General features: G+C 46.6%; 1 protein-coding gene and 1 long non-coding RNA gene across 2 annotated transcripts; both read left to right on the top strand.

The window, feature by feature from the left end:
- The first annotated feature begins 24,677 nt into the window (after window positions 1-24,677).
- On the top strand, window positions 24,678-34,092 carry LOC124683834. The gene is made up of 3 exons (XR_006996833.1): window positions 24,678-24,904; window positions 25,532-25,605; window positions 33,980-34,092. It is a non-coding gene; the product is annotated as an uncharacterized LOC124683834 (long non-coding RNA).
- A 19,127-nt stretch (window positions 34,093-53,219) lies between these two features.
- On the top strand, window positions 53,220-54,275 carry LOC124659614 (agamous-like MADS-box protein AGL61). Its single transcript, XM_047197450.1, has one exon. The coding sequence runs from the start codon at window positions 53,220-53,222 to the stop codon at window positions 54,273-54,275; it is 1,056 nt and encodes a 351-aa protein (XP_047053406.1).
- Window positions 54,276-72,089: the final 17,814 nt, after the last annotated feature.

The following is a 72,089-nucleotide window of genomic DNA, read 5'->3' as shown; positions in this document are numbered from 1 at the left end:
CTTGGCCCTCATTATATAGGTGGAACACCCAAGAGTTGGTCTACAAGTCTTCGAATAAGACCCCAAACCAAAACCTTCCATATGACATGAAACCTACCCAAGGTGGGATTCCCACCTTTCCTTGGGAGGGGGTGGCCGGCCACCTTTGGTGGAGTCCACCTGGGACTCCACCCTCTAGGGTTGGCCGGCCATGGTGGTGGAGTCCCTCCGGGGCTCCGCCTTCCAAAGTGATTTCTTCCGGATTTTTCTAGAACCTTCTAGAACCTTCCATAAATGCACCGGATCATTTTCAAACTTATAAAATGACTTCCTATATATGAATCTTATTCTCCGGACCATTCCTGAACTCCTCGTGATGTCCAGGATCCCATCCGGGACTTCGAACAATACTTCGAACTCCATTCCATATTCAAGTTCTACTATTACAACATCAAACCTTAAGTGTGTCACCCTACGGTTTGTGAACTATGTAGACATGGTTGAGATCTCTCTCCGACCAATAACCAATAGCGGGATCTGGAGATCCATAATGGCTCCCACATATTCAATGATGACTTAGTGATCGAATGAACCATTCACATACGATACCAATTCCTTTTGTCACGCGATATTTTACTTGTCCGAGGTTTGATCATCGGTATCATTCTATACCTTGTTCAACCTCATCTCCTGACAAGTACTCTTTACTCGTACCGTGGTATGTGGTCTCTTATGAACTTATTCATATGCTTGCAAGACATTAGACGACATTCCACCGAGAGGGCCCCGAGTATATCTATCCGTCATCGGGATGGACAAATCCCACCGTTGATCCATATGCCTCAACTCATACTTTCCGGATACTTAATCCCACCTTTATAACCACCCATTTATGCAGTGGCGTTTGATGTAATCAAAGTACCTTTCCGGTATAAGTGATTTACATGATCTCATGGTCATAAGGACTAGGTAACTATGTATCGAAAGCTTATAGCAAATAACTTAATGATGTGATCTTATGCTACGCTTAATTGGGTGTGTCCATTACATCATTCATACAATGATATAACCTTGTTATTAATAACATCCAATGTTCATGATTATGAAACTAATCATCTATTAATCAACAAGCTAGTTAAGAAGCTTACTAGGGACTCATTGTTGTTTACATAACACACATGTATCAATGTTTCGGTTAATACAATTATAGCATGGTATATAAACATTTATCATAAACATAATGATATATAATAACCACTTTTATTATTGCCTCTTGGGCATATCTCCAACAGTTCTCCCACTTGCACTAGAGTCAATAATCTAGATGACATTGTAAGGTACCTAACACCCATGGCATTCTGGTGTTGGTCATGCTTTGCCCTAGGGAGAGCTTTAGTCAACGGATCTGCTACATTCGGATCAGTGTGTACTTTGCAAATCTTTACTTCTCCATCTTCGATGTACTCGCGAATCGAATGATAACGCAGCTTGATATGCTTCAGCCTCTTGTGTGACCTTGGTTCTTGTGCATTGGCGATGGCACCCATGTTGTCACAATAGATGACTAGTGGGTCCAATGCACTAGGAACCACACCGAGCTCTACAATGAACCTCTTCATCCATACCGCTTCTGATGAAGCCTCTGAAGCCGCTATGTATTCCGATTATGTTGATGATTCCACCACCGTGCACTGCTTTGAGCTTGCCCAGCTTACTGCAGCACCATTCAATATAAACACGTACCCAGACTGTGACTTAGAGTCATCAGGATCAGTGTTCCAACTTGCATCGGTGTAACTTGTTACAACGAGCTCTTGGTCACCTCCATAACAAAGAAACATATCCTTAGTTCTTTTCAAGTACTTCGGGATATTCTTGACCGCTGTCCAGTTGTTCCATTCCTGGATCACTTTGATATCTCGCTGGTCAAACTAACGAGCATGTGCTATATCCGGTCTAGTACATAGCATGGCATACATGATAGAGCCTATCGCCGAGGCATAGGGGATCCGACTCATCCTTTCTCTTTCTGCCGTAGCAGGACCTTGAGTCTTACTCAAGACCTTGCCTGGTAACATAGGTAAGAATCCTTTCTTACTTTCGTCCATTCTAAACTTCTTTAGAATCTTGTCCAGGTATGTACTTTGTGATAGCCCTATTAGACATCTTGATCTATCTCTATAAATCTTGATGCCTAATATATACGATGCTTCACCAAGGTCTTTCATTGAAAAAATATTATTCAAATAACCCTTTACACTGCTTAATAGTTCTATATCATTCCCAATTAATAATATGTCATCTACATATAATATCAGGAATGCTACAGAGCTCCCACTCACTTTCTTGTAAATACAGGCCTCTCCATGACACTGTATAAACCCGAAGTCTTTGATCAGCTTATCAAAGCGTCGGTTCCAACTTCTTGATGCTTGCTTCAGTCCATAAATTGAACGCTGAAGTTTGCATACTTTGTCAGCATTTTTAGGATCGACAAAACCTTTGGGTTGCACCATATACAACTCTTCCTCAATGTCTCCATTAAGGAACGCCGTTTTGACATCCATCTGCCAAATCTCATAATCGAAAAATGCAGCTATTGCTAACAAAATCCTCACAGATTTTAGCTTCGCTACAGGTGAGAAAGTCTCATCGTAGTCAACACCTTGAATTTGTCTGAAAACCTTTGCGACAAGTCGAGCTTTATAGACAGTAATATTACCATCAGCATTTGTTTTTCTCTTGAAGATCCATTTATTCTCGATAGCCTTGCGGCTATCAGGTAAGTCTACCAAAGTCCACACTTTGTTATCATACATGGATCCCATTTCGGATTTCATGGCTTCTTGCCATTTGTTGGAATCTGGGCTCATCATCGCTTCTTCATACGTCGCAGGTCTTCATCATTGTTGTCCACAATCATGACATTTAGACAAGGATCATACCAATCAAGAGTGGCACGTTCCCTTGTCGATCCGCGAGGTTCGGTAGCTATCTCGTTTGAAGTTTCATGATCATCATCATTAGCTTCCTCTCGTTGACGGTGTAGGCGGCACGAGAACATCTTCCGGTATCGCGCTACTCGATTAATGAGTGAAGATTCATCAATCTCATCGAGTTCTACTTTTCTTCCAGTCACTTCTTTAGTGAGAAATTCTTTCTCAAGAAAGGTTCCGTTCTTAGCAACAAAGATCTTACCTTCAGATCTGTGATAGAAAGTATACCCTATAGTTTCCTTAGGGTATCCTATGAAGACGCATTTCTCCGCTTTGGGTTCTAGCTTGTCCGGTTATAACTTTTTTACATAGGCTTCGCAACCCCAAACTTTTAGGAACGACAGCTTAGGTTTCTTATTAAACCATAATTCATACGGTGTCGTTTCAACGGATTTTGATGGTGCTCTATTTAAAGTGAATGCGGCTATCTCTAATGCATAACTCCAAAATGATAACGACAAATCAGTAAGAGACATCATAGAACGAACCATATCTAAGAGAGTTCGATTACGACGTTCGGACACACCGTTTCGTTGAGGTGTTCCCGGCGGTGTCAATTGTGAAAGTATTCCGCATTTCTTTAAATGCATGCCAAACTCATAACTCGGATATTCACCTCCGCGATCAGATCGTAGAAATTTAATCTTCTTGTTACGTTGATTTTCTACTTCACTTTGGAATTCCTTAAACTTCTCAAAAGTTTCGGATTTATGTTTCATGAATAGATATACCCATATCTACTCAGACCATCTGTGAAGGTTAGAACATAACGATAACCACCGCGCGATGCTACACTCATTGGTCCGCACACATCGGTATGTATGATTTCCAATAAGTCGATAGCTCGCTCCATAATACCGCAGAATGGAGTCTTAGTCATTTTTCCCATTAGACATGCTTCGCATCTATCAAGTGACTCAAAATCAAGTGATTCAAGTAATCCATCAAGATGGAGTTTCTTCATGCGTTTCACTCCAATATGACCAAGACGACAAGTGCCACATATAAGTAGAATTATCATTCAATTTAATTCGCTTAGCATCAATGTTATGTATATGTGTATCACTACTATCGAGATCTAATAGAAATAAGCCATTCTTTTCAGGTGCTCGACCATAAAATATATTATTCATAAAGATAGAACAACCATTATTCTCAGACTTGAATGAATAACCGTCTTGCATTAAACAAGATCTAGATATAATGTTCATGCTCAACGCAGGTACAAAATAACAATTATTGAGGCTTAAAACTAATCCCGAAGGTAGATGTAGAGGAAGTGTGCCGACAGCGATCACATCGACTTTGGATCCATTTCCAACGCGCATCGTCACTTCATCCTTTAGTAGTCTTCGTTTATTATTTAGTTCCTGTTTCGAGTTACAAATATGAGCAACTGAACCAGCATCAAATACCCAGGTACTAGTGCGAGAACCAGTAAGATAAACATCTATAACATGTATATCAGATATACCTTCTTTCTTCTTCTTGACAAGGCCGCTCTTCAGATCCGCCAAATACTTGGAGCAATTACGCTTCCAGTGTCCCTTCTCCTTGCAAGTAATAACACTCAAGCATCGGGCTTAGGGCCAGCCTTAGGTTTCACGAGAGGCGTGGCAGCTTTCTTGCCACCCTTCTTGAATTTTCCCTTAGACTTGCCCTGTTTCTTGAAACTGGTGGTCTTGTTGACCATCAACACTTGGTGCTCTTTCTTGATCTCAATCTCAGCAGATTTCAGCATGGAGAAGAGTTCAGGTAACTCTTTGTTCATGTTCTGCATAATGTAGTTCATCACAAAGTTCTTGTAACTAGGTGGCAGTGATTGAAGGACACGATTAATCCCCAGTCGGTTAGGAATCACTATTCCCAAATCACTGAGTTTCTTCGCATGCCCGGTCATGGCGAGCATGTGCTCACTAACGGAGCTACCTTCTTCCATCATGGAACTGAAGAAGTGTTTCGATGCTTCATAGCATTCCACGGCCACATGAGTTTCAAAGATAGTTTTCAACTCATTGATTAACTCATGTGGATCGTGGTGCTCAAAATGTTTTTGAAGATCGGCTTCCAGTACCGCACGGATGGCACACTCGAACTTGAGAGTACCGAGTTTTCCGAGTCGCGTAAACATTCTTTACTTCATCGGTTTCGGTTCGCAGGAGGGTCACCTAGCGGTGCATCAAGCACATATTGCAGATTTCCGCCATTGAGGAAGATCCTCACATGACGGAACCAGTCGGTGAAGTTGCTACCGTTGCTCTTAAGCTTTTCTTTCTCTAGGAACTGATTAAAATTGATTGGGGACGCCATATCTACAACATATATTTGCAATAGTTTAGACTAATGTTTATGACAAATTGAGTTCAAATTTTAATTCAACATAATTAAAAACTAGGTGAACTCCCACTCAAAACAATATCCCTCGCATTGTCTTAGTGATCACACGAACCAAATCCATCACACCAAGTCCGATCATCACGAGACAAGATGTAATTTCAATGGCGAACACTCAAAGTGTTCATCATATCAATCATATGATTCATGCTCTACCTTTCGGTATCACGTGTTCCGAGACCACGTCTGTACATGCTAGGCTCGTCAAGGCCACCTTAGTATCCGCATGTGCAAAACCGGCTTGCACCGTTGTATGCACTTGTTGAGTCTATCACACCCGATCATCACGAGATGCTTCGAAACGACAAGTCTTGGCAATGGTGCTACTAAGGATGAACACTTTATTATCTTGATATTTTAGTGAGAGGGATCATCTTATAATGCTACCGTCGCGATCTAAGCAAAATAAGATGCATAAAGGATTAACATCACATGCAGTTCATATGTGATATGATATGGCCCTTTTGTCTTTGCGCCTTTGGTCTTCATCTCCAAAGCACGGACATGATCTTCATCATCAACGGGCATGATCTCCATCATCGTCGGTGAAGCACCAAGGTCAATGGCGCCGTCTTCATGATTGTCCTCCATGTAGCAACTATTACAACTACTTTGAAATACTACTCAACATGAAATTTAAAGACAACCATAAGGCTCCCGCCGGTTGCCACAATACAATAATGATCATCTCATACATAGTCATCATCACATTATGGCCATATCACATCACCAAACCCCGCAAAAACAAGTTAGACGTTCTCTAATTTGGTTTGCATATTTTACGTGGTTTAGGGTTTTCGAGTGAGATCCAATCTACCTACGAACATGAACCACAACGGTGATACTAGTGTTGTCAATAGAAGAGTAAATTGAATCTTCACTATAGTAGGAGAGATAGACACCCGCAAAGCCACTTATGCAATACAAGTTGCATGTCGAGCGTGGAGCAAATCTCATGAACGCGGTCATGTAAAGTTATCCCGAGCCGCTTCATCCCACTATGCCACAAAGATGCAAAGTACTCAAACTAAAGACAACATAAGCATCAACGCCCACAAAACCATTGTGTTCTACTCGTGCAACCATCTATGCATAGACACGGCTCTGATACCACTGTAGTGATTCGTTGCATAGAAAACAAAAAATTTCCTACCGCGAGAACGCAATCCAAGCCAAGATGCAATCTAGAAGACGGGAGCAACGAGGAGATCATCGAGACTCACCCTTGAAGATTTCCAAAGCCTACAAGATGAGGCTCTTGTTGCTGCGGTAGACGATCACTTGCCGCTTGCAAAAGCGCGTAGAAGATCTTGATCACGGCGCGACGATCGGGCAGCACCTTCGTACTCGATCACATGTTCGGTGTTGATGAAGACGACGTCCTTCTCCCCGTTCCAGCGGGCAGCGGAAGTAGTAGCTCCTCCTTGAATCCGGCAGAACGACGGCGTGGTGGCGGTGGCGATGGAGAACTCCGGCGGAGCTTCGCTAAGCTTGCGGGAGAGGTGGAGGAGGTGGGGCGGCTAGGGTTTGGGAGAGGGGGGCGCCGGCCACTATAGGGTGCGGCCACCTTGTGGTCTTGGGGTGGCCGGCCCCCTCCCCTTGGACCTCATTATATAGGTGGAACACCCAAGAGTTGGTCTACAAGTCTTCGAATAAGACCCCAAACCAAAACCTTCCATATGACATGAAACCTACCCAAGGTGGGATTCCCACTTGAGGTGGGATTCCCACCTTTCCTTGGGAGGGGTGGCCGGCCACCTTTGGTGGAGTCCACCTGGGACTCCACCCTCTAGGGTTGGCCGGCCATGGTGGTGGAGTCCCTCCGGGACTCCGCCTTCCAAAGTGATTTCTTCCGGACTTTTCTAGAACCTTCTAGAACCTTCCATAAACGCACCAGATCATTTTCAAACTTATAAAATGACTTCCTATATATGAATCTTATTCTCCAGACCATTCCTGAACTCCTCGTGATGTCCGGGATCCCATCCGGGACTTCGAACAATACTTCGAACTCCATTCCATATTCAAGTTCTACTATTACAACATCAAACCTTAAGTGTGTCACCCTACGGTTCGTGAACTATGTAGACATGGTTGAGATCTCTCTCCGACCAATAACCAATAGCGGGATCTGGAGATCCATAATGGCTCCCACATATTCAACGATGACTTAGTGATCGAATGAACCATTCACATACGATACCAATTCCTTTTGTCACGCGATATTTTACTTGTCAGAGGTTTGATCATCGGTATCATTCTATACCTTGTTCAACCTCATCTCCTGACAAGTACTCTTTACTCGTACCGTGGTATGTGGTCTCTTATGAACTTATTCATATGCTTGCAAGACATTAGACGGCATTCCACCGAGAGGGCCCAGAGTATATCTATCCGTCATCGGGATGGACAAATCCCACTGTTGATCCATATGCCTCAACTCATACTTTCCGGATACTTAATCCCACCTTTATAACCACCCATTTACGCAAGTGGCGTTTGATGTAATCAAAGTACCTTTCCGGTATAAGTGATTTACATGATCTCATGGTCATAAGGACTAGGTAACTATGTATCGAAAGCTTATAGCAAATAACTTAATGACGTGATCTTATGCTACGCTTAATTGGGTGTGTCCATTACATCATTCATACAATGATATAACCTTGTTATTAATAACATCCAATGTTCATGATTATGAAACTAATCATCTATTAATCAACAAGCTAGTTAAGAAGCTTACTAGGGACTCATTGTTGTTTACATAACACACATGTATCAATGTTTCGATTAATACAATTATAGCATGGTATATAAACATTTATCATAAACATAAAGATATATAATAACCACTTTTATTATTGCCTCTTGGGCATATCTCCAACACTCAAGGTCAACAATGGTGGAGAGCAAAAGGAGGAAGAAGAAATGGGGAGAAAGAGGAGGAAGAAGGGCTTAAATAGGGGTCTCAGATTTCTGCCCGTTGGGGCCAAAATCGCGACAGGCCCGCAGTGCCGGCCTTGAGCCACCGGCAGTGCAGGGGTGGCCGGAAGTGCCGGTCTTGGCCACCGGCAGTGCCGGGGTGTTCCCGGCGGCAGTTCCGGCCCCCCAGTTTTTGCCCAAACACCCGATACGAAAACCTTAATAACTTTTGCATCCGGACTCCGATTTCGATGATATTGGGCTCGTTGAAATAACAACAACGAGCTCTACAACAATATGCATAGAAACATCATAGTCCAGCAAAGTAGGATAGAAACAAATGGATAAAGGTTTTACCTATCTATAAAAAGCAAACCGGTAAAACCTCCAATATGGAAAATGCAACAACTTGAGTTAGGAAACTCGGATTTAGGTGAAACCAATTTTGTTGTAAAGAAGATGACAAGAGCTACCCCACAAAGAGTGAAAAGATTAAGAGAAAGTGGGGTAGGTTTTTCTATGTATTTTAGAGTGAAACCTCTCAATACGAGAAACCGAGAAAAACTCCAATCTCGAAAACGCAACAAGTGATTCTTGCGGAATCTGTTTTCGATGAACTAGAGCTTGTCATGAGAATAAGCACAAGATCTAAAACACCATATGGATAAGATCCAAATAACAACCAAGAAAGATGATGCAAGGATGCAAAGGTTTGAGCTCTCCGAAGGATACGATCGAGTTACTCACTCGAGAGCTCTCTTGATAGTACAGCAACTAAATTATAAACTGGTCTCCAACTACACCATGAGACCGGTGAGAAAGAAACCCTATCAAGAGCAAACCTTAACCTTGAGCATTCCACTTGAGCTTGATGATGATGATCTTGACCGCAACAAGATGGAACACCTTTCTTGATTGTGCTTGCTTGACGAAGTCTTGTGGATTGCTCCCCCATAATCCACCATGGGAGAGCTTCTTCTTCGGTGCAACTTCATATATACATGAACACCATATGGAGGGCATGCTTCAAGCAAATGATCTCTTTGAGATGGCTCACCTTAAACTTGCACTTCATTTCTTCATGGCAAGCTTCAAGCATCTGATCTCTTCGAGTTGACACATCTTGAACTTGCACTTCATTTCTTCATGGCAAGCTTCAAGCATATGATCTCTTCGAGTTTGGCTCATCTTGAACTTGCACTTCATTTCTTAATTCTTCATCATGTTGATGTCTTGAAGTAACTTGAGGGCTCACTTCATCTTCATCTTCAGGACATACTTGACACTTGATATCCTTTATCTATTTCTTCTTATTGCAACCTTGAAGCCAACATATGGTTCAAGCATTGCCTATGGACAACACCTACAAATATAACTCAATGCAAACATTAGTCCATAGGGATTGTCATTAATTACCAAAACCACACATGGGGGCTCCATGCACTTTCAGATGGTCTCCGCCTCTCCGGTCCAGCTTCCTATTTTGTCACCTGAAGGTAAGGTGGAGAGATATAAGGCCAAATTAGTGGCAGAGGGGTATAGCCTAACCCGGGGTTGATTATGATAAAACATTTTCCCCTGTAGCTAAGATGAATAATATTAGAACAATGATCGCGACATTGGCAAACTATAATTGGAAGTTATTTCAAATGGATGTTAAAAATGTGTTTCTTCACGGGGACTTGCAAGAGGAAGTCTACATTCAAATTCCACCAGGATTAAATAGTAAGGAAACTGAGGGGAAAGTGTGTAAGCTAAAGAAATCATTATACGGCCTGAAGAAATCACCTCGAGCTTGGTTTGCGAGGTTTCGGAATGAAATATGTTCGGTGGGATATGAACAAAGCAACGCAGACCATGCTATTTTCTTTAAGCGGCATAATATATAACAAGATTACCATTCTTGTGGTTTATGTTGATGACATAGTGATTACATATGATGATGACGAAGGGATCTTATGTATGAAGAAGACATTGTCAAAGTCATTTGAGGTCAAGGACCTAGGATATCTGCATTATTTCCTCGGAATTGAAGTTGCTTATGAAACACAGGGTATTTATCTCTCGTAGAGAAAATATGTGCTTGATTTGCTTACTGAAACTGGTACGCTAGAGTGTAAGCCAACACCCACACCCATTGAGAAGAACCATCGTACTCTAGCAAATTCAGGTGATCCGGTTGATAAACATCAATATTTGAGAATAGTTGGATGTTTAATCTACATATCACACACAAGATCAGATATTGCCTGTGTCGTTAGTATAGTGAGCCTGTATATGCATGATCTTCGCTCTAGTCATCTGGATGCTAAGAATAGGATTTTGCGGTATCCACCACTAGGGAAAAGCTTATAGGTGGAGGCAAAACGTGCCGGCGCACCACCTAGGACGTGCGCCGGTGGAAAGTGTTGCCGGCGCACCAGGAAGTCGCCGCGCCGGCGATGCAGGCATACTGCCGGCGCACCTACGGAGAAGACGCGCCGGGGAAAATTCCCGGCATGGGCTCGGCCGATCGGGCCAGGCCCGGAACGCTGCCGGCGCACCAGCCCGAGAGCGCGCCGGCAGCGCGCTCCTGGGCTGGTGCGCCGGCGGTGTTTCTGGGCCCGGCCCGGAGCAACTATAGCCGGATGGGGTATATGTTGCCGGTGCACCATGGTCCGGGTGCGCCGGCAATAACTCGGGAGTTATTTCAGCCACCAACCAGCACACTCACTCACACACTCAATACACTCCACTTCTCCACACAACCCGAGCCTTCTCCCAACCCGAGCTCATTTTTGCCTATTCCTATCCCCAATTTAGCTAATTTGACCAAACAAAATCATATTTTTTGAGCAAATCTTCCCTTCCTACATGCATCTCCCACATCCCCCTATGTAGATCTAGATCTACTATCCCGCGTTGACCGCTCAATCTAGATCTAGATCTAGAAAGCTCGGCTTCCATACGCCATTGTCGCGCGCGTCGTCTCGATCTCGTCGACAATTATATCAAACAAATAGGTGATTAATGAACAAATTGAGGAATGAAATCGATGTATGTTGGACATTTGAAGCAAAGCTCTCGTGTGTGGCATATATATATGTTGTGTTTGTGCTTGTGCTTGTGTGTGTTGGCGTTGAAAATGAGTTGCCAACGTTGCGCCGAAATGTTGATTCTTTAAGTTTCCGTTTCGGCACATTTCTGGCGCTCCTATGTCCTACCGTGTAGGAAGGTCATGCCGAAATTTTCCGTGAAAACTACCGACGGATGCATGGTTCTAATCAATTATGTAATCTTACCATGCAGGCGATAATGGTTATCGAGATGAGTGAAAGCATCGTGATGAGATATCTGAAACACGCGATCATCGACATGTATGAAAATAACCGCACGGAGGTATTGTGTCCGTGCCGGAGATGCAAACGAGGGAAATGGTTTGACCCGTATTCGAGCAAATTGCAGGGGCACCTGCTCACTAATGGATTCATGCATGGACACACTCAATGGATGAGTGATGATGGCGCGGAGGTCAATGGGGCGACGGCGGCGGGTGGTAATAATGGCCGGCAAGAAGGAGGGCATCATGATATTGATGACGATGAAGAGTGACGACGACAATAACCTTGACGACGACAATAACCTTGACGACGACGAAGAGGTGCCGCTAGCTTCAGTCGTGCGGGACCCTCATCTTCAAGATCTGCTTCTCAAAAAGACGAAAGGCGCCAAGCGGAAATCAAAGCTTGAGCAACTCGAGATAGACTCGAATACTCCGTTGTACGACTCGGGTCGCGGGTTGGGGGAGTCTCGCTTGAGAGTAGCTCTCGATGTGCTCGCGGATGAAGGCGAAACACGGATGGACGGACACAAGCGTCGATGACATCCTGGAATACGTGAAAGATCTCCTTCCCGCCGGGAACACGTGTCCCGGTAGTCTAGCCGAGGCCAAGAGAATCACGTGCCCTCTCGACTTACCCCACGAAAAGTATCACGCCCGCATCAACGACCGTATCATGTATCGCAAGGAGCACATGGACAAGACCAAATGTCCCGTGTGTGAAGCTGAACGGTACAAGAAAGGGAAGAAGAAAGCTCCTCGGAAAGTTGTGTGGTACTTCCCGCTCGCCCCCCGGCTTCAACGGTTCTACGCGGACCGCAAGGAAGCAAAGCTCATGCGCTGGCACGTAGAAAGAAAGGAGGCAGTGTTGAATGATGAAGAGCGGATTGAGCACCCGAGTGCCGACGCACCCTTCGGATGCAAGCCGCTGGAAAGCATTAGACAATGAATTCGGAAGTTTTGGGGCAGATCCCGTAAACATCAGAGTTGGGTGCGAGCACGGACGGATTCAATCCGTTCGTAAACCGGAGCAGACACACATAGCACATGGCCCGTGTTTGTATGGATCTACAACCTCCCGCCCTGGTCGTGCATGAAGAGGAAGTACATACAGATGAGTATGCTAATTCAAGGGCCGACACAGCCAGGAAACGATATCAACATGTATCTCGAACTATTAAAGGAGGAGCTTGAAACGTTGTGGGCGGAGGAAGGGGTAGATACATGGGACGCCGTCGCGAAGAATATTTCCCTTTGAGGGCCGCGTTGATCACGACGGTGCAGGACTACCTCGGATACGGTTACATTTCGTGACAGGTGTGCCATGGACACAAGGCATGTGTCAGGTGCATGGAAGAGACGATGTTTTTGCAGCTTGGTAAGGATCCCGGCTCTTCGAAAACAGTTTACATGGGGCATCGAAGGTGGCTACGAAGACTCGACCCGTGGAGAAAGCGTGGAGATCCGTTCGATGGTACAAATGAACCCCGAGGACCTCCACGTAAGAAGAGCGGCGAAGAGATCGATACATTACCGAAAGGTTGGAAGGAGTGCCTCGCACCGGAAAGATTCGTCAAAAGCCTGGAGAGAAGAAGAAGAAAAAGGAAACGACGCCGCTCATTGGTGTATGGAAAAGGAGGTCCGTGTTTTGGGACTTGCCGTACTGGAAAATTCTCGATACACCTCACCGCCTTGATGTCATGCATATTACAAAGAACGTGTGCGAGAGCTTGCTTGGCACTCTTCTCAACATGCCGGACCGGACCAAAGATGGGCCGAAAGCAAGACACGACCTGAAAGTTTTGGGCATCGTGGAAGAGCTTCGTATCCCGGCGGCCCAAGAGGGACATTCGGAGGAGGAGGCGGACGGCGGTCGGAAGCGCAAAAGGATTAAGCAGCCGGGACTATTACTCGTCCCCCCTCCTCGCTTCACTTTTAGTCCGGCCGAGGTCGATCAATTTTTCAATTGCCTTCTAGGAGTCGAGTGCCCTTCGGTTACTCCGGGCTAATAAGCAGATACATGGACCCCAAGAAACGAAACTTCAGCGGCATGAAGTCTCATGACCGTCACGTGATGATGACGCGATTCTTCCGGTTGCAATCCGAGGTATAATGGATGACCATGTCCGTGCAACGCTGATCGGGCTCCGTAACTTCTTCGACGTCATAACTCGGAAGTCGATAAGCGTGAAGAAACTCGCAAGGCTCCAGTGAAGAGATCGTGGTGATCCTATGTGAGCTTGAGATGTACTTCCCGCCCGCATTCTTTGACGTGATGGTCCATCCGTTGGTCCATATCATGGATGATATCGTCGGTCTAGGGCTGGCATTCTTACACAACATGATGTCGTTTGAAAGAATGAATGGGGTCATTAAAGGATACGTTCGTAACAGGTCACATCCGGATGGAAGCATCGTCAGTGGCTGGCTCACCGAAGAGTGCATCTCTTCTCGCACGAATTATCTAGACATCGAGGACCCTGTTGGTTTGCCTCAAAACAAGCACCTCCGCAGGTTCGAGGGAGTAGGCCACAAAAATGGAAGGAAGGAACTGCACGTGCACATGTCTGGTCGGACTTCCAACTTTGACAGGGCCAACTTAGTAGCGCTACAACACATTGACTTGATCGATCCTTGGTTGAAAGAGCACAAAACCATGATAGAGAACAGTGGCAAGCCGATGATGACGGAAGCAGAAATATACAGAGAGCACAACTCCTCTTTCGCGCGCTGGTTCAAAGACCACATTGATGCTAATCCCCCACCAATGGATTCCGACAAGGATAAACTAGTATTGGCCTTGTCACATGGCCCCGCGCCCAACATCATGACTTACCAAGCGTACGATATCAACGAGTACACATTCTACACTGAAGAAAAAGACAAGAACAAGTGTTTACCGGAACTCGGGGTAACGATGGATTCTCGGACGGGTGACGTAAAGACTAGATACTACGGAAGAATCGAGGAAATTTGGGAGCTTAGCTACGCTCGGGGAGAAAGTGCCGATGTTCCGTATCGATGGGCTAAGAGCGTCGAAAAGAAGACCGGTATTTCACCACCATGTTTCTACCCGAAGCCAACAAATCAAAGTCCACGAACGCCACCGCGCAGAATAAGCCATGGGTACCGGCAGAACACGTGCACCAATGCTTCTTCATAACCGACCCACCCAGGCCTAGCCGTGTTATCGTGAGGAGAGGCAAGAGGACCATCGTCGGAATGGATGGAGTCGCCAACGAGGAAGACTTCGAAGGACAAGTCTGAGACCCAATGATGGAAGAATCCGAGGACGAAGACACAACATACACCACAAGAAGAAGCAGGACCACGCTACCGAGGTCGAGTCGACCCTTCAAAAGAAGAAGTCACGACACGGGGCTAAATTATTCAACGACGAGCAAGAAAAGCAAGAAGAAAGCGAAACACTCTTCTCAATCGATGATGTAAAACTTTATTTGCAATCTATAACTCATATTTTGTGTAATTCATAACTACTCATATGGTCATGGCCAATATTTTATGTATGACTAATTAATATTATGTTGGTCAATATTTTGTGTATGTATATATAACTCATATCTTCATGTTTTTACATAACTCATGCATATTGCTTTGTTCTTATCTTGAAAAGATAAGAAAAATAAAATAGTATAGGATTTGGGGTAAAAGGAAAGAAACATACAATAAAGAGAAAATAAATAAATAACTAAAAATAATATAGGATTTTTTTAATGCACATGTGTATAAACTGCTACACACAAGTCCCAGGTTACAGCTGTGCCAGGCTTATTGCCGGCACACCACGTCCTTTGTTCGCCGGGGGAATACTTTTCCCCAGCGAACCGTGGTCCTCGGTGCGCCGGCAATAACCCCCGGCACAGCCTGTAATAAGGACTTAACCATTTTTTCTCTCCAGCCACGCACATCCCCGCTACCACATCTCTCTGCCTCTAGATCGAGCGCCGCCGTTGGAGAAGCACCCGCCGTCGCACGAGCCTAGCACGCCGCCGCGGAAGCCCATCCCCACGCCCTTCCCGCACCACATCGAAGAGGAGGAGGCCGCCGCACATCGAGGAGGAGGCCGCCGCACATCGAGGAGGAGGAGGAGGAGGAGAGGCCACCATCGTCGCCACCGTCGTCGCTACCTTCACCGTCGGTGAGATTCCCTCCACCTTCCCCCCTCCCCTCTTCCCTCCCCTCTCCCCTTCCCTCCACCTTCCCCCTCCCGGCTAGGGTTCCTGCTAGTGATTAGGGTTCATTGGAGTTCCTTCTACACGTACCCGGCATCGATCACAAGATCACAAGATCGTAGCTCCAGGAATGAATCATCTAATTGTGCTAATGTGCTAGTTAAATATGTATAGGAACAATCATGGCTGTAATAGTTGAAGAAAAACAACCTGCTAGTTATTTACTTAGTGCTTGTGTCAGGTGAATCAGCATGTTGCTCTTTTGCAATTTGCACTTGCAGGATGATGAAAGGCATGCTTGATTTATCTGGTTGAAGTCCTCCTTTGAACTTTGCAATTGCACTTACAGTCAATTCAGAAATGCACGTGTTATTGGTTGATTTAGGAATGCTCGATTTATCTGGTTTGCTAAAATGGTTTGCTAAAATGGTTAGCTAAAATGGTTTGCTAAAATGGATTTAAATTGGTGCTATGCATGGTTGATGCTAGTTCTCTGGTTATGTAATTTGAGATGGGAATTGTTCATTTAAAAAATTGTGTTTTTGCAAATATATGATGTGCTGTTGCAAATGGACAGTAGCTAGCTAGGTTCATTTAGTTGATTTATAATTGGAGCTTTCTGATAATCCGCAAATGAGAAATGACACATGTGAGCTTCTCTGGTTCATTTAAAATAAAATGAAAATTGGTGCTATGTTCCTTATCTGGTTCATTTAAAACAAAATGAAAATGATAAGGTACCTAGTGTATTTTGTATAAGTGGGTACAAGCTCTGTTTGGCACTGTTTTAATTATGTAGCCAGAGAGTAGCATGGTGTTGATGTAAAATGGTTATGGTTTTTATTTTAGTGTTTGAATTCTGGTTTGAATCCAGGGCTAGCATGATGAAATTCTGTCACTGACTCACTCGGAAATGATGCTACCGTAGTGCTATTACCGATGGTTATTGTGAAATGAAAATGAAATGAATTAGCTTTTTGTACAGACTAGAATACATGGTGAAAAAAGAAAATGAAATGTTTGTTGGAGAAGAACTAGGCACTAGGCAGTATGTTAGTTTTTCATTTCATTAAATGAAAATGAAATGCCTAATGAAAATGAATTAGCAGATTGACGATAAGGGAATGCCTAATCATTATGTTTAATTTTCTAAACTCTGCAGTATTTAGATGTTTGGTATGATAGTAGCAACTACAGAAATAAATAAAGAAAAAGGCAGTAGTTGGAAATGTTGAGATGGAAATGTTGTCTCCGGTTGTATTTGTTATACTAAATGCTTCGGTTTGCTTCAGGTTGAGATGGAAATGTTGTCTCCGGTTGCAAATGTTGCAAATAAAAATGAAAATAGTTGTCTCTGGTTATATATGAATTAATTCTCCGGTTTGAAATGAAAATAGTGCTATTACTGATGATTTATAAAATGCCCAGAAAATGCTAGCATCTTGACTGGTGTGCTACATATTCCCCTGTAACAAGAATTTCCAACTGCTTATTAGTATTTGTTCAGTAGATGCTTGTCAAGTGTTCACAAATGAGAAATGACACATGTTGTTGCTATGTTCATTCTCTCATCGCTGGTTGGAGAAAGAAATGAAAATGAAAAATGTATCATATATGTGAATTGCATTTCTGTTACAGGGATTGAGTTGCTATTGAGTGTCGAATGTCGATTCATTTCCGTTCCGGCAATTCTAGCACTCGGCATGACCAATTTTTAGCAAAGGTCATGCCGAATTTTTCCGTGAATTCTAACTCTTTTTCATCTTCTATTAGTGCAAGCCACCATGGCGTCTGAAGAACAATTAGAGGAGCACTACAATAGGCACTTCTTTAGGACCGGAGGAGGATGCCGAGGCCGCCGGTGTTGGCGGCGACGAGGACCATGAGATGGAGGATGACGCCGGGGGTAGTGGCGAGGAGCCAAGCGGCAACGAGGCAAGCGACGCCGCCGGGGGTAGTACCTACGCGCCAAGCGGCGACGAGGCAACCGGCGCCGCCGGGGGTGGCGGCGAGACAAGCGCGACGATCCTAGCGGCGCCGCCGGGAGTAGTGGCACCGGGACAAGTGGTTCCAAGAGGCCGCGGAAGGCAAGGCGCCAAAACACGGTCGGCACCGCGAGAGACACGATCAAAGAGGTGGACCCCGCCGGTGGTTTGCCGGTGGAGCCTAAGGATGTTGCCAAGGGGTACGGCAACCAACTGGCATGTATCCTCCGAGAGGTCGTCAATCTCAACGAGACGGACCTCCGAGCTGAGAGCAAAGCGCCTTTGCGAGCCCAGCTCATTGCGAGGTTGCACGCACGATACAAGTTCCTAGGAGACTACGCCTCCAGTCATCAAACCAACAACATTGTGAACTCACAAGCCCTCCTGAAGTTCACCAAACACCTCAGCAGCTATAAGTACATGGTGCGGAAGCTGATTGCCGAGGGCAAAGGTTTCGAAGAGGTCCACTCCGCCTTTCCGCATGTCACCCAGTGCGGACTTTGATGCTTTTGTGGCCAATGAAGAGCTACAAGCAACCAAGAATCGCAAGTTGTGGGAGAAGGAAATGCGGGAGCTTAACATCGGCAACCACAACCTTGGGAGCCGTGGGTACGAGGGAAAGGAGCCCTATTGGGCGAAGGAGGACGAGGCGTATGTAAATGCCGGCATTGAGAACCCCTGGCTCAAGTACAAGGACCCGCTTGAAAGAAGATTCATCAGGTCCCGGTACCATAAGAAGAAACTAACCGGGGAACTTGTCACGGACCCGAAGGTCGTAACCGACATAATTTGGTTCACGAACGACAAGAAGGTCCTGGCGTTGGAGAAAAAACTGGTAAGCAATTTACCGGTTTAATTAGATCAAGTATCGTTCATATAATAGTAGCAACATTTCTAAATGGTTCACGTTTCTTCCGCAGGAAGAAGAAAGACAAAGACTTTCTCAATGTGACGAAGGCTCCTCCTCCCGTGCGTCGACGGCAGGGTAGCTCGGGACAAGCCTCTCGTACGGGCGCTAAACATCGTTAATGAGCATTCACCGACGAGAAGGCCGCATAGAGGCCGTGTGGCTGGCGCCGGTACAGGCTACAAGCATGGTCACTATGGCTTGTCGTCTGCGGCCGATAAAAATGCGCGCAGTGAGAGGAAGCAGCGGGAGGCGAAGGAAATGAGGGAGTCAATCCTAGCCCAAGTCCAAGCTGGTTTGGTACCGCAACTGGTACCGCAACTCAAAGCTACGATCGTACCTGAAGTCAAAGCTGAAGTCGTCGCTTCAGTCCAAGCAGATTTCAACGCTCTACACGCGTGGTATGAGGGTGGCAAACAAGCCCCCCCCCCCCCGAAAATGCAAGTGGTTAGCTTCGACGGCAAGCAACTCGATGGCGCCGCCGTCCGCCGGCAATGACAATGTTATAATGGAGACTCCTCCGGCCGCCGGCAATGTCGCTGGTGCTAGGGATTCACCGTCCATGCCGGGTAGCAGCCCCTCCGTCACTTGCACGCCCGCCGCCGCATGTGCCGGCCCATCGACATTAGCCGAGCTCAACGCCCTCACGGTAATTAACCCATGTGTACATCAAGTTAATATATTAGTTTCGTCATCCTTGCCCTCTCTCTAACACCATACACATTTTCTCGCAGGCGCTCTCAACGCCATGCACCTTCCTGATGAGAGTAAACGGCGAACTCAAAGACGTCGCGAGGGGGTCCATCCATCGGCCCCTGGATAAGAAGTGGCACACACGAGATATGGAGGATGACGTTTACCGGGTTGAAGTGGATCGGGCGTTACCGGGCTATGAGGATTTGTTTCCTCCTAATCAACCGCATGGTGCCGATGACGATAGCCCGTTGAATATGGCCTCACTGAAGGGTTGGGTACGGCTATGGCCGAAGACCCTAATTAGGATCAACACCTACTCGGGGTCGACGACAAGCAAAGACAAGCACCCTGCGGCGCCACAGGTCAGCGTCCCTCCACGACGGCCCGCGGCGCCGGTGGTCATCGCCCCACCACAACGGCCAGCCTGCGCCGGAGGTCAGCGCCCCACCACAACGGCCAGCTGCGCCGGTGGTCAGCGCCCCACCACAACAGCCAGCGGCGCCAGAGGCTGAGGAATACGAACGTGACGACTTCCAATGGGATATTCCTACATCTTCACAAGTTGTCCAAGAAGCCGAGAAATATGGGTGCTCCAAGAAGCTGTTCGATTCTCAAGAAACGGCTGAGGAGGAAAATCCTGATGAGGTCGCCGCCGCCGCCGTCAAAAAGATGCTGAGCCCAAACACACTCCGTGCTACGGCCACTACGGCGATGGATGGTCCAGCACTACAACCCAAGAAGAGGAAGAGGCCAGCTAAGAAGGACGCCAAAGACAAGGCGGCGGCCAAAGACAAGGACAAGGTGGCACTCCTTGACAAGTTGCCAAACAATTGGCGACCTCTCGCATCACTTGGGTGAACCGATGCTGCCGGAGCATGTCCTCAGGTTACTCACCGGGGATATGGCGAGCTTGCATAACCAAGTCCAGTATTTGGAGAAGCAGCTTCTCAAATCAAAAGATCCTAGTTACCCTCTCTTCGTGGCGAAGGTGCCAACTGGCATGAACTTCGTCGAGAAGTACCCCGCGGACTTGTGCTTCATCCGGTTCAATGACATCTTCGACATCTTTCGCATGCAAATGCTCCACTTTAGTGTGGTTCGCCTAGTTGCTCTTAGCTTGTCTTCCCAGCATCGTTAAGGAGGGGACGCCGACCATCGCGATAATGGACCCCTTCTATATGCGGGAGAGCATCATCTGCAACCCTGGGGATCGGGCGATTGCCACCAAGCAGGTCGAGGATTTCATGCCGGCGAACATTAAGAAGGGCGCCATTCTCATCCCTTACTTCCCCGAGTAAGTAATCACTCGCTAGTCCCCATCACCATTCTATCGTATATCTCCATTTGCATTTCCAAAGGTTAATCCGTGTGTTTTCCGCAGAGACAAGTTCTGCACTCTCATCGTCGTGCACCCGCAACACTCGCATGCAGTCTATCTCGACTCGGGTAGGGACAAGAAGAAAGACTACTCCCACATCAGGGCCCTTCTCAATGATGCTCTCACCGGCTTCGCCAACAAGGCAGGCCCCCTCAAAGTAGAGAGGAAATCCCGAGGAGGCTTGGTCTTAACCCATACAACCAACTTCCCCTGCCTCAGGCAGTCGAAGGAAGACAATGGGATGGACGCGTGGTACGCCATCCTTCGGATGCAGGAGTACATAAAGTACGCAGATGACATGTTGCTGCCAGAGAGTCTCGTAAACAGGTTTGCAAACATGGCGGATGCCCATGATAGAGAGATTAGGAAGAACTCGGGGTCGCATCCAGCAGCTCATTTGCACGGTAATCGTGCAGGATGTCAACACTAGGTCTGGCGAGTTCTTCTACGGCTACGGTCTACCACCTAATGACGAGATAGAACTCCGCTTGGAGATGTCGCGTGATGAGAGGCCGTTCAACACGCTTGAGGGCTGCCGTCCATTCCCCCCTAGGCGTACAACCTGATCCTACGACGGGAACACTCATCGCTAAAGCTTGAACGATATGTCTTTGAACTTCCGTACTCGTAATAATTGCTACATATTCCCATAGAATCGACTTGTTGCTTTTATTTAGTTGTATGGATGTGCATGTGAACATGTGTCTATAGTTTCATTTACTTTGCTATATATTTCAAGATTATGGCGTAGATACCTTAATAATTATTTGCATTTACTCGACCCCTACTTGCCTCGTATTTGGAGTTCGCCGATGATTAGAATGTTCGGTCACTCGTACACTCGGGGGTGGAGCCAGTGAGCCTTGGTGCGATGGCCACAAGTATCAATCTATTGTGCATCCTACCTAGCCTCACTGACTCCATCCCTGGATGTTAATATGTGTTTCGACCGACAAAGTATGAGGGCCGCTATTTAATTCGTACTACTTGTCTTTTATTTGAGTTCGCACTTCTTAATTGCATTGGCCAATGATTAAAATGTTTGGTCACTTGTACACTCCGGGGTGGGGCCAGTGAGGCTTGGTGTGATGGCCACAAATATCAATCTATTGTGCATCCTACCTAGCCTCGCTGACCCCATCCATGTATGTTATTATTTATTTCGACCAACAAAGTATGAGGCACATGCTATTTAGTTCATACTACTTGTCTCTTATTTGAGTTGGCACTTGTTCATTGCATTGGTACTAACGTTTTACTTGTCTTGTGCATGGAGATGCCGACGAAATATGTCGTGTACAAGGGGAGGGTTCCTGGAGTCTACGACGACTGGGAGGACTGTCGGAGACAGGTGCACCGCTTCAGCGGCAACAGCTACGAGGGATACCCCACTAGGGTGGAGGCGGAAGGAAGATACGCCCGTTATCTAGCGGGAGAGATGAGGGACATGAGGAGGAACCGGATGAAGACCATGGCCTTCGTGATGATGGTCATCGTGACCATGTTGTTCATGTTCTATGTGATTGTAGTTTAGGTTAGGAGCTACATTGTGAGGTGTATGACGACACTTGTGACGACTACCGAGACTTCTAACTTTGTGAAACTTAGTCCTTTGGTGTTGCATATGCACATGTTGTATGAATCACCATTCCGAAACGAGACTAGCGTATTTGTGTATTGATACCGAAATGAGACTTGGCTCTCTATGTGCTTCTCATATTGCATGTTCTCCTGTATAAATATGAACTGTGTTGTAAATATATACTGCTGTCAAATATGTATTCTAATATGCTGGAAAAAAGCTGAAAAAAGAATTTTCGAATTTATTGCCGGCGCACCTAAATGATCTACTGCCGGCGCATGAGGCATGCGCCATTGCTCGACGCACTACTGCCGGCGCAGCTGCTGGCGCGCCGGTGGAACGTGTCCTTTGCCGGCGAATCATCGATGGCGCGCCGGCAGTATCCATACTATCGCCGGCGAACAGCCTGGTGCGCCGGCAATGGCCAGTTATCACCGGCCCGTTCGCACCGGCGGGCTCTTGGTGCGCCGGCAATGGGCCTTTTAGGTTCGCCGGCGGTAGGCCTTTTCCTTGTAGTGATCTCAAGAGTTGTCTTGGGAAAGGATTTTTATTCTCTAATCATGGACACCTAAAATTAGAAGGATACATGCTGACTGGGCTGGGTGTATGGATGATAGAAGATCTACGACACGATACTGTGTATTCGCATGTGATAATCTTGTTAGTTCGAGAAGCAAAAAATAGAGTGTAGTTGGTCGCTCCATTGCAGAAGCAGAGTTTCGGTCCTTGGCTTCGGGCTTATGTGAATTGACATGGTTGAGGATATTATTATCTAACCTTGGGTTACTTATTAATGTGGAACCTCTCCAACTCTATTGTGACAATCAAGCGACAATTAATTTGGTACGTACATAATACTGTTCAATATGATAGAACCAAGCATATTGAAATAGATAAGCATTTCATCAAGGAAAAGTTAGATGAGGGAATTCTCCATGTTAGCTTTGTCAAATCTGTAGACCAACCTGCTGATGTATTAACGAAAGGTGTTAATGTGTCGTGTCTTTTATGAAACTAGCAAGGTGGCCCTCGCAAATGCGAGGGCAACATCTAAAAATGCTCTTTACTTTTCATTGTTCACTTTTTATATAATATTTTACATGTTATGACTTTATAAAAGTAGTTTTATATAATCATTAAAACTACCAAACCTAGTCTTTAATGAATTTACCGAAATAAATTATTTTTAATTGCTCCGTATTCCCAACAAATTACTCATAAAATATTTCACATTAAATAAAAATTCAAGTATTACACAACGATAAGGGTATAATTACTTTTTTTACACCATTGTACTAGAGTTTCTACGTCCAAATTATTTATTTTAAACCATCATATTTGCAACTACAATTGTAGTCATGAATCTGGTAGTGTTCCGAGTGATATTTATTTTACTGTTATGTGTCTCGCTCAATCTGGCAATTTTCTTTCTACTAGTAAGCATGCACGTGCAATGCACGTCTGTAAAGTCTTTGAAGTATAAGACATGCTTTCTATGTAAGTATTTGTGCAACATACTATTCGCGCAAACTACATTGCTTAAAATCCATGAATCGTACTAAATGAATAATGCCATATCTGAAAGAAATTTCTTTGTCATATGAAAGGTTGAAATTTAGAGGCACCGAGGATGTATATAATATACATTTTGGAGTAGCGGATTTTGGAGACAACTTTAGCCAAAGTAGTAGTGGATTGCAATTCTTCGGTGAACCATCTAGCTCCAAGTCTGAATTCTTTCACACTTATGCTACAACAAAGCTAAACATATACAGTATTATATTTCTAGGAACATGAACAGAGTAGTACACAATTGTGTCCACCAGGCTCCTAGAAACCTAGGCTTGTCTTTCTTTCAGTTGTATCAAAATATCACAAGTCCGTATTACGAATATCATGCAGTTGCTAGATTACATGTTCATAATACACTATGTACTTTGCTCTTAATAAGCAATTGAAAAAGGCCTCGTTCAAAATAAAATATGTAGAAAGGGGAAGAGAAAAAAATAAAAGAAGAGGTAGTACATCCGTAGGCTATTTGTCTCCCAACGCTAAAAGGAAAAAAACATAATCCATAGCTCTAATCGTAGTCACACTACCTACCACTCTCTCACTCCTCGGTCCTCTGTAGCCATCTCTCTGTAGACCGCATCGAGAGTCACCCTCCAGTACCTCCAGCCGCCGGTGCGGGGACCGTCCCTCCCTGCCTCAAGCCGCCGTCGCGGGGATGGCTGCCTCCCTGAAGCCGGCTCGACGACCATGGCCGCCCCTGCCTCCCCGCCGCCGCTACTTGTTCCGGCTCCTCCCCTGCCTCCCTGCCGCTGCCGGCATTTCCTCGCACCGAAGGAGGCGGAGGGGCAGACGTCCTATCTATCGGATTCGTGGCCGCGGTCACCTCGCTCGCGTTGGACAGCACTACAGCACCACAGCAGAGACCCTCATCCTCCTTCTGTCAGACAAGGAGGTCAATTGGAGCGAGTGCAGAGGGACGCTGGTGCGGTGAGGAAGCCTTGCTATGCCTTTTCAAGGAGGGAAGATCAAGCAACCAACCAGGTGAGGAACTATATTGTAATTTGATGCATGAATGGTACCAATTGGTACCCAGCTTGCTTATACGGTAATCTTGCACATACTACATAGACTGTAATTTGATGCATGAATGGTACGAATTGGTACCCAATTGGATTTGTGCATCTTGCACACATGTTCACACACGCACACATAGTAGTTTCAGGATTGTAGGTAAGTTCAAAATATGGGTTATATTATTTCAGCATGTTCAGATCACAATTAGAACCATCATGTTTTCTTGGGCTGTGTATTACCTCCAGATTTACTACTCTTGATACATATGACCATCTCTATTCTGGTGCAGCACATTTGAATGCATCTCCTAATACAACATACCTGACAGTATGCTTGGCATGCACTGATTGTGTGCTTGCGTAAATAAAGGTTACATATTTCAACTACACTTAATAGAAGAAAGGCATATCAATATTGTTGTATATGTAAGTTGTTTATCCCTATTTATGGGACAACTCTATAGTCTATAAAAATACTGGAAGCGCCCATATAACTTTGATCTAATATGATATGCATATGAAGTCTATTTTTTGGGACTACGTAGCCTTGAAAAGAGATGCCAAATTCTTCTAACAATTGTCAAGATGCATGCAGGTTTAGCGCTGACGCAGATATAAACTACGGGACTTGTACAACATGAAGTTGGATCTTGTGGTGCTCGAGTACAGGTACATCTTCCTTGCTTATCTAATTATGATTCTTGAATGTTCCTTTTCCCCGTTCAATCTTTCCGTGGTTGACGCTGGGTCATCTTCCTCTTGGTTATCTTGTTGATATTTTCCTTGAGAGTCTAGTATGTCAATTTCACATCCCTGTCAGTAGCAAAGGCATCATCAAAATCAAATTGAAGAAGGTCTATCAATTAATTACTGAAAGTTCATTTGTTTATGCATTTAGATGGTAAATTGTGTGCGTTAAATTTTCATGTCAGTAGCAAAGACCGACCAGTATGAAAACTTAACATGAAGTAATGCTCTGTTCTTATCTTTGGTTTTACTTGAACAGACTTGCCTCTAGATTTGCTAATACTGGACAGAATAACTGCGTGTGGCATGATTCGTGGGTATATGAAATGCATACCTGGCCGCATAAATCATTTTAACTTCTGCCAAATCTGCACAAGAAATCAGTTCAGAAGTATATAATAAAAGCAAAAAAGTGTTCCTGACTTCAAATCAGGTGGAGTAAAAAAACAGGAAAGAAGAACACACCTGCCTCACCTGTCCAAAACATCTCTATATACAATGTTTTTGGTGCTTTTCCCGGATTTATCAATGTCCTTGTTTGGCTTGGCTACAACCCGTGTCGTCTTTCTTGACACTCCCCTTGACAATGCAACATATAGCTGGCCATGTGAGAATACAGGCTCTGGAAGGTAAATACCGACATTTGGTATGGTCTGACCCTGTGCTTTGTTAATAGTCATCGCAAAACTCAGTCGGATGGGAAACTGTTTTCTCTTAAGTTTGAAGGGTAGTGAGTTGTCCTCTGAGGGCGACATAGGGATCCTAGGTATGAACACCCTCTTTCCAGCATGTTGACCACCAACAATCTCCGCGTCGATTGCATTATCCTGGAAGGCTCTGATCATGAGCCGTGTTCCATTGCATAAGCCATTATGAGGGTCTAGGTTTCGTAGGAGAATGACAGGGCAGTTGACCTTTACCCTCAAGATATGCGGGGGCAATCCATTTGGTGTGATCGAGTTCAGAAAGTCAATTGTGTAATTATTCTGCAAGTCATCCTCGATTGAGTCGAAGCTATGGTATACCTTTTCCTCGCCTGGAAACCTGGAGATCATTTTGTCATTGAGGTCATCCACATGCTCGTTCTTGGTCGAAAGAATTGCACGTGTGCTCATGTACTCCCTTGACGTAGCATTGGCGTGCAGCGATGGGAAGACTTCTTCAATGAGTTTGTTAATAGATTTGCCATCATCGGTATAGCCTATCACAATGTCATCTGGGAGACGCACATAGTCGTTGCCAATTGTTTCTTCTGTTCCATTGCCAATCCTTAGGAGGTAGTCGGAGAACCAAGGGTCATCCTGTGCACGCATATTGCGCGTGAGGCGAATCTTGCGGATCTTCTCCCACAGATACGATCTCAATAATGTAGCATCCGTGATCTGTGCTCTTGTCCCTCTTGTCACAACGGGAAGAACTTGCCTGAAATCCCCACCAAAGACGACAACCTTTCCGCCAAACGGCAAAGGACATCCCATTATATCCTGAAGTGATCTATCAAGCGTCTCAACTGCTTGACGCTTTGTCATAGCGACTTCGTCCCAAATTATCAAAGCCGCTTGTTTAAGCAACTCCGCTGTACCACTCTGTTTTGTGAAACCACACATGCTGTAGTCAGTGAGCTTGATTGGAATTTTAAACCTGGAGTGTGCAGTTCGGCCTCCAGGCATTATCGATGCCGCTATACCTGATGTAGCAGTTGCGATTGCTATTAGGCCCATGTCACGCACCTTGGCAAGCAATGCCTTATACAGTACGTCTTCCCGATGCCTCCTGGACCATCAACAAAGAATATCTGGCTTTTTTTATTCCTCACGTGATCCATTATGTCATTGAAACCAGCTAGTTGTTCATTGTTCAAAAAGTCAATTAAATTGAGATGTTCTTGGTCTACGGTGACTTGTCTCTCCTCATATACCTCTCTGTAATCAGCGTTTGAAGAATCATCTGTCTCAACCAGATCTGGAAGTCCATAACTTTTAATATCCTTTCCCATAGATTGCACCAGATCCCTGATATCTCTCAGGACCATCTGCTCAAGTGCCGCCTCATTGGGTTGGCTGCGACGGTAATCCTCAGACATCGATGCTAGATGTTTGTCCCACAATTTTCGGATTTCTGTTGCCTCGCAAAATACCAGTATAGTTGCAAACAACCGTCGAAGAGCATAAGGCATTTGAAATGTGGCTGCTTCCGTCATGCAATCATCAATGGTCTTGTCATGCTCAATAAGGCCTAAGTGCTCACACGCCTCTCGGAAGGAACCACATAGTCGCCCATTTACTGTTTTTAAGTCATCGAACGAAGTGGCACCTCGGACGTGACTTAGGAGCACCCGCAAGTAGTACCTCTCTCCTTCAACTGGGTGTGCATACACCAATCATCCAATCTGAGATCTTTTATTTTTTCTCTCCTGCCACTTTTTATCCCCAGCAATCCACCTATAGTGTTCTGGAAACTCTCTATACAACCATTTCCGTGCTTCTGCATACTTATGGTTCATCTTGAAGTACTCAGTAAGCATGGATTTAGAAGAAGATGGTCGAGCAACAACATCTTCTAGATTATCACACGCTTTAAAGGAAACCGTATTCATGTTGGGCAAATGAAGCTGGAGCTGCAGAACAGACGGACTGACACCAAACATGTGAAAACCAAAAATCCTATAAATAGCCTCTGGAGGAGATATGTAGCGTGCATCCCTGTACTGACGAATTTCATTGATGATTCCCCCATCATTGATGACATCCTTCTCGAATGCAAAGGATGTTTTATCATGCCCTTTATAGATGTACTTAAACAAATATTTGACCGCCTTGATGCTCGAGCAAGCTTCGACATTAATGTGGCAGTTGTATCGCATAAGAAGAAACGGGTTATAAGGTACCACCCATCTATTGTCCAATTCTGCTCCTCTGATTTTAACTACACACCCATCATTCCTCCTTCTATAGATGGGATATGAATCCTTTCCCTGTTGCGTGTGGCTGCAAAACTCTCGAGGATAATGAAAACGACATTGTCCATCAATCATGCAAGGACAATTTATCTTCAACACACCACATGGTCCGTGCAACATGTGTTTGACGACCAGATCATGTAGAACAGGGTACTTCGTTTTGTCAGGTATCTCTGCAGATATCACCCGATCATAGTCATCTGGGGTCTTTAGCTTGCTATCTGATTTCATAATTAGAAGGATATGCTCAAGCGGGAGACCTCTTTTCTGAAACTCGGTGACATGTACATAAGCCGCGACTGCTCCAAAATGCTTACCCTTTGTCAGTAAGTCCATCATATCTCGCTGCTTAGCCTTGTAAACTCTTGCCACCAGGTCTGGACGATCTTGTGGCAGCTGACCGGGCAGTAGTTTCTCTGTTATCTCCTCCCAATACGGGTTGCAAGTCATTGTGATAAAATAATCTGGTTTACCCCAGCGTTGGACTATAGCCATAGCATCAAGAAACCTCCTCTGCATGTCTCTGTCACCGCCTGGAAAAGTTCGTGGGAGCACTATTCTTTTGCCAATCCGATCACCATGTGCCTCGCCAGCTTCAATGGTGTCGACCAGACCCTATACAATAAAGAAAAAAATGAAATAAGGACATTTTCTATATGGTTAAAATCATGAATAATACCATTCATATTAATACATATAGTATTACTTGGTAGAGGTCAGCTCGTATAATCTTCTGATTGCTCGGCTTCGAGTACCAGTCAAGCCTCATAGTTTCTATCTTGATGTACATATCAACAGCCCATTGTTGGAAGAGGCGCCCCCAAACAAGATGATGTTAAAGAGCTTCTTGCGGACCCGCAACTTGAAGCGAGTAGTACTCTCTCGCACTAACAAATCTTGTGGATCGTGCTAGATCGATAAGATCCTCACCCCGGTTGCCGTCGATCTCATCTACAAAATTAAAATGGTTTAGAAACATAGGAATTTGGGACGTTGTTTGTTAATTTATAAATAATTATCAGTGATGATCTTGCCTCTTTGGTAAATCAGTAGCATGGTGTTCATCTCGTCTTGGTAAATAATTACCACGATCTTCATCTTGTCCCGGTAAATCATTAACATGGTCTTGTTCTTGTCTCGGTAAATCATTACCATGGTATTCATCTTGTCTCGGTAAATCATTACCATGGTTGTCATCTTGACCCGGAAAATCATTACCATGGTCTTCATCTTGTCCCGGAAAATCATTACCATGGTCTTCATCTTGTCCTGCTAAATCATTATCATGGTCTTCATCTTGTCCAGCTAATTCAGAATTGTCGACTAAATCCTCAGGGGGCTCAACATATGGCATCTTACGATTCCAACCGGTCTCCCCTCTTGGGAAAAATAATGGGTATGCCAAGGGATCATAGCACCCATAGTAAGCTCTGATATACAGCGGACGAACTCCTTTTCCATGCACAACAACGCTCCTATCAAAGCAGTTCATCAGGTCATTCCCTTCAATCCATATCGCAGCCACTTCAGATGTTGTCGGGGCATTGTACCGGCGCTGATCCAGGGTTATATTTGTGTTGAGCTCAATCTTGTATTCATCTAGGTTGGCAAACGACCCTACACTCTTGAAAGTCTGCACATAAGGGTTGTCCTCAAGTATTTTTAGAATTTTCCGAATGAGGTCCACATTAAGATCAGGAGACCTCTGGACCCTATGAGACAATGTTTCATCACTATCATAAATATAAAGCTGCAAATGCCGTGGCCCATTATCACCAGGTACAAGATCATCCATTTTGTAGTACATTATGCCATGTGCTCGGAATGTATAGTTGCCGGTTCTGCCGCGGTGCTAACCTCGGCGGTCAAGTGTAACTCCAAGACTCGTGAATGAGAAGTGAGAGTTGAAATATCGGATATGCTTTCTAAAATATTTAGCATCCTCATCTTCCTGACTTGTCCACAACCGTTTCAACTCCTCAGGAACATCCGGAATGAACAGACTGACTCTTCCTTTTCTACAACAAAATGCAGGCCCCTCGAACCGAAACCGCATTGCTCCACGGTTGCTCGCAGTCTGGAACCTTTTTTAGGACATGGTGTGTTTTTGGAAGGTTTCGGTAGATGCTATCAGCAATATTATTATTTACTGATATCCCTTCAGTACTGTGTCGCTCTTCATGGTATGTTTCATAATGAACACCTAAAAATAAAATGTAAACAATTAATCCACAACTATTTAACAAATAAACAAAGGTACCAATGAATATCATATAATTTCTCCCTAAAAATTATATGAATGTGTAAAATTGCATACGCTGTCCACTGAATATCCTTGCTTCCTCATCAAGCTCATCGTCATCATCATTGTGAATTGCGTTATGGTATCCTAGTAGGTTGAAAAATATTGGTCGAGACATAGAGAAAAGCAAAATGGAGGTACTCTGCTAAAAACAATAGATGTCAATTTATGTACCGTTGGGATGTGATGCTTGGTCAACGGGCTCAAATATTCCGTATGCATCTATTGGTTGGTCGTTTTCCTCTAGGTAAAATAAATTCACAGGAAACATTAAAGTTGAGAGAATATCTGATCAATATATATAGTGTACAAACAGCGCAATGTGCAATGCAATTATGTTGTATGCACTATACCTGGGGATTTCTCATCATTGCAGTTTGATGGTACAATGGTTCGCTTCCTTTTATTGTATTCACGTTTTTTCACAAGAAGAGCATCCATGTGATCAGGACTCATTGAAGTGTATCGCTCCCTCTCACGCATCCTTTTTCTGTCTGCTACATTGTGTGTAGCAGATTCTTGTAGTGTGGAGATCCCAGTTGATTCATGATCTGATGAGCAGGTTAAAAAACGAAACTTCTAGATGAATTAATATGAGGATAGTTTAAAGGTTTTTTAAATGTTTACCTTGATTGACGCATATACTTTGGAAGCTTGGTAGCAAGTTCCGGATATAATTATCACTATGAATTGCACTGGCAGTGGACTGGTACAACTGAGATTTGAAGTTTATGGTGTCCGGTGTGACCGATGAGTGATGTGTTAAACCAATCAAATAGGACCGCTCACTGGTGCGAGTCATGGATGGTTTTCCTAGGTAAGTTGGACACGATTGCACATTTGTCCGGGGAGTTCCAATCGAAGTTGTTACAGTACCTAATAATAAGAACGAGAGAACCAGGTAATAGTATATATAAGAGAATCCATTTTCATATCATTGGTAAAGTGCATGTATCGATTATGGAGTTTCAGAATAATAACACATAGGAAGTATACCATTTATTTTGGTAGTAAGGTCATTTGCAATACCAGTCGAGGATGTTTGAGCACTCTTTATTGAGTCAGTAGCAAATCGTTTTTGTTTTCTGCCTTCACGTTGTTTGAGTAGGTACTCTGCTCTTTGTTGCTCAGTCATTCGGCCATACCACCCTTTACCACTCTTTTTTGTTGGGGCAGACTGTTTAACCTGCGAAGCATGTCCGACACATGTAGGCGTTGCAACTTCGTCGTTAGGGTGGCCTGTTTATTTTAACAGCCGATCAAACTCAGGTTTCTGTGCGTAATGTATAAGTCCATAAATATGTTTTTATTAGAAGATTATAAATATGATGTATGTACCTTGCGTTAGATTAGATTTCCGGATATAATTATCACTATGAATTGCACTGGCAGTGGACTGGTACAACTGAGATTTGAAGTTTATGGTGTCCGGTGTGACCGATGAGTGATGTGTTAAACCAATCAAATAGGACCGCTCACTGGTGCGAGTCATGGATGGTTTTCCTAGGTAAGTTGGACACGATTGCACATTTGTCTGGGGAGTTCCAATCGAAGTTGTTACAGTACCTAATAATAAGAACGAGAGAACCAGGTAATAGTATATATAAGAGAATCCATTTTCATATCATTGGTAAAGTGCATGTATCGATTATGGAGTTTCAGAATAATAACACATAGGAAGTATACCATTTATTTTGGTAGTAAGGTCATTTGCAATACCAGTCGAGGATGTTTGAGCACTCTTTATTGAGTCAGTAGCAAATCGTTTTTGTTGTCTGGCTTCACGTTGTTTGAGTAGGTACTCTGCTCTTTGTTGCTCAGTCATTCGGCCATACCACCCTTTACCACTCTTTTTTGTTGGGGCAGACTGTTTAACCTGCGAAGCATGTCCGACACATGTAGGCGTTGCAACTTCGTCGTTAGGGTGGCCTGTTTATTTTAACAGCCAGTCAAACTCAGGTTTCTGTGCGTAATGTATAAGTCCATAAATATGTTTTTATTAGAAGATTATAAATATGATGTATGTACCTTGCGTTAGATTAGATTTCCGGATATAATTATCACTATGAATTGCACTGGCAGTGGACTGGTACAACTGAGATTTGAAGTTTATGGTGTCCGGTGTGACCGATGAGTGATGTGTTAAACCAATCAAATAGGACCGCTCACTGGTGCGAGTCATGGATGGTTTTCCTAGGTAAGTTGGACACGATTGCACATTTGTCTGGGGAGTTCCAATCGAAGTTGTTACAGTACCTAATAATAAGAACAGAGAACCAGGTAATAGTATATATAAGAGAATCCATTTTCATATCATTGGTAAAGTGCATGTATCGATTATGGAGTTTCAGAATAATAACACATAGGAAGTATACCATTTATTTTGGTAGTAAGGTCATTTGCAATACCAGTCGAGGATGTTTGAGCACTCTTTATTGAGTCAGTAGCAAATCGTTTTTGTTGTACTGGCTTCACGTTGTTTGAGTAGGTACTCTGCTCTTTGTTGCTCAGTCATTCGGCCATACCACCCTTTACCACTCTTTTTTGTTGGGGCAGACTGTTTAACCTGCGAAGCATGTCCGACACATGTAGGCGTTGCAACTTCGTCGTTAGGGTGGCCTGTTTATTTTAACAGCCAGTCAAACTCAGGTTTCTGTGCGTAATGTATAAGTCCATAAATATGTTTTTATTAGAAGATTATAAATATGATGTATGTACCTTGCGTTAGATTAGATTGCTGCAAGGTAGAATATGTAATATCCTGTTGACTTGTACCAGTATAGATTCCAGGGTGGGGAACACCTATAGACAATATTATAAAAATTATGACATATGAAGTGAAGTTTACATTGGTATAGTAAAAACAGTCTTAATACCAGGTGGCTCAAGAGCCGGGTATGTCTGAGCATTCTTTATGGAGTCAGCAGCAACTCGTTTTCGTTGTCGGGCTTCGCGTCGTTTTCGTAGGTACTCGGCTCTTTGTTCTTCAGTCATTCGGCCATACCATCCCTGACCTCTCTGCTTTTTTTGGGTAGGTTGATCAACCTGTGAAGTATCTTCAACATTTATGGGCGCTGGAACTAAATTGGTGTCCTGGTCTGTTTCAGCATTTGTTTCAGCATATTAACAATCAGTTGAAATCAAGATGCCCCTGGCTGTAGGTGTAAGTAAATCATAATTTCACCTGTGGACGAAGTGTTTGTTATATCTTGAAACGGAGTGCGTTTTCTTGCTGGGTGATAGGATGAATTATTTGATTTTTGTGCCATCTGGTAAGAGTAGATGAAGAACCATGCATAGTCATGTACTGATATATGTACCATATACATCATTTCTTGTGTACGTATAGGCAGTTGAGACTTACCAGTAGAGAGCCTTGACTCGAAGTTGTATTTGATGACAGGGCTAACGGCGAGTTTGCAGGCTCCCAAGGTGGTGGAGGGTCACGACGGCGACCGTCTGGAGTACGCCGGCACAATGTGGCGGAGGTCGTGACCTCTCGAGTACGCCGGCGCGGCGAGACGCGGCAGTGAGTCCGGCAGGTATATATTACGCCGGCGCAATGTGGCGGAGGTCGTGACCTCTCGAGTACGCCGGCGCGGCGAGACGCGGCAGTGAGTCCGGCAGGTATATAGTTCACGCCTGGTGATGATGGTGACGGGTGAAGCAATTGGTGGATCTAAAAACTGCATATGGTAGGTGTAATCTCTGGAGCAATCAGTGGGACAATTTCCTATCATACGTGTACAATCTTGGAGCAATAATTACCGCAGTTAATGGGAAAAAATAATTGGGAAAACTTCCTATTATACGTGGAGCTGCAAAACGGGAAGTTGCGCAATGTCATGTCCAATGTCATTGGGGAGTCCTGGATCGTTAGATGAAGATACAATAGAGGGCTGAGATTTGATGTTCCTGCCATGTTGGTGCTTTTATAAGTAGTGGAGATGCTTGAGATCATGTACATGAGTTCCGGCTCAAAGTTGCCTTTTTCACTTCTTGTTGTTTGAAAATAATTGAGAATACTATTTTCCTGGAAACTTTTGTTTCGTCGCGCCCGGTCCTAGGAAATTCTGCCAAATTTATCATAACAATCTGGAATTTATTATGTTTTTCTGTAGCTGAATTTGGACGTCATGACATGTACAAACTCCTTAGTATGTTTCTATCATTTCTTAGAGTAATATTTTGTTGAAAATTTCCGTTTCCTCAAGTATGGTCCGAGGAAACTCTACCAACCTAATCATATTAATCTAGAATTTATTATATTTTTTCTGTAGCTGAATTTAGACGTCGTCATATGTAAAAGCTTCTTAGTATGTTTATATCGTTCCTTTGAGTAATATTTTCTTGGAAACTTCTCTTTCCTCACGGCCACTCCGTCGTGCGGATCTTATCATAATAATCTAGAATTTAGTAGGTTTTCATAGCTGAATGTAGTACGTTGTTATACAAACTACTTAGTCTGTTCATATCGTTCCTTTGTATGTGCGATTTTGTTTCTCATGCACATGACACATTGAGTTGTGATATTTGATTATTTTACATGAGTCTTTTTTCTCACATCAATTTAGGTTTTCATGCACACATGAAAAAAGCGGTTTAAAAATTTGGGACACCCGCAAGTACTATATTTACAGTTGAATAAGTAATATAGTTAAATAATATAAGTTTGCTTACGTATATCATATCTGTAGTCTACCGTGGGCTTACAGGGACACACACATATCTAGTTCCTCTGGAAACAAAATCTAATTTTTTTAATCTATATCTAACGTATAACTGTAGGACTCTTTTAAGGAAATTGCTTCCTTTTTTGTTGACATGGAAGCAAATCGGTTTCTATTTTTACGTGGATCGTTTTTTTTTTCACATGGACGCTGATGGCTTCCTATTTTTATGTGAATCTTTCCTTTTTTCCCTACCCCCATTGAACGTGTAAGTCATGTAAGTTGGGTACGCAATTTTTTCTTGAAACTGCCTCTTATTCCTTTTTCTTGGATATGTTCACGTGTGGTCCAAATAGCTTTTACGTGCCATAACTTTACTTGTGTACACGTCTATTATTGTACGTAACACTTCTTATCTTTTAATCTCGGACGTTAATTTTAAAATCTTTGGTTTATATTTTTTTAGCATACGTGGACTAACCTGGTGCCTCGAAAAAACACTCTTATTTTGCTTTTAGTATATAATATTGTACGTAACACTTCTTATCTTTTAATCTCGGACGTTAATTTTAAAATCTTTGGTTTATATTTTTTTAGCATACGTGGACTAACCTGGTGCCTCGAAAAAACACTCTTATTTTGCTTTTAGTATATAATAGATTTTGTGATAAGATGGGCCTCTTAGATACATTTACCCCATCTTGAGGGAGAGTGTTGGTAGGTCTTAGGTTTCAAAATAATGAAGTCAATGGACTAAACTATAACTTGTATATTTTATATATATAGTGAGAGGAGAGAAGAAGCTGCTGAAGCCATCGAAAGCTTACTCTTTCTCTCTCAGATCGTTACCTGAGCTGAATCCCGGTGAGTTTAAATCAACGGCTTGCCTCGCCTTTTTGCAACACTGTCATCCTCCTCTCCATGCCCAAGCAAGCCATGGATCACTCCACGCCATCCAACTCTCTCAGTACCCCCACCCTCCTCCTCCTCCTGTTGTTCGCATCCTCCCAAGCTGCCCAAGGTGCGTCGACGTCGCATCCATCGGCGGCCAGGCACATGCCACTACGCGCCATGGTGTACCGCTCCGTCGAGAGGGCCACGACGACCACTGCCACCGGTGACGAGGCGCCCGGCATTGACGGCGACGGAGGAGGGAGGTACAAGGCGTTCCAGTTGTGCATGGGGTGTCGGTGCTGCAAGGAAATGGTACAGCAGCGCTTTAGGAAAAAAAAAAAAGGTGTTGCAGTTAAACATCAACATACATGCTACAAAATTTTCTTTTCGTGCACCTAGCCTCAGACCAATAACAAAAGAAAAGCTTCAAAAGAAAAAACTTGAAAGCATCCATTAAAATATGTGTCTTCACTTTGTTTTCTTGCGTAGATTTTGAAGGGAGAACAGGCTTTTATTGTTCTTTTTTTTGAACGGTATTAATTGTTCCGTCTTTGTTCAAAATGATTTTCAGGTGTCACGGAACACATAAGCTGGAGTGCTGGACTAGTACAGCGTGCATACCGTAGACAAAACTATTGGGCATGAACGACCACTGAAAAATACAACACGGCGAGAATGCAAATTGCGCTTGCGTGTGATGAGTTGTCCTATCACTACAGGAACGGGGTGCTACGCCGACGGCCGGCTGCCCTCGGCGTAGCCATGCCTGGCCCTCGGCGTAGGCTACGCCGACGGCAGCCCTCGGCGTACCTCGTCGGCGTCCAGGTCCCTCGGCACACGGTACCGTGCCGTCGGCGTAGCCCTTGCCGTCGGCGTACGCCGCCTATGCCGACGGTGTGCGTTCACCCTCGGCGTCCCAGCCCTCGGCGTCTCGTGGCACGGCGTCGTCGCCGTTAACGGTCGCCACCATACGCCGACGGCCAAGCCCTCGGCATAGGGCAGGCTGGGCGTCAAAGCGTGAGCGACGTGGCGCGTCGTGGAGCTTCCATCGGGGCGTCTACGCCGAGGGCAATCCCCTCGGCATCTGCATGGGGCATGCAGGCTGGGCGTCTACGCGTGCGCGACGTGGCCCGTCGTGGCGCTGCCAGCTGGGCGGCTACGTGGCGCGACCAGGTGAGGTGGCCTATGCCGACGGCAATGCCCTCGGCATAGGGTCGACCATATGGTCATGCCATGGCCCTATGCCGACGGCATTGCCCTCGGCATATGCCCTACTATTTGGTTTTTTCTATTTAAATTGGGTTCCAATTCATCTAAATTCAGTTCAGCAGGTCCAATACATCCAAATACATCCAAATTCATCCAAATTCACCATAATTCACATAAATAGCATGAAATCCACATAGTAGCATCCAAATTCATCCAAAATCACCATAATTCACATAAATAGCATGAAATCCACATAGTAGCATACATGGTGCATGTAATAGCATACAAGAGGAGAGTGCCATGTCATCCAATACATAGTACTAGGTAGCACATGATGGCAAGCAAGAAGCCCGGTGCCGACTAGCGGAGGAAGGACCCGGGCGGGGTGTGTCCGCCCACATCGTTGGCGAAACGAGCAGCCCGGGGTTGCGCTCCGGTAGAAGCTGCAGAAGAACCACCTGGAGAAGGACCGGTGCTACGCCCGAGGAGAAGTCGACGGAGAGGCACCGGGAGTAGTCCCGGGAGTAGTCGACGGAGAGGCACCAGCAGAACGCCCAGGAGACCGACCACCTTCATGAACCGGTGTGACCTCGCGCCCACCCGGCGATGCCTGGTTCCCGGACCATCCCGTTCCCTACGTGTTCCCTACATGTTAGCAACTTGCGAGGCAAAGGAAAGTGGTAACTACCGGTTTGGCAAAGAACTTACCTCCGGTGTGGATCCGTAGTAAGTCGCAGCGAAAGCTGCCTTCGATGGCATGATAGGCATGTCCCCCGCCACGGTAACTCGAGCCGGTGGCGGTGTACCCGGTAGACATAGAGATCATCATTTCCTGCAAGATAGGTTACAAGTTAGGCCTTTTGCAGAAATAAAGCATCAAACTGAGACTTGTCATCTACTTGCGAGAAGAAAGATTCAGACTTACTCCTATGTACGCCATGTAGGCCGTATTCTGCCTATTCCACTGCGCAGCGGCCTGCTGATACGCTTCATTGCAGGCTTCGAAGGCCGCCTCGAACTCAGGCTACAATTTCAGAAACAATGAATCTCGTAAACACTTAGCCATGTAGGAAGGAAAACCGGAAAGAGGATGAAAATGAGGAAAACTTACATCGTAGGCGGGTGGACGAGCAGGCCGTGGACGAGGCTGGGGGCTGTCGGCGGTGAGGGTATGCTTGAGACGCGTGTAGCTCGTGGCTGGGGTAGGCTTGACCGCCTTATTCAGAAAGGGGTAACGGCCATGCGGACGCCCGCGCGCCGACAGGACCAACGACTCCTCGTCGACCGGAATGCTCAAGGGGTCATCCACCTCGGGGTGACGAGACTTGACCATGTCGCAGTAGTCCTCCTTGGCGGCCTTGGCATTGCCGTAGTGCCGTGGCTGAGGCAATGCGGGATTGGGCTTCTTCTTCGTCCGCATCATGTCATATATCTGGGCATCATGAAGCACCACCCCGGGTGCTGCCTCGGCCACCTGCATCGCGAAAAGAAAAGTTATGCGTACCACAAATGTAACATGACGGGAAATGAAAGAAGGTCGTTCCATGTATATACATACCATTTTCCCCTTGTAGCGGGTGTAGTCGCGGTTTCCCGCGCGATGTGTGCCACCGGTGCCTCGGTTCTCCATGTTCCGCCTCGACACGGCTGCAAACTCCTCATCCTCCCCGAGCCACCTCGCCCTAATCAGCTCCTCCCATGCCTCCCTATGCTTGCTCGGCCCACTCGGGACAAACCTGAAAACGCAATACTCAACTCAAGATAATCCAATGAAAACTTAGCAGCAATGTAGAATCTCATTGACATTTTACTCACCGACATGTACTCCTCAATGGTCATTGCCCATTCATCCGTAGGCTGGTTACCAACATAGTACTCCTTCTTGACCCTCTTACCCTTGTTAGCCCAGAAGGCACTAGCGCTGGTGAACTTTTGGTTGTACCACTGCTGCGGTGTCAACCTCTCGCAAGCGCCACGCAAAGTGAGACGCGCCTGCGTGTCATGCTCCGGGTCCACACGGTAGAAGCACTTCAGTCATGCATAAATGAGTTGTGAAAGTCATGAGTTAGCACATTAGGGTCATTAACTATGAACGGTGCTCGAGAAATATATGCCTTACCCAGAACTTGGTGGTCACGGCCTCAGCAGGCTGTCGCGAAGCCTACGGCAGGGGCATCCTCATAGTCCGCCCAAGTAGTGGCTAGCTTCGTCGCGCCACCGGGGACCGTGCTAAGGGGAGTGTATCCGCCGGGCCAGAACTTCTTAATCGAGCCCCAAGCAAGGCTGTTAGGCATGCGGGGGGCTTGGCATCCCATGTCCGAGTTGCTGCAAATAAATCACACATTAGTACACATGCCAAATTGTTTATTATGCCCAAGATGAAAATACATGTTCGAAATTTCTGAAGTAGTACACTTACTCATCGCTCGAAGGAATGATAAGGGCCTTGTCATCATGGGTCTTCGGCTCCTTCCTCGCATCGGGGACTCTAGCTTCTCCACGAAGCTTCAAGGGCTTCGGCGCACCCCCATCCTCCATCACCTCCAACTCAGCCCTAGAGTCCGACTCGTGTGTAGACTCTGCCTCCATCTCCACCTCCCCACTAGACGGACCCTCTAGGAACAACTCAGGAGCCACGTCGCCAGAAGCGGAGGGTGGCTCGGTAAAGTCCATGTGTACCCCGGCGCCACCTCGTCCTCCACCTCGTCCTCCTCGTCCTCCTCGTCCTCCACCTCGTCCTCCTCGTCCTCCTCGTCCTCGTCCTCCATCGGTACCATCGTCGTAACGCGGATTGCGCACCGGGGCTCGATCACTCCGTCTAGTGGGTGGTCTAGGAATATTCCTCTTCACCTGCGAGAGCGTCTTAAGCAAGCTCTCGGAGTCTGCCTTGCCGCTGCTCATATTGTTCAGTCACCGCATTGAGAAGAATAAAACAGTTAAGCACAAAGACATATTATATGAAGATACTAAGAATAAAAGGCACAATGCAATTAAGAAGCAGAGTTGACATAATAAAATGTAGATACTAAGAATAAAAGGCACAATGCAATTAAGAAGCATGTTGACAAATAAATACTAAGAATAAAATGCACAATGCAATTAAGAAGCATGTTGACAAATAAATACTAAAAATAAAAGACCCTCACCAGCCATCATCGCTCTCACGCTCACTCTCATACTCCGTCTCTTTCTCTTTCTCTTTCTCGGATCACTATCACTATCACTATCTTGTGAGTACAAAGTTGAAGGGTCGACGGGTGGAGGCTCATCATAATTGTCATTCGCCTCAAGTAACTTCTCCGAGCATAGATATGTCCTTTAGATCCACCACTGACTCACCACGAGTTTCTGCATCGTTCCCGAGGTCCTCTTGAACAAACGGTTCTAAAATATATTCCCCGAAGTCTTGTTCCTCTTGATAGAAAATCCCCTCGTATGTCACGGGGTCAATGTTGTTGTAATCATCCTCAGAGGGAATCGGTAGGTTACCATGTGGCGATACACGGAAGACGACTTCCCAACCCTTGAGTTCCGCTTTCTGGCATGGGTAGGGCAAATAATAAACTTGCTTGGCTTGGTGAGCCACAACAAAGACATCGGCTCCGCTATAGGTGGTTGAAGGCTTAACTTCAACTAACCCAATGGACTTATCACTTCTCTGTCCACCTATTGGGTCGAACCAATGACACTTGAACACGACGATATTGAGTTGCACGTTCGTACGATTGAATGTCAACTCGTATACACTTTGTAACCTTCCGTAGTAATCAAAGTTGTTGGCTCCTTTGGTGAAGACCCCAGTATTTATCGTTTTGGGATTCGCCCGGCCCTTCCAGGTGCGTCTCGTGTGGAAGCGAAACCCATTCACATCGTACTTCTCATACTTGGTCACCTCACGGCTACAACCTTGGGAAACACATTTCAACTCATCTATCATATCAACGTTTCTCTCACGGCCCTACAAGAACATTTCAAATTTGTTGTGTGCATTAGTTACGTGTAATAAGAGGGACAAGTCACATGTTGCAATGTAAGAGGAAAGGTTAGAAATTACTTTTTCCATGAACCATGTCACAAAGTTTTTATTAATTCCGGGAGCACCCTCTTTCGGTAGAGTGTCCATCTCCGAGGGGTCGGGCAATTCATCATACGGCCACATTTCATCCGTGAATTTGCTGAAAGGAGTAAATAAGCATTAGACCGAGACGAGGTTACTAGCTGCAAAGTAATTTGTTCACCATTTTACCTTACGAATGGGATCACTTCCTCCATGTTCATAAGCACATATAGCATTATACAATCCTTCTCTTCGTTCTCCAATTTATATTTTGTTCCTTTACCAGCCTTGCCACCGGGGAATTGGAATAGTTTTAGCTTGGGGTCATTCTCGGGCACGTCGACATTGTAACGAGTGACCGGGTTATGCTGAGTGGGAACATCATCGGGATAGTACGTTGTCGCGGCATCCGCCATCTCCCGAAGGCATATTGCCTCAGCTATGCATGCTTCAATCTTGGCCTTGTTTCCAGTTATCTTTCGAATATACTTAAACTCTCTCTCAATACAGAACTGCCAACGAAACTGCACCGGACCACCCAAGAGTGCCTCGTTGGCGAGGTGCACAATGAGATGTGCCATCGGAGTAAAGAAGCCTGGCGGAAATATCATCTCCAAATTGCATAGCAACTCCGGCACTGTATGTTGTAGCTTTGCAATAACCTCGGGACATATCCGCTTAGCACGTAGCGTGCGGAAGAAATGGCTCAACTGCGCAAGCACTCGCCGGACTTTCTCGGGGATATACCCTCGAAGCATCACCGGCATGAGCCGCTGAATCCATATATGATAGTCGTGACTCTTGAGCCCGGTGACTTTTCCCGTCGAAAGATTAACTCCCTTACTCATATTCGAGCAATAACCATCCGGGAACATCACGACGTATTTGAGCCACCTGAATGCCTCCTTCTTTTGGATGGAATCAAGGCAGAAGTTGGCATGCGGCTTGAACCAATTCTTTTGACGGCCAATAGGACGCTTCATGTGTAATTTTTCCCTATCACGGAGGATCTCAATATCGACTCTAGCCTTGACATTATCCTTTGACTTCCCGGGAATGTTCAGGCATGTGTGAAAGACGGACTCCGCGACATTCTTTACAGTGTGCATCACATCGATGTTATGGGGAAGTTCGAGGTGCTTGTAATACTCGAGCTTCGTTAAAGCCGCCTCGTGAGTCCAGTTGTGCGTTACACCATATCCCTCAAATTGATGGCCAGTTGGCGTCGCTGCCGGCACGAGAGCACGTAGCTCGGCTTCAACAAGTGTACCATCAAACTTCGGCACATCTTTTTTTCATGCACAACTTTGCCCTTCTTGAAGTTCTTTTTGTCTTCTCTAAACGGATGCCTCCTTTTGAGGAACTGTCGATTCGTGTCAAACGCAACATACTTGCGACCCTTCGTAGCCAAAGGAACTCAAGCCGATGCCTCGCACACTCGGGCATGGCCACTTACCAGCTGTACACCATCCACATGTTAGGGCGTACCCGGGCATGTCATGCATGGTATACCGCAACCAAACTCTCATGCAGAAGTTTGTCTTCGATGCTCGGTCGTACGTCAATGTCCCGTGGTGCCAAGAGTGGTTCAAATCTTCCACAATCGGCTGCATGTAGACACTCAAATTCTTCCCCGGGTAATGAGGGCCTGGAATGATCAGCGACAGAAACATGGTCTTCCTCGTCATTAGGACTCCGGGAGGGAGATTGAGCGGAATAACAAACACGGGCCAGCAACTGTAATTGGCAGTCGACATACCATATGGATTGAAACCATCTGTTGCTATCGCAATTCTGACATTCCGAGCCTCGGCTGCCTTAAGCGGGTGTTTTGTATCGAAGTTCTTCCATGCCGTACCATCGGATGGATGTCCCATCTTCAACTTCTTGTTTTCGTCCACGAATCTCTTCCCATACTTGTGCCACGTCATCTGTTTGGCTGTCTCCTCGTGCATGTAAAGCCGCTGGATTCTTTTTATGAATGGGAGATATCGAAGAATCGACTTTGCGGTGCTTGACCGCCTCACCCGACCATCCTTTCCCGTTACCTCTTCATACCTAGACCGCTTACGGATGGGACGAGTACTTGTCCTCCGCATACCTGTCTCCAAAATAGAACGCAGCCTTTGGGACAACAGTCTATCCTTTGATAATCCATGTTGAGGTCCTTCATCATTCTCCTCGTCGCGTGCGAGGCTTTGAGGCGGACAATGATCTTTGGGCAACATGTTACCAGTTGTTTTCGAGACTTGCTTCAAAGCCCTCACGGGTGGTGTTGTACCGGGTCTTGTCGGCTAGACATTGGGAGATGGCATCGAGCTGAGAAATCGCGGCGCCCTCGTACAGAGGCCTCTTAGCCGCGGCAATCATATCATAGAAGGCCTTCGCGGTTGGCTCTGGTTCCTCCGGTTCTGGCGGCGCCTCCGGTTCTGGCGGCGCCTCCGGTTCTGGGAGGTGGCGAATCCGGGACATCGGCATGGACGAGATCATCTAGAAAGTCTCTAATTCCATCGTACTCATTGCCATTGAGCCGCTGCCGTATCACCTCACCTCTTCGCGCTCATCAAAGTCGATTTCCGTGACGTACCCATGCATATACCCATATTGCAGAAGGTGTCTATACATTTCATCCTTCCCACGACGTTGACGCTTCACGCAGCGAACACGGGGGCAAAGTGCCCGAGCCAGCCCCTTTGTACCACGCGCTAACTCATTCACTAGAAAATGGGTCTTCCTTGTCCACTCATCTGTTTTCTCGGTCGCACTAACACGCTCATTGTACATCCATCCATTATCAGCCATCCTCTCGCTTTATTGGGAGCCAAACCACGGACATAGCATTTATATCAAATAGGAAATTAAATGCATCATATTTTTATTTATTTTACCGGGCGAAACGCATGCATCAACCTACATCTCTACTAGGTGGGCTCCTAGCAGCCGCCGGATCCGTAGTTAGCTACGTTCTCCATGCTCTACCCCGGTCCAAGTCAGAATTTCGGCAGCACCTCCCCGCTGCTCTCCCGATACACGTCTCGGCAAAAAGCCGAGAGGATGTGCATCCGGAGAACAACGGGGAGGCGCCGCCGAAATCCCGACTCGGACCGGAGTAGAACATGGAAAACGTAGACAACTACGCATCCGCCGACTGTCCCGTAAATGCCGCAAGCGTTACGGTTCAAAATATGCGGACCACTAATGCATATTTATCCGCGTAACGCTCGCGGACGGGAAGTGACACCTAGGTTACGCAACTGGACTTGGAAAATGAATCTAGTGACATAAGAAAATGCGGAGAAGAAGTTGGAAATTTAGCTCACCCTCGGCTGTAGAGGAAGTAGTCCAACAAACGAGTGTCGATGTCGGCGACCGTCGAGAAGCGCGTCAAGATCCGGGATCGTCACGCCGGGGTGCTCATGACGAGGCGGTCACCACATGGCCTATTACAAATTCACAATATTAGAAAAAATTCACATGTGCATTTCTATTTCCATTATTAAACATATTCATTTTCAAATATTTAAACTCATCATGCACAAATAGCTAAACTCATCATGCACAAATAGCTAAACTCATCAGGTGCTACGCGATCACTCACCTCCTGAACTAGAAGTACTCCCTCTGTCCCATGAAAAATGTCTCATATTTGTCTAAATTTGAATGTATCTAGACACTAGATAGTTTCTAGATACATCCAAAATTAGATAAATCTAGGACATCTTTCGTGGGACGGAGAGAGTATTCAATATTCACCAAGTGACAATCAAATACTTTAGTCTGACAATCAATTCCCCATTGCTAATTGCTTTTACACCATGTGGTTTTTTTACACCACGGGGTCGAAATTGAACCATATCTGAACCCAGGCTTTCATCCTTGCTTTGCCAACTTGAGCTAACATATAGCTGCTATAATTGGACCCCCAAACAGTATATGCATCATTTCAAGAAATCAACTCACGGGCCGATTAATGGGCAAACAAACATTGCTCATGGCATGGCAGCCATGACTCCAAATCAGCCCTAGTTGTAGCCCTTGTTCATCTGAATTATTTCCATTTCATTTCTATTTCTTTACAATTTTCAAATCAATTTTAATTTCAATTTCAATTTCTTTCAATTTCAATTTCAATTACTATTTCTTTCTTTCTATTTCAAATCAATTACACATTTCAATTACTATTTTCTTACACATTTTAATTTCAAGAACTAAAACTAATACACAAATAAAAAAAGGAGTTCTTACCGTGTGTTGCAGGGAAGATGGCCGGGCAGCGGGAGGAGGAGGCCGGCCAGGGAGCTTGGTGGGCGGGGGCGCGAGGAGGAGGCCGGCCAGGGGACTGCGGGTTGGGCGCGAGGACGAGGAGGAGAGCGGCGTGCGGCTGCTGGCGGCGGCGCGCGGCTGCTGGCGGCGGCACGAGGTAAAGGGGAGCTCGGGAGAGGTGGAGGTGGCGGCGAGGAGGTGCTTGCAGAGGTGGAGGGAGAGCGAGAGGAGGGCGGCGGGCGGCGGGGAGGTGGTTGCCGGCGGCGGGGAGCGTGGCGGCGGGCGGGGGAGGAGCAGAGATGGGTGGCGGCGGGCTCAGGCGCGCGGGGGAGAAGGGTCTGGCTCGGGCTCGGGCGCGTGGTCCGGCTCGACCAACCCTAAACGTGCCTGTGCCCATAGCCTATGCCGAGGGCCAAGGCTATGCCGACGGCAGCCCTCGGCATAGCCCCCCTTTTTTTCTTTTTTCAATTTATTTTTTATTTTCTTTTTTCAATTTATTTTTTATTTTCTTTTTTCAATTTATTTTTATTTTTTATTTAAATTCCTCGACATGCTCGAGCGCGTCCTCGCGCGCCTCCCGCCCGCCAGCTTCTTCCGCCTCCGCGGCGTGTGCCGCCGCTGGCGCGACGCCGCGTGGTCGCCCGCCTTCCTCGCCGCGTGCGCCAGCGTCCCCGCCCGCGACCCCTGGTTCCTCATGCTGCCCGACTCCGACCGACCGGACGAGCGCCCCGGCCACGCCGTCGCGTTCGACGCCGCCGAGCGGACCTGGGCGCGCTGCCGTGGTCCCGCGGGCCCGGTGCCCGTGGCCGCCGCGGGCGGGCTCGTGCTCTACCGCGCGCCCGACACGGGCGCGCTCACCGTCTCCAACCCGCTGACCGGCGCCTCCCGCGCGCTCCCGCCCCCGCCGCCGGCCCCACTCCAGGCCGTCGCCATGTACGGCTCGCCCTACCGCGTCGTCCTCATCCTCGGCAAGCTCACGGACCTCTCCATGTCCGCGTTCGACCCCTCCACCAACTCCTGGTCCGTCCCAGTCCCGCTCTCTCGCAAGCCAGACCCAGACTCACCCGCCGATGCCAACACACCAGCCCCGCGCGGCAACAACGACGACAACGACGTAGACGCCGACGCCGACGAAGACGACGGCACGGTCTTCTTCCTGACCAAGTCCGGCACCGTAATGTCCTCATATGATATCAAGTTTCTCTCCGGCACACAAGTTCTAGGGCCATTCCCTAGATCTGACGCTAGATTTCCGACGAAACCCTAGTTCTGTTGACCGCGCGGTCTACCCCTTTGACTGCATCCCATCGGGGGTCCCCCGGTGGGCATATGCCTCCATTTGAGCTTGGTTAGGTCATAGGTACATGTGGAAACAAAAATCATCCCATATGATATCAAGTTTCTCTCCGGTTCACGTACGAGGAGTTCCCCCTATATATGCGGGAATCGCCCAAGTGTAGGAACCCCCTGTCCGAGAAGCCGGACACCTGGGGGGGTAGCCTTGGATATAGAACCATCTCAAATCACTTTTGTGCATTCCATGTGGACACACACAAGTTTTGGGGCCATTCCCTAGATCCGACGCTCGATTTCTGACGAAACCCTAGTTCTGTTGACCGCGCGGTCTACCCCTTTGATCGCATCCCATCGGGGTCCCCGGTGGGCATATGCCTCCATTTGAGCTTGGTTAGGTCATAGGTACATGTGGAAACAAAAATCATCCCATATGATATCAAGTTTCTCTCCGGTTCACGTACGAGGGAGTTCCCCCTATATATGCGAGAATCCGCCCAAGTGTAGGAACCCCCTGTCCGAGAAGCCGGACACACCTGGGGGGGTAGTCTTGGATATAGAACCATCTCAAATCACTTTTGTGCATTCCATGTGGACACACACAAGTTCTGGGGCCATTCCCTAGATCCAACGCTCGATTTCTGACGAAACCCTAGTTCTGTTGACCGCGCGGTCTACCCCTTTGATCTGCATCCCATCGGGGTCCCCGGTGGGCATATGCCTCCATTTGAGCTTGGTTAGGTCATAGGTACATGTGGAAACAAAAATCATCCCATATGATATCAAGTTTCTCTCCGGTTCACGTACGAGGGAGTTCCCCCTATACATGCGAGATCCGCCCAAGTGTAGGAACCCCCTGTCCGAGAAGCCGGACACACCTGGGGGTAGCCTTGGATATAAAACCATCTCAAATCAATTTTGTGCATGCCATGTGGACACACACAAGTTCGGGGGCCATTCCCTAGATCCGACGCTCGATTTCCGACGAAACCCTAGTTCTCGTTGACCGCGCGGTCTACCCCTTTGACTCGCATCCCATCGGGGGTCCCCGGTGGGCATATGCCTCCATTTGAGCTTGGTTAGGTCATAGGTACATGTGGAAACAAAAATCATCCCATATGATATCAAGTTTCTCTCCGGTTCACGTACGAGGGAGTTCCCCCCTATACATGCAGAATCTGCCCAAGTGTAGGAACCCCCTGTCCGAGAAGCCGGACACACCTGGGGGGTAGCCTTGGATATAAAACCATCTCAAATCACTTTTGTGCATGCCATGTGGACACACACAAGTTTTGGGGCCATTCCCTAGATCTGACGCTCGATTTCCGACGAAACCCTAGTTATGTTGACCGCGCGGTCTACCCCTTTGACTGCATCCCACCGGGGGTCCCCCGGTGGGCATATGCCTCCATTTGAGCTTGGTTAGGTCATAGGTACATGTGGAAACAAAAATCATCCCATATGATATCAAGTTTCTCTCCGGTTCACGTACGAGGGAGTTCCACCTATACATGCGGAGTACTGCCCAAGTGTAGGAACCCCTGTCCGAGAAGCCGGACACACCTGGGGGGTAGCCTTGGATATAGAACCATCTCAAATCAATTTTGTGCATGCCATGTGGACACACACAAGTTCTGGGGGCCATTCCCTAGATCCGACGCTAGATTTCCGACGAAACCCTAGTTCTGTTGACCGCGCGGTCTACCCCTTTGATCGCATCCCATCGGGGTCCCCGGTGGGCATATGCCTCCATTTGAGCTTGGTTAGGTCATAGGTACATGTGGAAACAAAAATCATCCCATATGATATCAAGTTTCTCTCCGGTTCACGTACGAGGAGTTCCCCTATATATGCGGAATCCGCCCAAGTGTAGGAACCCCCGTCCGAGAAGCCGGACACACACAGGGGGTAGCCTTGGATATAGAACCATCTCAAATCACTTTTGTGCATGCCATGTGGACACACACAAGTTTTGGGGCCATTCCCTAGATCCGACGCTCGATTTCCGACGAAACCCTAGTTCTGTTGACCGCGCGGTCTACCCCTTTGACTGCATCCCATCGGGGGTCCCCGGTGGGCATATGCCTCCATTTGAGCTTGGTTAGGTCATAGGTACATGTGGAAACAAAAATCATCCCATATGATATCAAGTTTCTCTCCGGTTCACGTACGAGGGAGTTCCCCCTATATATGCGAGAATCTGCCCAAGTGTAGGAACCCCCTGTCCGAGAAGCCGGACACACCTGGGGGGGTAGCCTTGGATCTCAAATCACTTTTGTGCATGCCATGTGGACACACACAAGTTCTGGGGCCATTCCCTAGATCCGACGCTCGATTTCTGACGAAACCCTAGTTCTGTTGACCGCGCGGTCTACCCCTTTGATCGCATCCCATCGGGGTCCCCGGTGGGCATATGCCTCCATTTGAGCTTGGTTAGGTCATAGGTACATGTGGAAACAAAAATCATCCCATATGATATCAAGTTTCTCTCCGGTTCACGTACGAGGGAGTTCCCCCTATACATGCAGAATCTGCCCAAGTGTAGGAACCCCCTGTCCGAGAAGCCGGACACACCTGGGGGGTAGCCTTGGATATAGAACCATCTCAAATCACTTTTGTGCATTCCATGTGGACACACACAAGTTTTGGGGCCATTCCCTAGATCCGACGCTCGATTTCCGACGAAACCCTAGTTCCGTTGACCGCGCGGTCTACCCCTTTGATCGCATCCCATCGGGGTCCCCCGGTGGGCATATGCCTCCATTTGAGCTTGGTTAGGTCATAGGTACATGTGGAAACAAAAATCATCCCATATGATATCAAGTTTCTCTCCGGTTCACGTACGAGGGAGTTCCCCTATACATGCAGAATCTGCCCAAGTGTAGGAACCCCCTGTCCGAGAAGCCGGACACACCTGGGGGGTAGCCTTGGATATAGAACCATCTCAAATCAATTTTGTGCATGCCATGTGGACACACACAAGTTCTGGGGGCCATTCCCTAGATCCGACGCTAGATTTCCGACGAAACCCTAGTTCTGTTGACCGCGCGGTCTACCCCTTTGACTGCATCCCATCGGGGTCCCCGGTGGGCATATGCCTCCATTTGAGCTTGGTTAGGTCATAGGTACATGTGGAAACAAAAATCATCCCATATGATATCAAGTTTCTCTCCGGTTCACGTACGAGGGAGTTCCCCCTATACATGCAGAATCTGCCCAAGTGTAGTAACCCCCTGTCCGAGAAGCCGGACACACCTGGGGGGTAGCCTTGGATATAGAACCATCTCAGATCACTTTTGTGCATTCCATGTGGACACACACAAGTTTTGGGGCCATTCCCTAGATCTGATGCTCGATTTCCGATGAAACCCTAGTTCTGTTGACCGCGCGGTCTACCCCTTTGACTGCATCCCATCGGGGGTCCCCCGGTGGGCATATGCCTCCATTTGAGCTTGGTTAGGTCATAGGTACATGTGGAAACAAAAATCATCCCATATGATATCAAGTTTCTCTCCGGTTCACGTACGAGGGAGTTCCCCCTATATATGCAGAATCTGCCCAAGTGTAGGAACCCCCTGTCCGAGAAGCCGGACACACCTGGGGGGGTAGCCTTGGATATAGAACCATCTCAAATCACTTTTGTGCATGCCATGTGGACACACACAAGTTCTGGGGCCATTCCCTAGATCCGACGCTAGATTTACGACGAAACCCTAGTTACGTTGACCGCGCGGTCTACCCCTTTGATCGCATCCCATCGGGAGTCCCCGGTGGGCATATGCCTCCATTTGAGCTTGGTTAGGTCATAGGTACATGTGGAAACAAAAATCATCCCATATGATATCAAGTTTCTCTCCGGTTCACGTACGAGGGAGTTCCCCCTATATATGCGAGATACGCCCAAGTGTAGGAACCCCCGTCCGAGAAGCCGGACACACCAGGGGGTAGCCTTGGATATAGAACCATCTCAAATCACTTTTGTGCATTCCATGTGGACACACACAAGTTTTGGGGCCATTCCCTAGATCCGACGCTCGATTTCCGACGAAACCCTAGTTACGTTGACCGCGCGGTCTACCCCTTTGACTCGCATCCCATCGGGGGTCCCCGGTGGGCATATGCCTCCATTTGAGCTTGGTTAGGTCATAGGTACATGTGGAAACAAAAATCATCCCATATGATATCAAGTTTCTCTCCGGTTCACGTACGAGGGAGTTCCCCCCTATACATGCAGAATCTGCCCAAGTGTAGGAACCCCCTGTCCGAGAAGCCGGACACACCTGGGGGGTAGCCTTGGATATAGAACCATCTCAAATCACTTTTGTGCATGCCATGTGGACACACACAAGTTCTGGGGCCATTCCCTAGATCCGACGCTCGATTTCTGACGAAACCCTAGTTCTGTTGACCGCGCGGTCTACCCCTTTGACTGCATCCCATCGGGGGTCCCCCGGTGGGCATATGCCTCCATTTGAGCTTGGTTAGGTCATAGGTACATGTGGAAACATTTAGGATGATCACATATGATCCCAAGTTTCTCTCAGGTTCAACTCCGAGGAGTTCCCCCCATACACGCGAGAATCCGCCTAAGTGTAGGAACCCCCTGTCCGAGAAGCCGGACACACCTGGGGGGGTAGCCTTGGATATAGAACCATCTCAAATCACTTTTGTGCATTCCATGTGGACACACACAAGTTTTCCAGCGATTCCGACGCTCCGGTGGTCTGTATCTTGGAAAACCCTAGGGCGGGGACCCCGCAGATCTACCCCTATAGCTTTCTCCGTGCGAGGGTTTACCAATGGACTTTTTTACTTGTTTTGCTTTGTTTAGGACATATGTACATGGAAACCATAGGTTGGGCATACTTTACCATAAAATAGGCTCCGTTTGAGCCGTGCCGGGAGTTTGCACATACAGATCCTGGATTTTACCAAGTGCTAGCCCATGTATGTGGAAATCGTCAACGCCGGGCACATGCAAGGTTAGCCAAACCCTAGGGAGGGGACCCCGCAGATCTAACCCTAGGGTTAGGGTTAGGGATAGGATCCGGGTGAGGTTTAGGGTTACCAAAATGTTCGCAAAATAGAAAGTTGGCCCGCAGAAGCGGGAAACCCTAGGGCGGGAATGGCCTCGGTTAGGGTTAGGGTTGGAGTTAGGGTTAGCAATGGAATTTTTCCTAAATGTTTAAGGACATATGTAGATAGATAGCAGAAGTTCAGCCTAGTGGCTCCGGTTGACCCGTCTGCGAAGAGCGTCACCCGTGGGACCTACATATATGCAATGCATCGTCGAATTCTTAAAAAATAGAACCTTTCTTTACATAATTCATACTAGTAAATAAATAATAGAAACATAATATAAAATAATATGAGAGAGAAAAAAAAGAAAAAATAAAAAAACTATATGCCGAGGGTGGCCGTCGGCATAGGGGGGGCCATGCCCTATGCCGAGGGTAGCCCTCGGCGTCTAGCCTGACGCCGTGAGCGCGCCGTCGCGTCGCCGATGGAGCAGCAGCTACGCTAGTGCCTACGCCGAGGGCCGGGTTGACGCCGACGGCTGCCCTCGGCGTAGCATCCTCTACGCCGACGGCAAGTGTACGCCGACGGGCGTCTTCCGGCGCTGCCCCGGCGAGGCCGTACGCCGACGGCCCCGATAAAAAGCCCTCGGCGTAGGGTTTGGCCGTCGGCGTATCCCGCCATTCCTGTAGTGTATACAGCAGTAATACATGCAGTAGAGAGCTTCTTCCTCACGACGCCGGCCTCTCCCACTATATAAACATGTACTCCCTGCCAGAGTGCCAGCCCGCACCCCCGCAGCCACACCGCAGATCCACCACCTACCCTCGCCTAAGCGTCTAGATACAATCTCATCTCTCCGAGTTCCAGGCAATGGCCATGCCGCCTCGCCGCACGAGCATTGGGAGGCAGCGGATCGAGATCCGCCCCATCGAGAACCATGAGGCGCGTCAGGTAAGCTTCTCCAAGCGCCGCAGGGGCCTCTTCAACAAGGCCAGCGAGCTCGCCATCATGTGCGGCGTCGAGCTGGCCGTCGTCGTCATCTCCCCCGGCGGCAAGGCCTTCACCTTCGGCGACCCCTCCGTCCACGCCATCCTCGAGCGCTTCGATCTGGCCGGGGCGGCGCCGGCGGCCCGGGAAGGAGGAGGAGGCGCTGGTGGAACGGCGGTGGCGGAGCTCGAACGTCGGTTCGGGGAGCTGCGTGCGCTTCTGGAAACGGAGGAGGCCCGGAGGGAGAGCGCGGTGGCGGCCATGGCGGCGAAACGCGCCGCCGCGAGCCCCGTGACGGCGTTGCTACAGGCTCACGTCCGCGACCTTGGGGAGGCTCAACTGAGGGTCTATGAGGCGGCGCTGGAGGAAACGCAGCTCGCCGTCACGGCGCGCAAGAACCAGGTGCTCCAGGACACTTTCAACTACGACCGCGCCATCGCGGCCAGGGCACGCCCCATCAACAACAACCTGCAAGTTCAACGGACGCCTCCACAGACCCTCCCCAACAACCAAGTGCTGCCGACGGCGCAGCAGTTCGTCGCCAACAACCAGGTTCAGCCGACGCCGCAGCAGCTCCTCGGCAACATCCAGGTGCAGCCGATGCCGCCACAGTTCCTTGCCAACAACCAGGTGCAGCCGACGCCGCAGCAGCTCCTCGCCAACAACCAGGTGCAGCCGACGCCGGAGCACTTCCTCGCCAACATCCAGGTGCAGCCGATGCCGCAGCAATCCCTCGCGAACAACAGTGTGCAGCAGTTCCAAGCCAACAACGACGGCGGGTTTGATCAGTTTGGTGCAGGCAGCAGTAGTAGCGCCAACAATGGCGAGATGGAGATGCAGATGATGATGACGCCCCTGCCGGGGTTCGACGACGCCGACCTAGAGATGATGATGATGGACTGGATGGAGCTGGGGCTCGGCTTCCCTGACCCTTGCTGAAAAGGAGAAGGAGAAGGAAGTGTTCACTTATGCATTTCTTCCATAGTAGGGCATTTGCCCTAGGGCGAAGCCGTCGATCGATTGTCTGTCTGTTTTCATGTGCTGGATGCTGTTTTCATTTTCAGTTTAAGCCTTAGCGTTTTTTTTTTTTTTTTGTGCGATTCAGCCTTAGCGTTTGAGGTCGTGGTCTTTTTATATGGGGGTTTGCCCTGCTGCATTTGCTCGTTAGATGTATGAATTTTGCAACTCAACACACTCCAATTTAATAATGAAATTGCGAACCTTTTTTCGATAAAGGGAATATATTAATATCAAAACGATACCAATTACACCCAGCCTCTGCAACAACGCACCACCCTAATGGCACTACGGATGCACACAGCCAAAGAAAGGAAAAGAAAACTAAGAAACAAAAGTCCCGCTACACTATCTCGGGCCAAACAACAGCAATACATCCACCGCCAAGACAACACCTGAAATACAGAATCTCCAAAAACGACGCATCCAAGAAGGGAACAGTGCGCTAACACCATCGTCGCCCGATCAACGATCTTAGGTTTTCACCCTGAAGATAGTCCCCGCTCTCAAAACAATGCCTCCAACAAGGTCATTGCCAGGCACAACCAGACCTTGGGGTTTCACCCTGAAAGGTAGGACTCCGAACTTCACCTGTGTTGTCGCCCCCACTTTCATACCGCTGCTGTGAAACCCGGAACACCAAGCAAGTCCCTCAACAGCGCGGACACTTGAACCTCCCTTAGCTAGTCCTCCCCTCCGGCCTTCATGAACTTCTCTTCTTCCGACTTTCATCATGGATCCATAGTCACTTGATGTCAACACAGAAAAAGAGCTTCACGCCGCTCCCTCCAGAACCAATCGGTCGGAATAAAAACATGGGTGCGCACGACCAAATACCACCGATCCAGCAAACTTCAGGCATAAAAGCACTGTTACATTCGCCGGCGGAGCCTTCCGGAACTCAACACTCCGGCTAGATCACGAGTCCAAGCCTCCGGTAGGTCTCCCTCTTCACGCAAGAGAGACCCTAGGACCACCGCCTTTATTCAGGTCGGACCCCCACGTCGGCGACCATCCCGGGCTGGCCACTCCAACCCTCCACCGGCGACTCCGTCGCCGGCTTCCAAGCATCTCCATATCGCCGCCGGAACGCGGTGATAGATCGATAGATCCACCACCACCAACCGCAGGCCTATTTTTATGAGAAATTGCGAACCTATTTTTATGAGAAAACAAAAGCAAAGAGTGTGTGTGAGAGATAGTTGTAGAACGAGCGTGAGAGTTTCAGCAGCCGCCAGTGGAGCTTGAGTCGGGTCGACATGGCTCCTCTTGATTTCGTGAGGAATATGCTTAGGGCTTGGGCGTGTGGAATCGCTATGAGGGGCGGGGGTAAATGGCCGACGCCATGGAAGAAAAGCAATCAGGGCTTAGAGGGATGGCTGGCAGGGGAAGGGAATGGCGCGGCGAATGGTTGCGGCGGCGAGGCGGTCATGGATGACAGATACATGCAGTAGGTCGGTGCAAGGCGGTGGAGTGAGTGGAGGCGGGAAGACGAAATTGATAGGTAACAAGAGTTTTGTTGTTTTGATGTCGGAAAAAGACCGCACCCGGCTAATTTAGGGCCGCGCTCGTGTTAACTTCTCAGATCGTGTGAAACCAACGAGCAATTTAACACCACCCCATACATTTTTGTGACATAAGAAGTGATTTGCGAGCAGGTAATATTATCCACCTTAACAGGAAATGATAAGAGTAATTAATTGACACCTCACTCCCATATTGTGATGAGATGGAAATGAAGATATCATGGAAAACTTTGCCATGATATGGCAATGGGTAAGTGGACTAATTAGCCTGCTATAATTGACCAGGTGTATACAATATTATTTTCTAGATACAAATATTAATTTTCACAAAATAGTGCAAACATGCTAATTTCACATTTTCTGTATCTCGTTTCCTTCTACAAATATCTTTAGGCACGGTTGATTCCAACACGGAAATGGTAATCCCCTTGTTTTCTCGCACAACCATGTTAATTTGAAGGATGAGTTGGCAGAGTAATTAAAACCATGATTTAGCAATAGCTAAACCATTTCTAAAAAAAGTAAATGTCTCATCTACCCGACAATACAATAGCATAGAATATTAGCATGCTTAATTTAGTTCAATTTTTCAACAATCTAAAAATGTGCATATTTCCATGTTAATTTGACTCTCGTATATGACAATGTAATATTTTATTTAGTGCTCAAGACTAGACAAAGGGAAGGAACCAATGTTAATACCAAAGAAAAGGGTGATTAAAAAAAGACTAGCAAGATATATGAAATCTCTATGGTAAGAAAAATCAAATGAATCCCATATATATTTGTACACATCCAATCAATCGTCATGAACGTGGGATGACATGTGACAAACAAAATAAGTATTTCAATAATCATATCTCCAAGTAAATGGAGATACAAATGCATGTGTTGCTAAAAGTAAACTCGTCGAGGCTGTTACCCAACAAGGCACCATAACTCCTTATAAATATCCAAATTAAAAATGAATCTAGTAAAGAGCCAAGTAATGGGCATCCTAATCTACATATTACATATTTCCCTCGATAGTAATACATTAATTACCATTAGCTATCAGCTAGCCCGGTCGCATTTACCACCATATTATTTCACCAGCAAAGAATTAGTTGTGCATGAGAAGATATTTCATGTGCATAATAAATGTCCAAAATCGTCTAGAATTATTAAGGAAGTATGGGCAATGTGTATTCTAATGCTGTCCTTGGTCATGAATTGGAAGTATGATGATCATGGTGATGGAGACAGATTACACATGTCTAGTTAGAAAGAGCTTGATGGGGAGGTGTCTAACATATAAAAAGCTTGATGATAGATAATCCATTGGTTACCTCGATCACAACTTTACAATTACCACCCTACTAGTACTAGTTAATACATTAGAAAGGTATCTATATGGGTGAGTGAGATTCAAGTGTATGATTAGTTGCCGGGTATGTGAAGAGATGACTCGTGATTGACAACACATCATGCCTTCAACTCACTTACGCATATATCTTTGTTTGTGAATTAGCATAAGTGGGGTGGTAATTGTTCTTCTCATCAAGTTCTTCCTAGTATAGACACCTTATCCCAAGTCCTTCCTAGTTTGGACACACGACAATCCTCATAATCTCGATTATTGGCATAGTTGAGCTATCAGAGATAAAGATAGGGGGTTCTAAAAGTCTAAGTCAAGGCACCTCCTTTTTAGATTTAAATAAAGTTTGAATATTTTTATTAGTAATTCTAAAGGTACTTTAGGAAATGCCACACCTGAAATCTTTTGGATAGGAATCTGAGGATGAGGGCCGGGTTTATTAAGTTGGGAGAGAGTTGACATGAACGTCATTGCACTCCTCATGTGGAGTTGCGTGTATATATGATTTGTATATGGAAACACATCAGGGGAGTGCAATGCTCATCCCGTCTGGTTCGGTATCGTCGAGAATATGATAAAACTACAATAAACACCTTTTAAAAACTAGAAAATACATCTTGCAAGTTTGGAATCTTCTAAAGAGGTGCCTCCACTTAATCTTTTTGTAATAGAATCGTGAGTGATTGTCCCCTTTGGTGTTCACTAGCGCGGAACACACAAAATGTTTATACGAATTGTTTTGTTGTGTACATGACAACTTTGGCATGTGGCATTTTAAAAATAAAATTGCCATCAAGCGTAGACTGTAAAATCTAAAGGCCGAGGATGCGCTCGCTTTGAGAGACTAAAATTATGGGCCAAATAAAATTTGAAACTTAATGGCTGCATAATAATTTTGTCCTGAGGCTGCGGACACTACATGAAATTGATCATTTGTTGTGAGCATTCCAGCCGACACGACAGGAACCATTTCTTTGTCGTGTATCAAAAAGATACGGCAAACAGTAAAAAGCAATAGGCACTGACTTCGCCATGTATGACACTCAGCAAAGCCTATATGGTAGAGATTCCCTCGGCACATAATGTTTGTGGAGTGTATTTTCTCGGGTACTTGGCACAAAATCTTTGCCGTGAATACCACCCTGACACACTGCAGAGAAAAGCAGCAGCCGCCCCCCTCCCATGGACTAACGGAGCGAGTGATTCGTCGTATACTCAGCTTGGAGCACATCAAAGGCCAAAAGAAGGCCATGTCGACAACATTCTTTGCCCTATGTCTGACATGGAGGTACTCGGGAAAGAACCACATCGACAACATTTCTTTGCCGAGTCCCATGTGCTCGGACACTCGGCAAAGCCAACTAGATCCTGGCCCTGTAGCTATCTTTGAAGTGTACACTGACCTGGGACACTAGGCAAAGCCTCCTTCATCATGTGCCAGTTCCTGGGACACTCGGCCCAGAGGGTCAACAAATCATTATTTTTGATGTTTTCTTTTTAGTTCCTGCAACAAAACGTATATATGTACTAGTGCACAAGTAGGCAATCAATGAGTCACAAATAACATCTTCGGTCCTCAAGGTCACATGTTTAGATAAACCAATCCACATATGTTACAAGTTCACAAACACATCGATAGTTCGGAAAGACGATTACAAAGGTGTCCAACATCACGAAGTTCGGAAATACGATTACAAGTTCACAAACACATTGATAGTTCGCAAAGGCCAAATAAGTTCTCTGCCATCAACGACGAACATGCCTTCGCCATAACACATGCAAGTTCACATCCACTATGGCATCATCAATGCAAGTCGACATCAACTAGATAAATCCTACAAGTTCAGAATAATAGAAGCATAAGGTGTACCGCAAAAAATAGTAGATTATTTTGACAAGATTAATTGACGCATGATTCTTACAAGGCAAACAATTTACAAGTTGAGGTCATAAGCATAAAAGGATTAGTTTTGGATATCTATGGGTAAATAAGGTTAAAGGGAGTGCTAGGTGTAATTTATACAAGCAAGAGAAGGAGAAGAGCATGAGAACTCACAGAGTTGCCTCCTTAGGCTGTGAAGGTCAGCATTAGCTGGCGGCATGGGCGTACCCAGCGGGTGGGCCGGGGGGGCGGGGCGTGGCCCACCCAGAAATTGTGAAGTTCTCGTATCTACTACTTCTAGGAAACTGAGAAAACTGGCCGTGCGGATGGTTCCTCGGCTTGCAATATATGGCTCATGTTCCGTGTCGTACACAGATTGTACTTGTACACCCAGCTCTAGCGCCGGCCCATGCCTCCTCGCGCCGCTCTCCCTCTGACCACCTCGCGTTGCGTCGCGAGCTGCTTGGCCCCGTGGCTAGCCGGAGCCGGTAATCTTTGCCAAACCTGTCATTGATATTGTTGATGGGGAGAAGCCAACAGCCGTGAAGTTTCTGCAGAACCTGATCTTCATGACGATGGCGCTGGAATGGGCAATTACCGAAGGGGTCGACTTCATCAGCGGGAAATGCATCTCTGAAATCTGAAATACCAAAACTCTGACATGGTGTTGCGGGTTCCACATGTAGATTGTAGCCATTTTACGGGATTCTGTAGAAGATTGTGCAAAATGTGCATTGTAGCGAAGCTCAATAACGTGTTGTACTGTTAAACTAAATAATTGTTGGGCATTGGAATTCCTATGAATTCATCAGAAGAAAACATAACTTTATAATTAATTGATGGGTGCACCTTGCTATCTTCATCACTTCTCAGCTAGCTTTGCAAAAGGTGTCAGCTAGTTGTTGAATTTTCTGCTTGATGTTGTTAGCTTACTAAAAAAGAACATCTCTATATGATAGTGCCAGATTAATTATGAGGATATGAGGCTTGAAGAAATGACATGCATATTAGGTCTGAACTCATTTATTTTTACTGAAATGCTCAAACACAACTAGGGTATTTTCTATTCTTGGGCTCTTATTTTGTTCGTTATTGTTCTTCAACATGTATTCCGTGGCAAGCACATGTTCCTTGCTAGTATATTACTCCGTATTAATTTAGCAATTTTATATCGCACAAGGGCTAGTGTAAATAAAATTAGAGTGTGCCCACCCTCCAATTTTTTCCTGCGTCCGCCACTGGCTGGCGGAGGCATGCTTGTACTAACAACTGAGGTCACAGGGCTTGTATCTTCCTGGTGCGACATGTTGTGGGAACTAGACGATGGGATCCCCTGCAAGCATGGTAAACGAGTACAGATGCATGAGACGGAAAGCACGAAAAAAATAAGATGAACAAGTTAAAAAGATGCAAGAAAACTTACCAATGACCTAGAAGGAGGAGGGAGAGGGAGGAACAATAGGAGCGTCAGCCATACAAGGTGCACCAGTTGCGCACAACATCTGCAAATCCAACTTCATAAGGTAAGGTTCACAAGCTAAAAAAAAGAAGGTTTCAACTATGGTATTAGGTGTTTTATCCAAGAACTTACCCCGAATAGCTGTTGAAAGTGCATGGAGACCCCATGTGTGATTTTGGTAATTAATAATAATCCCTATGGACTAATGTTTACATTGAGTTATATTTATAGGAGTTGTCCATAGGCAATGCTTGAACCATATGTTGGCTTCAAGGTTGCAATAAAAAGAAATTGATGAAGAATATCAAGTGTCAAGTATGTCTTGAAGATGAAGATGAAGTGATCCCTCAAGTTTATCTTCAATACATCAACATGATCGTCCATATGGTAATCATGGATATGTGAAGATGCACCGAAGAAGAAGCTCTCCCATAGTGGATTATGGGGGAGTAATCCGTAAGTCTTCGTAAAGCAAGCACAATCAAGAAAGGCGTTTCATCTTGTTGCGGTCAAGATCATCATCATTGAGCTCAAGTGGAATGCTCAAGGTTAAGATTTGCTCTTGATAGCGTTTTTTCTTACCAATATCATGGCTTAGTTGGAATATCAGTTTATAGGTAAGTTGACGTACTATCAAGAGGGCTCTCGAGTGAGTAACTCGATCGTATCGTCCGGAGAGAAAGCTCAAACCTTTACATCCTTGCACTATCTTTCTTGTTTTTTGTTTGGATCTTATCCATGTGTTGTTTTAGAGCTTGTACTTAATCTCATGACAAGCTATAGTTCATCAAAAATGGAGTTTGCATGAAATACTTGTTGTATTTCGATATTAGAATTTTCCCGGTTCTTTATATTGAGAGGTTTCACCTCTAAATTCTTAGAAAAATCTACCCGACTTGTTCTTCATATTTTCACTCTTTGCGGGATATCTCTTATCATTCTATTTACAACAAATTTGGTTTCACCTAAATCCGAGTTTCCTAACTCAAGTTGTTACATTTTTCTTATTGGAGGTGTTACCGATTTGTCTCTTGTAGATAGGTTAAAACTTTCCCCATGAATTTCTATCCTACCTTGTTGTAATATGATGGTTCCCTGCATGATCTTGTAGATATTGTTTCTATCTTCGAAATGAGCCCAAGATCATCAAAATCGGAGTCCGGATGCTTAAGTTATGGTAATTCTTGTTTTGTTGTTTCTATCAGTTTTTAGGGGGGGGGGGGGGGATTATCCAGCCCATGTAAGGGGTGGATTATCCGTCCTGGGTAAAATGCCTAAGGACTTTCGGGCGCGAGCCCCTCTATAGTCCTCGTATTTTTGGCCAGATTTTTCATGTCGGAGCTGGATAATCCGGCATGGGAAGCCCCAACGGCCATATTTTGTTGGGAGCTATAAATAGGCTTCTTCTTCTCCCAAATCTGGTTACTTTTCTTACTCTCTCTCCTCTATTGTTGACCTTGAGAAAATTGCTCTATCTTTCAATCCCTCCATAATTCTTGCCCCTATTTGAGGGAAAAGAGAGAGGCAATCTAGATTTACATTTCCACAAATAAATGTCCTCTCTAAGTGAGGGGAACATACTAGATCTAGATCTTGGATTTCTTTATGTTCTCTTATTTTTTTCCTCTCTTATTACTCCGATAGATTTTGTAGCTTTGTTGGAATTTGAGAGAGAAAGACTTGAGCATATTTTTCGTGTTCTTGCTATTACATTTGGTGCATCGGTTTGTGTTCCCCAGGGCGATTCGTGGTGGTGAAAGCAAGAAGGTTGTTACTCTTGGGTTCTTGGAAACCTAGACGGCTTTGAGGCCTTCGTGGCGATTTCTTGGGAACCTCCGAATAAGTTGTGGATGTGAGCCCCAAGCTTTGTGTAAGGCCCTTTCCACCTCGAAGGGAATATGTTAGTGGAACCGTGACCTACACCTTTGTGGCGAGGGTCACCGGAGAGTAAGGTGAGGCCTTTGTGGCGTTCGGTGTGTGATGCTACCACGTCTTGGAGTGAGGTCTTTGTGGCATTATTGTGCATCGAGCAACCACACTTCAAGGTGAGGCCTCTTGTGGCGCTCGGAAAGCACTAAGCTATCACACCTCTCCAACGGAGATTAGCACTTGCAAGAGTGTGAACTTCGGGATAAATCATCGTCTCCACGTGCCTCGGTTATCTCTATGCCCGAGCTCTTTACTTATACACTTTATTTGGTGATAGCCTTTATATATCTTGATATCACATAGTTGCTTGTATTGCTTAGCACAAGTTGTTGGTGCACATAGGTGAACCATAGTATATATAGGTTTTGGGTTTGACAAAGTAAACGCTAATTTTATTCCACATTTGTTAGGCCCATCTCGTAAAAGTTTTAAACCGCTTATTAACCCCTCCCCCTCTAGGAGACATCCATTTCCTTTAGCTGCCATAAGAAGCAAACCTCGCGTCGTGGGTTTGCAGGGTCGCCTTCACTTGGCAAGTTCTCTGTCCTCCTCGGCACGACGGAGATCTTCATCAAACTTAACCTACGTCGTAATGTCATATCATTTTTAGAATGCAAAACATTTAGTCAATTTGTGAATGACCCATGAGGAACATACCTGCATCTCGTTGAACATGGCTACCGAAGGGGGCACAAACTACGTTTGAGGGAAACCCATGCACAACGATAGAACAACACCTATGGAACACATTACAAACACCTGCTTCGCGCGCTAGCTCTCCAGGAATATATAGGACCCTCCATCATCTCTCGCCGATTCCGTTGGAATTGGGCCGGATATGAACTAAGCGTCTAATTTTCCTTACTCTAGATTTTTTGGAAGAACGTGTCATTTGATGTGTTGATCTTTTTGGGTTTCACGTGTTTCCGAATTGTTGCACCACAGCAATGAAACGAGACATTTCAGCACAACTAGTTCAAAAATTCTGAAAAATGTGAGAGCTTCGCCATGCGTTATTTTATGTGACCGAGATGTGAGAAAAAAATTCAAAATTGCAATACGGCATTCTGAAAAAAAAAATCACGAAATGAGCTACTGCCTACGATGTTCTATGGCTTTTAGGTTACACTACTAGGAATAACCTTATAGCCACACTTATTATCACCGGCGAATCAAGTTCAAAGATGCCGGCGGTAAGACCTTTTAGGCCCTCCCCGCGTTACCGCCGGCGAGTTGATTTCAGGTCGCCGGGGATAGGGCACTTACCGCCGGCGAATGGGGATTGCAACCGCCGGGGGTAAAGTGGGCCGAGAGCACCTGAATGGGCCTCCCGTTACCGCCGGCGAATTTATCTCGAAGATGCCGGGGGTAAGTTAACTACCGCTGGCGAAATCGATTTGCCCGTGCTAGCGGTAAAGTGGGCTGTTGTGGGTGATTTGTGTCGAAATTACACGTTCAAAGATTTGCCCATTTCATTTTCGCCGGGGGTATTTCGCCATTTGGGCCGAAATTACACGCGACACGCACTAGTCTGTTAGGAAATATTAACAGTTAGATCTTAGCGTTAGATCTAGGCTAATATAGCAGTTAGGATTTCCTTAGCATAACTACCTAGCAGTTAGAGTTTTGTCCAATCGCTGTATACTATGAAAAGTTGCGTCCCTTCCGAACAGACGCATGTAAAGGAACCGACTTGTACTCCGACTGTTGGCCTACTATAAATAGCCGCAGTCTCTATCAATAAAGTATTCCATTCGCTTCAATCTCTCTCGCTTCTCTCGTTTCTTCACACGTTATCATGCACGCGCATCTGCCAAAGCAATAGGCTACAGTAGAAGAGACAGAGAAAGGTGAGTAGAAAATGGCTTTTCTGCCCGAACTCGCTTTTTGCTTCGCTCGGTTTGTGGCCAGGGAACACCGCCGTGGCTACCCTCGCCGGACTTTCTCCCTCGCTGCCGCTCGCCGCTGGAACTCCGGCCGTCGCCGGGAGTGGAACGGTGGCCTCCACCGCCGCCACCACGGCAACCGCTGGGTGCCCCGTCGTCGCTTCGGCTCTGGCGGCGGCGGCCGCCGCCACCTCCGCGGCAACCGCTGGGCGCCCCAGCAGCACAACCGTCACGGCAACCGCTGGCTGCAGCGCCACCGCTACCATGGAGAACCGGGGCCAAGCACCACAGCTGCTGTACGCCTGGAACAAACCCCGGTGGTCGCTGCCGAACCGGCCGTCGTCGTCGCCGTGCCGGAGGTCGCCGCTGAAGATGTAGTTGACGCAGTGTACGAAGACGAGGCCTCAGTCTCAAATGTAAGCGCGGACGCCGACGAACTGGTGCCAGTGCCACCGGAGTTCGCCGTTCCGCCCATGGAGTGGCTGTTGGGCGGCCCAGCACCGGTTGGCTCGTCGACGACGCTGAACGTGACTTCAGCGACGACGACCTCGCGGAACCGCCTCCGCCTCCGCACATGTACTACTACCTGCGCCATGGTCTCGGACCATGTCTCCCGTATCCGACGCCATCCGACGAGGACGTGCAGCACTTCGCTCCGCCGGGCTACGACCCCGTGCCGGAGTTCTCCGCGCCACCAGACGCGGTCCAGCCAGAGGCGGCAATGGAGGAGGTCGAGGCCGTGGCTCCCGCGCCGGCCGCCCCTGCGCTCCCCGACCTCAATCTCCCAGCGCAGGAGAAAGAGGAAAACGAGCCGGTGCTCGCCCTTCCCACGCCCTCGCCGGAGGCCAGGGTGCTCCTCCGCCGCTTCGCCTCGGCCATGGCGGCCCGCCCCGCAGGCATCCGCAGAGGGACTTGGTCCCCCGAGGCCCTCGGCCTCACCGGCCGCGTCGCAGAGCTCCGCCTCAACGAGGCCTCCCATCACTCCTCCTCATCAGCGGAGGGGCCGCGCCGCTGCTGAAGAAGTACTAGTCGGTCGCTGGTCAGGTGAAGAAGGATGTAGAGGATAATGCGAGGAGGACGACGGGCCGGAGGGGATTTTATTTTCCCCAAGTCGCTCCTCCCAGAGGAAGAAAATCCTATACGACCGGGTCGTATAGGCCAAAACGCTGGACCACCCCCTGCGAGCGACACGTAGCAAACCGAATCTCAAATAACGCCTCCTTATTCTCACTTATCAAAATCCCAAATCCACTTCTCTCACGATCTCACCGTGCCTGCTCTGCCGCCGCGACCACCGTCCGCCGGCGAGCCGTTCGCGCTCCTCTCCTCCGCTGTAGAAGACCATGCTCCTTGGCGCCAGTGCAGCTCGCCTCCGGCGAGGCAACCACCTGCGTTAATTTGTTGATTCATCTGGTTGGAAACCTGAGATGTTGTGTTCTTGCTAATTTGTGTAGAACAATACTGCAAATTCCAGAAGATTTCTACTGACTCCCACTACAACAAATTCGTTCATACATCACGAAGTGTTAGAATCTGCGGAAGGCAAAAATTCAAAACAAAAAACAGCATAACATCTAGTACTTCGTGAACCAATTTCTCATGGAGTGGCATCCAAAGAACGAATTTCACAAACAAAGCAAGAATCTGCATAGTCCAGCAACGAAATCGAAGGGGGAAAGCACAGTGGACGGCCGGTCGGCAGTCCCGCAAGTGGGGTGCCGAGGCGGGAGATCCTGGGCAGAGCGCTGATGGCTGCACCACAGGGGTGAGCATCCAGGTCCCCTTGGCTCGTTTTGGTTAGGTCTCCGGGGACGATCTGCATCCTCGCTGGTGGAACTGTGGTCGTGGGGGCGGAGCAGGCCGGCATGGAGAGAAGTACATTTTGGGATTTGCCAAATGAGAATTAGGAATCCTTGCTTTGAGATTTGGTTTGCAACGTGTCGTCCGTGGGAGGTGGTCCAGCGCTCTTGGCCTATACGACCCGGTCGTATAGGATTTTCTTCCCCTCCCAGACTCTAGTCCCTATTTTTCTATTGATGCAGCGATGTGCCCAGACAGCCCGTGTACTGAAAAGTCTGGAAAGCTACGTGTCTAGTTTACTACTGTTACGTGTAGTGTTACGTGTAGTACTACTGTCTGAAAATCTCTGTTTGCTTTACTCAGATTAGCAGTGTAGTGTGATGTAAATACATCTATTCTAGACCTTATGTTTATTAGAAGTCACAAGTATGTAATGTGCCATGTTATTAATATATTTGCCTCTAGCATATTATAACATGTTATTTGGTACAACAACTTTATCCCGCGCTCTAAATTCATCCGCGTTCAAATTGTTCCTCTAGAACAAATTTGTTGTTTACCAAAATAAATTTTACTATCAAGTAAAATTAATTAAATGCATGATCATACATGCAGAAAAAATGGGTGACATCAGTAAAAAAGAATTCCAAGAACTGCAACTTGATGGTAGTAACTATCTACCATGGGCCATGGATATGAAAATAAATTTAAATGGTCGTGGCCTTGGTCCTGTGATTATCACACCCCCCGAAAATGCTCCAGAAATACCCCAAGTGGCAAAGTATGCGGCATTACATTTCATAAGGCACCACCTCCATCCCGATTTAAAAAATGAATATTTGATGGAGGAGGATCCACTAGCTTTATGGAACTCCCTCAAGGAGAGATATGACCAACAAAGAGCGGTTATGTTGCCGGAAGCCGAGAGAGAATGGTCTCTCATAAGGTTCCAGGACTTTAAGTCCGTTGCGGCATATAATTACTGCCGTGCATAAAGTTAACTCCAAACTGAGATTTTGCAACAAGCAAGTTTCGGATGAAGATTTAATCGAGAAAACCTTATGCACTTTCCATCCTCGATGAGGATATTGCAACAGCAATATCGTCAACACAAATACACGAAGTATTCCGAGCTTATATACACATTACTTCGGCCGAGAAGCATGATGAACTTCTCATGAAAAATCACAATGCTCGCCCAACGGGTGCCATGCCGATCCCTGAAGCACATGCTAATGCTCATTTTACTAATAAATTCGGAAACCGTAAGAGGAACTTCCGAAAATTCAAGGGAAAGTGGAAGAATAATGGTCAAAGGACCAATGGTGAATTTAAGGGGAAAGGTCATTTCAAGAAAAATGATCAAAATGACAACTCTCAAGTTTGTCAAAGGTGTGGATGTGCGAATCATCGTACAAACAAATGTCGTATTCCCAAGCACCTAGTGGATCTATACATGAAGTATGGAGGAAAAGGGAAGCAAGTTCACGGAAACAAGGCTGAAGCTCACTTCAACGCCATTGAAGACAACCCTCAAGCTAGTCCTTCTCAAAGTGGTATTGAAGAATTCAAGCCAAAGGACAACATCATCCTCGATGAAGAAATGCTTGTGGACTACACCCAAGATGTTTTTGGAGACCTCAATTGATCTCCTAAACAATTGATGTCACTTAGCTACTCACATACTACGTTGTGTTATATATTGTATAACAACAAGTAGAATAAAGTCTTTTAGACTACATGTATTGTATTATGTGAATCAGACATAATATTGTAATGTATTTATATTTCGAATTTGTAATATAAATACTATGTATGTAATTTGATGAATATATGAATAAAATAAATTTATTCTAAAATATTCTCTTTCTATTTTTAGAAATTTTACGGGAAAAATCCGATGGAAGAAGAATTATGTTTAGTGGATAGTGCTACTACTAACACAATTTTAAGGGAAACAAAATACTTCCAAACTCTTACTAAGAGAAAGGAAGATGTTATGACTATAACCGGGAGTAACAAAGCAATAATTGGTTCAGGAAGAGCCACTTTCACACTCCCTATGGGTACTACTATTGTAATTCAGAATGCACTCTTGTATCCTGAATCTACACGTACCCTTATAAGTTTCAAAGATATCCGATCTAATAATTTCCACCTAAAAACTGTTGAGTGGATAAGAAAGAATTTTTGCTTTTAACAAAAAACAACGGATATGAGGAACAAACTCTTGAAAAATTCCCTTCATTTTCATCCGGATTATACTTTACATACATCAAACCCGTACCTTATGTTACGTATAAAATAATTTTTCAGAATCTTGATAAATTCAAGACTTGGCATGATCGCCTTGGTCATCCCGGAATAGGTATGATGAGAAAAATTATAGGCAATTCTGTTGGTCACAACTTACCAACTACAAGATTTCCTAAATCATCAGATTTTGTATGCACCGCATGTGCTACTCGGGAAATTAATTATTAAGCCATCCTATCTCAAAGTTAAAAATGAGTCACTTAATTTTCTTGAAAGAATTCAAGGAGATATATGTGGTCCAATACAACCTCTATCGGGACCATTTAGGTACTTCATGGTGCTAATTGATGCATCCACTAGATGGTCTGTTATCACCAGAATTTGACCGAGTCAGAGGTGGGCCGCGATCATGATGGGCTTGAAGATTATACATGGAAGAATATATGTGAATCGGCCTTATATGCAAAGTTTGGGCTAGTTTGCCCATGTATCTGTAATATAGTAGGATACGTGTCGGTTAGTTAGAGTTTGGCTCGTGCACGGTTGGGATTATTCGCACGCTAGAAAGTCTACGGACTATAAATATGTATCTAGGGTTTATGAAATAAACAACAATCACGTTCACCACAAACCAATCTAGGCGCATCGCCAACTCCCTTGTCTCGAGGGTTTCTTCCGGGTAAGCATCATGCTGCCTAGATCGCATCTTGCGATCTAGGCAGTACAAGTTTATTCGCTGTTCATGCGTTGCTCGTACTGAAGCCTTTTTGATGGCGAGCAACGTAGTTATCTTAGATGTGTTAGGGTTAGCATTGTTCATCGTATCATATGTTATCGTCGTGCAACTCTTAGACATCTAGCCGCCCTTACACCTATCTTAGGTGTAGGGGCGGCACCCCGCTTGATCATTATTTAGTAGATCCGATCCGTTATGGTTGCTCCTTGTTCTTCAAGGATTAGTTTAACATCTGCATAGTTAGGCCTTACAAAGGGTTGAAGGATCCAGCGGCGCGTAGGGTGTAGTTTGCTAGCCCTAGACAGGATGTTCCGAGGATCAACTTCGTGTTGGTTTTTAGGCCTTGTCTAGGATAGGCTTACGAACACCGTGCGTGGCCGCGAGGCTCAATCACGAGTAGGATGTTCCGATTATGCGGTGAAAACCCTAAATCGTCGTAGATCGTTTTAGCTTTATTCTGATCAAGCAGGACCACCATATATTCGTACACCTCGTGCGAATCATGGGTGGATCGGCTCTTTGAGCCGATTCACGGGACAACCTGAGAGCCGATCGAGGCTCGTATTTAATGTTTACGTGTATGCCATGCAGGAAACTAAGCGAGGCATCTCCATCACCTTCCTGACCACGCCCTTGCACCAGCATCGGACGTGCGTGCCGGAGTCTTTGCGGGCCGTCGCTCGGAGGGACCGGGGCCAGCCGCAGCCCTAAGTTGCTCCCGGCTCTCTGTGTTGCCCGTCGCTGCTCGCCGGTGGGTTTCGACCGCAACACATTCCGGCACGCCCGGTGGGACAATCTTCGACATCAACCGCATCGCCATCTACATCCGAGATGGTGGACGGCACTCCGATCACGTACGAGGATCCGACCGAGGAGCTCAAGAAGAAGTATGACGAGGTCAAAGCAATCCTCGAAGCCGACCTCATCGGCTCTTTTCACAGAACCCGCTCACACGGCATCAGGTGGAAAGGGTTCTCACCTGAAGGCGCGCTCGATGGAGTGGACCTGTCCGCCCCGTCCGAATAACGCACCAGGTCCCTGCGTCAGGAGATTAACTACATGGTGGCTCACTCGCTGCACCGCCATTCTGAGAGCCTGGTGAACGCTTTGGAGCGTGTCGCTCTTCGCGTGATCCAGGAAATCATGAGGCATCAGTACTCTCCGTCAGGACCAGCTCTTGGGACATACCAAGGAGAGATGCCACTCCAGTCCCGTCCACCGCTGCCATTTGCGTTGGCAGCACCAGAAGTGCCGAATTCACCGGCATACGTCGTCTACAAGATCGGTGGTGACCCTAGTCACTACCAGTTCTTGCATGAGGCGCCTAAGGAGATTCCTCACGGGTACACGTGCACATACGTGCCAGACTGCAGTAACTGGGCACTCACAAACCAGGCTGCAACAGCAGGGACTTCTGGAACAACAGGAGGAACTTCGGGAACAGATCTTGAGAAGCAGACGTGGCTAGCTAAGTATGCCACTCCGACAAACCTCCAGAGCTCAGCTCCTGCAGTTGGCTCAGAGCTGGAAAAGCAAGCATGGCTGGCTAAGTATGCCACTCCGGCGAATCTTCAGAGTTCGACTCCTGCAGCCAGCACCGCGGATCAAATCAGTACGATCCTGAGAGACCAGTTCGGCATGGTGCCGAAAAGGAGGACAATCGGCTATTCCAAGCCGTACCCCAACGAGTACGAGTTGATCCCGCTACCACCCAAATATCGGCTCCCTGATTTCTCCAAGTTTAATGGATCAGATGGTTCCAGCTCCATCGAGCATGTGAGCCGATATTTGGCACAGCTGGGCACGATCTCAGCAGCAGATGAGCTACGTGTGAGGTTCTTCGCACAGTCCCTCACATGATCGGCTTTCGGGTGGTACACATCGCTGCCACCAGACTCAATCCGGACGTGGAAGCAGTTGGAAGAGCAGTTCCACATGCGGTATCACTCGAGAGGCTTCCGAGGCCGGTATTGCCGATCTAGCACAAGTACGTCAGAAGCGTGGAGAAACTGTGGCAGAATACGTCCAGCGCTTCAGAAATCTTAGGAACCGATGTTATTCGGCTCGTGTGACTGAGAAAGAAGCAGTCGAGTTGGCAGTTGTGGGCCTTGCATCACCAATCAAGGATATGGCCTCCCAAGCAGACTACCCGTCACTGGCGCACATGGTTCAGAAACCGTCGTTATATGAACAGCGCCACCCGGACTTGTACCGGGACAAATTCAAGCGTGCGGTAGTCCCGGTTGAGGCGGATGAAGACGAAGGCTCTGCGGGAGATCAAGAGGTAGCAGTGGCTGAATGGACTCGGGGGGCAACCCCCGTGTCCTGCAAATGGGTTGAGCCACCAGGTCCGCCCAGAGGGTTTGATTTTGACGTGACTAAAACTGAGCAAATCTTCGACCTCTTACTCAAGGAGAAGCAATTGAAGTTACCCGAAGGCCTCAAAATCCCCACGGTACAGGAGCTGAACGGAAAGCCATACTGCAAATGGCATAACTCGTTCTCCCATACCACCAACGACTGCAGGGTGTGGCGTCGGGCAGATCCAAATGGCGATAGAACAAGGACGTCTAATTTTCAACCAGTACGCCATGAAGGTCGACACCCACCCCTTCCCCGCCGTTAACATGGTGGAGTGCACTTACCCTGAAGGGTGCCAGCCAGGATTCTCGTTCAACATCAACATGGTAGGACCTGGACACCACTCTGGCAAGGACGGAGACGAGGGCAGCTGCTCTCGTAGCAAGGACACAGAGGAGGCCGCTCCACGCGATCGGCTCCGTCACGATGGCAAGCGCTACATCACAGAGGGAGAAGTAAGGAATGTGAGATATCAGCGACCTCTCTCTGATCACCTCCTCAACAAGTATGTGAGTCAGTATGACCAACGACGACGACCCAACGA

Source organism: Lolium rigidum, chromosome 1 (assembly GCF_022539505.1).
Source record: "Lolium rigidum isolate FL_2022 chromosome 1, APGP_CSIRO_Lrig_0.1, whole genome shotgun sequence".
Lineage (NCBI taxonomy): Eukaryota > Viridiplantae > Streptophyta > Magnoliopsida > Poales > Poaceae > Lolium > Lolium rigidum.
The sequence above is the reverse complement of the archived record's forward strand: the minus strand, read 5'-3'. Positions and strand labels throughout refer to the sequence as shown.

Bases quoted from the DNA above. Each gene is read 5' to 3' on its own strand.
- LOC124659614 (XM_047197450.1), top strand. From the start codon at position 53,220: ATGGCCATGCCGCCTCGCCGCACGAGCATTGGGAGGCAGCGGATCGAG.